Source organism: Lipophrys pholis, assembly GCF_963383615.2.
Source record: "Lipophrys pholis genome assembly, chromosome: 6".
NCBI lineage: Eukaryota > Metazoa > Chordata > Actinopteri > Blenniiformes > Blenniidae > Lipophrys > Lipophrys pholis.
In genome coordinates, this window is record NC_137629.1 from 22,222,775 (window position 1) to 22,283,722 (window position 60,948).

Genomic DNA, 60,948 nt, shown 5'->3' on the forward strand with positions numbered 1-60,948 from the left:
CAGCGTCATCTATTCCAATACAGAATCACCACAAACAGCTTCAGAATTACCAGATGGCATCATCACCTCTCTGGAAGGGTGTGAGTAAAAATGAGAAATGAGACTGACAAAAGTAAAAAAAATAAAAAAATAAATAAAAAAGCATTTCTATTTTCAGTCACAGTGCATATGATTTCATCATAAATATGCTTTTCAATAGCATGAAACAAAATGAACACCTGACAATGACCTATCGAGCCTGCAGTCTCTCCTCCGTGTGTGTTTGCTCACGCATTAAAAGATCCTGTAATGGTCTTATTACAAGCACAACAGCATGAGCATCCGATACACAATGTGAGTATCTATCTGCTGCTGACAGCTCTCAAGAGTCCCTGATGCTCAAGTGTCTGGAAGCCTTTTCTTCTTCCTTTGATGGACTGGTTCTTTACTGCCTACTCCACGTTTGCCTATTTGCCATATGGTGTGCTGGTGCATGAATGGATCGCCACTCAAAATAGCATTTCAGCGTGTCACGCACAAAGCAAAACCTGTGCATGGCTCATTAAAGCAAGCTACTGCTCTCTCATTATGTTTAATACTGATTAAGCACTCCGAAGGTTTAACAGCCAGCTACATTAGTGATGAAGTGGTGAGCTCTGTTTGTCGTAAAGTGTCAAAAATATACATTATTTTTCTTCTCATACCAGCAGCTGGAAGAATTTTCAGGTGTCAACATTAGGCTGCAAGTATACCCACACAAGGTATGCTTTTCATAATACAATCTAGCATATCACTGTGTTATCAGATTTCTGCTACAGATACATTTCATAAGCCGTTATATTTTGCAGAGCATGGGCGGCAAAAAGCTACATTTGGAAATGCACTCATTGGTTTTTTATGAAAATATAGTGCAGTAAAAAGTCTAATATTGGTTAACACGTTTTATGTAGGTTGTGACCATGCACTCACTCCTCTGGGTCTTATTCATGTGCATCTTTTTCTTCTTGGTTCATGTACTTCCCAGGAACAGAGCTTCCATGGTGACACAGGGAGAGCCCCCGCCTCCTCTATTATTTGATTGCCGACCCCATTGGCCCCTCACTTGTCATTGGTTTCAAGTGATGCCAGTAATTCTGAACATTTGACATCCATCATTGTATTATAAGAGGGAACATGAATTCACACCCCACATTGAAAGGCCACTCTAAAATGTGCCGTCTCACTGTATGGGGGTGTGTTGGGGGGGTGTGTTGGGGGGGGGGGGGGGGGGGGGGGGGGTTTACATGTGCCTGTGGTTATGAGGCCAGTTGTATGAACATGCCAAATTATCTGAAACGCCTTTGGAGACGGCTTCTGGTCGAGAAATTAACATTCAATTCATGGACAACAGCTCTGGTGGACATTCCTGCAGTCACCATGACTATTGCAGGCACCTTCAAAACTTCCGACATCTGTGAAACCGCACATTTTCCAGTGTCTTTCATTTGATTGTGTCCAGCCTATAAGACAAACCTGTGCAATAAACCTGCTGTCTAATGAGCATCTTGATATGCCACCCCTGTGAGGCGGATGGAGTAACTCCACAAAGCAGAAGTGCTCACTAACACAAATTTAGACATATTTTTCAACAATATTTGAGAGTTCAACTCATGAAAAATAAGAGCATTGAGTTTATATTATTTGTTTTATTATTTATTGTTCAGTGTGTGTGTATATACCAAAACTGTACAATGACTAATTTATTTATCTTATTAAGTGATTGTGACGGTTTCAGGCAAGCAAAATAAGCACTAATATTATGGCAATAACGTCCAATAAAATCAGTCTAAGCTTTAAAAAATAACAAAGTTATATATTTTTTGACAGTGTTGCAGCTGTTTGTACAGATTCTACAAAGAGATTCAGTGAAAGTCTGCATAAGTTTAACTCTTGGTAACCCTCACACACACACATACACACACAATAATAATGGTGTGGGTCTTTCTCTGGATCCACCCCAGTGGACTGAGACTTATGTGGTAGATCGTGAATGAATGAATGAATCAGCATTGTCCTCGTGCTTAACATGGCCTGGCGAGACACGTGTCGTACAAAAGGCAGGCTGTGTGGTGCCACCTGTGATCACTGGTGCAGGTCTCACCTTGCTTTGTTGGCCCCTTCACGGTCGCTGCTCCTGCGGGGTCCGTCTGTTTCCCCCCTCCCTCACATTGAGCTGCACCCTGTGGAGACTCCCGGCAGCATGCATGCATGCAATGTTTCCCTCCTCTTCTCGTGCAAGACCGCAGAAGCTCCTCTCGCGATACATGGACTGAACCCATTTCCAAGTGCGCGCGCGCGCGCGCACCATCTTCTTCCTATTATTGTCCTTCTCGGAGTTCATCAATTAGCCTTTTGCCAGAGATAACACTGACTTAATGAAGCGTTGCATTAACTGGAATATTACTTCCCTTTGCCCAAATTAATGAGGCCGCTAATTGTCCTAATTTGCGTGTGAAACCCGGCATTCAGATTTCTCCCTTTGCGCACCAGAACCACCTCCGTAGCTCCGGGTGTGAGGGGATAATTACAGACCAGCTCCTCTCGACATCAAGAGGTGCACTGTTCCCGGTGCGTGATAGTGTAAAAAAAATAATGGAAGCCCTCCATTGTGAGGAAATTAAGGAGTCTTTAATTAAAACACGGCTCCTGTGGGGCGCCGAGGAGGGAAACGGGTAGAGTTTATTCCTGTACCTGTTCGTGTGCACCTATTCATATGCTTCATGAAAGCAGACAGAAGTCTTTTCATGGTGGGATGAATGGGATTATAGTGGCTGAGCATGTACAGACCTTTTGAGGGCCATATCTAGTCTTATATAGTCTTGCATTAGTTTATTGAGACGTAAAGCAGTTCAGAGAGAGGTGTTATTTTCAAACGACATGAAGGATGTTTTGCTGTGCATATCTGGGAGCTTATTGTACGTATATAGATCATACAGGTATATCTGATTATGTTATACAGTATATGTTGTGTTTGGATGAATAGTAGTGAAAATATAGTGTTGCTTAAAAAAACAACTGTATATCTACTTTTTCCATCGCTTGAATGCCATCTTCATGTAAGAATATAAGCTATCTAATCATATCATACTTTGTAATCACAATTAAATGTAATTAATTTAGCTCTTTTATGCTGATTTAGCGATGTGATTGATAGTTTGGCACTGAAGCTAAATTATTATTAATTAAAGGTTGAGGTTTAACAGGTTTCCACATCATGTTTATTCCTCCATCCATTCCTGCCTCTTCTGTACTGCTTTATCTAACTTAAGGTCTGTGGCTGACTCCAACCGACCTTGGAACTCTGGGTGCAAGTGTGGTACAACCTGGGGTGGTTAAAAGACAGAATCACACACTCTCTGTCACATGTTACAGCCTTTAAAAGCCGCACAGTGGTTAGTGGTCAACACTCTTGCTCCATAATGAGAATATCTTGGGTTTGAATCCAGCTTGGGCCTTTCTGTGTGAAGTTACATGTTCTCATGCATGACTTTTCTCCAGATACGCTGGTTTCCTCTAAAACGGTTGGTCTCTGTGTCTTTCTGTTTGCCCTGAATGGCTTCATACCTGTCCAGGGTGTACGAAGGGAATAAATAAACTGGATTGATTTGAGAAAAACTGCAGTGTACCCAAATGAAATGAGAACATGCAAACGCCACACAGAAAAAGTTGCAAGTCTCTACAGTTCAAACTGGGAACTTTTTAACTACATGGTAAAAGTAGTAACTATTAATTCAGTGTGGTGCTCACGAAAACAAATCAGATTAGCTTATGATTTGTTTTAGTATTTTCATTTTTAAGCTAGACTTAATTCATGTACTAACTAACTAAATCTTAATCAACAGAAGAAAGTGGGATATATAAAGAGGTTAAAGTGATATTCCTTTCCCGTTGTTACTCACTCCCACTGTGCTGAGTTGTGTTGACACAAGTGGGCACTGTTGTGGTTGCCTGATGTGGGGAAGTGCTTTCCCCTGCATGATTGGGTCATGAAAAACAACATTAACTTTAAAACTAGTAATCATTTGAATTTCAAGCACAAATTTTAGAATCGCATTTAATGAAAGTTCAATTTACACATATTTAAGACCTCTGATCAAAGTGTTCTCTCTTTCAGTGAGGGTCAGTGGATGTTGACCTGAGAAATGTTCCTCACGCCTCCTCCTCCTCTCCCTCTTCTTCTCGTTCCTCCTCTTCCTCACTCCGCACCAGATGGGAAGTGGAGCCGCATTTTTTTAAAGCCAGCTCTCAGGGTTACAGGCTGTTGCGCTGGCAGTGAGGCTGAAGGAATGAAATATTCATGCAAACCCCCCCTTAAAAAAAAAAAAAGAAAAAAGAATGGACACCCCGGGACAAGGAACGTGCCGATTTATTCAACTCAGAAGGGCTCATTACACTGCTGGCGGCGAGGCAGGTCACGGTAATTTTCTTTACCAGTGCTCGACCCCGACTGTCACACTCTTACTGAGGGGGGGAGCTCTGAATGCAAAATTTGTCCAAGTCACCCCCGACACCTCCCAGCGGACAGGTCCCGGTGCTGGAGCTGCTCCTCTGCGGTAATAGACGCTCTAATGAGTGATTAGCGGCTGCGTCACCGTGAACGCGCAGTTGTAGCCGCGCGCGGCATATGGGAGACGTGGGTCGTTGACTCGGAGGTGCGTAAAGCTCGTGCAAGGTGCCAGGGGACACCAGCTGATAGGCACAGGGACGCAGCCCGCAACAGACATTTGCAGCCTAATTAATCTCCCTTCACTTGGCCTCACTGACAAAACTTCATCCTTGCAACAACAGTTTAAAAGTAAGAGCAGGCACTGGCCTCCGCACGATTTGGTCCTTCTGTGTGACTAAAGGATTCATAAATCCTACACTTATCAGTTATCGGGACTCTGTAATAGCCAGGTGTGTCTGCAGCCTTGTCTCCCACCTGTTCCTTTTATTATTCTTCTGCAAATAATCCGCAAGAAAAAAAAAGAAGAAAGAAAAGATCAGCAGCTTTTTATTGTTTGTTTGAGAACAAACTTGTGTGCATTTCGCTGCCAGGTTCAAGACCAATTAAGGAGTCGGTTAGTTGCTCATGAGAAAGATATCCTAATTCACTTTCCATGAGATGAAGAAGATGATAATGCTGATGAAGACTTAACGGTTTGTCCTTATCCACAGCAAACCATCTAATTCAGCTGCTTTCAAAGCTTAGGGGGGATGTCTTTTCCTTGTAAAATGTCTTTCTTTTTAGTTTCTGGGAAAGAATATGATTAGATGTTATAACCAGAGCAGCTACTTATTTTTGGGACTGATTTCAGTCTTCAAGACAAATTCATTGTATATATAAAAAAAAAACTTTAGCAATTTTGAATGTAACAGACTTTGCAGTTGGAGACGAGGCATCAGGACTTACTTCATAGTAACATTAAAAATGTGATGCTTTCTATTGCCTATGAATTCAAATAATAATAAATTCAAGTGGAAAAACCCATTAGGAAGTTTTGTTAATTTTTGGGGGGAGGAGGACAATGTTGTTCATCCTCCCACACTTTGAAAGCTCCTGGTCTGCTTAATTGAGATTTTGAAATATATCATAATAGACATATTGTTTCACATATTGTGAAACCTCTGATGGAATTGCCTCAGGCAAGTTGCAAAAGATTGGTGTTTGATTTAATTGTGGTGAAAATGAACCAACTTAAGCGGGAAAGAGCCGACATTTGTTGTTTATTCAGCTCACAAGATGCTATAAAGTTAAAGTAAATGGACTGTTTAGAAATTAGAACTTGTTACTTAATGGGAAACAATGCAGCCCAGACTGGGGGAAAAAAAAGGTCATTAGATCATTTACGCCTTCTTTCTACTCACCACTAAAGCTTCTCAAATCTACACTAGTATACAGCATCACGCTCCTAAATGATTAATGCTCCCGGTTCCCCTCTGTGGGGATGACAACAAGGTCGTGATTGAGTTACAATACACAATAGGAGGAAAAAAAGTGGAGCTTTGTCTAATTGTTCCTTGACAGGGTCAGAGGGGATTGTGCGATTGGCTGCTGCCTCCTGAGGCTGCGGGGCTGTCAGAGCTGTCAGAGTTCTGGGAGTGACAACAAGGTGACTTGGCGACGCTGTATAAATTGTCAGCGCAGTGCAAACATCTCCAGAGAAGAGAGCGCATCAGCCAAAGTCTTTGGCGCGACCTTTCCCTCGGAGCGCATCACCCCGGGCCTCTTGCTTACAGTGATGGCCGCAAAAGCAGAGCTCTCAGACTGGCCAGAGTACCCGGAGGATTTCACTTTGCTCCAGCAGCGCAGCTTGTCTCACATCAACTCCAAAACCTGGATTTCTCCAAACGCGATCCGAGCGCTGACGCGCAGGGATGCGCACGGACCAGCAGACGCGTGCGTCCCACTGGACAAACTTGTGCCAATGAGCAAACTCCCTGACTGCGTGTCTGCGACCAACCTGACGGAGGCAGAGCCCGGGAGGGCGGCAGACGGGGGCAAGACGGGTCACCCCGGCCCTCAGAGACACCGGCGCGTCGCGGCCAACGCCAGGGAGAGGAGGAGGATGCACGGCCTCAACAAGGCCTTCGACGAGCTGAGGAGCGTCATCCCCTCTCTGGAAAACGAGAAAAAGTTATCTAAATACGACACGCTGCAAATGGCGCAGATTTACATCACGGAGCTGTCCGAGCTGCTGACCGGCGTGGTTCACCCGGAGAGCAGGAGTCCTGCGGCGGACAAGAGCTCCGGCAGGATGAGTCTGATTCACTCGCTGCTACCTGCGTCCGGAGCGCAGCCCCAGAAGATGCTGCCCGGGGAGCAGCGGGACCCTTCCGCCTCCATCGGCCATCTCATTATACTCGGACCTTCATCTGATCTGGAGTCTTCCTCCAACAGCAGTGATGGCGAGTCCTCTCACCTCAGTGACATGGAGGAGAGTCACAGTCACAGAGAGCACAGCCACAGACTTTAATCACTTTCCAACCAACAGCAGGTCTGTTCATTATGTGAGATAGTCATCCTGCATATACTCCTCTCATCAATAATAGATCAGTGGCTGCGCTGCAAATGAAAAAAATGTACAGGTATCTCAAAACGCATAGAGATCTAGAATTGGTTTCTTCCTGAGGCCAGTGTAATCTCCATTTGGCCTTTTTATGCACTTTATACATCCAGGGGCGGACCTACAAAGAGTTAATCGTGGCGCTGGGGCACCTAAATGGGATATAAATGAGTTATTTGGCTGATAATATTCAGCCTCGAAACAGTTTCAATTAATGTATTTATTTTCTTAATGTTGCTTTGTTGGCAAAAGCAATTCTTTGTCTTTGGAAAGAGGGGGATATTGTTTCACACTGCCAATATTAATACAAGCTTGGACACTTGTACTTGGTTACACCCTTCTGTTAAACAGGTCAGTGGAGTTATAAAGTCAGTGCAATTTGCACTGCAGAGTTTTTGCCATGCCAAAGTGAAACATGTCTCTCTCTTTCATTCTTTATCCTTTTTTTTTTTGCACTGTGAAAAAACACAGAAATATGATCAAATTGAAATCAATAAAACAATAATTATAGTCTTACTCTTCAAATTGTTTCCAGTTTTATTACATTTTCTTATACAATGTAACTCTACACAATAACTGACATCGCTTGAAGGGGTTAGGGGTCATCACCCACCCCCCCCCCCCCCCACCCCGCCCACCCTCCGCCGCCCCCCATGGGAGCTCCGCCCCTGTGTACATCCTAAACCATTACTAGTGGCATTTCATGTGTGATTAGAGTTGATGTTGGATTGAACAATTATTTTTCTATTTATGTATAGCTCAGGGGTATTTTTATTCGGATTGTTTTACTACAATAAAGATATACTTTAAATACCAGTGTGCGTTTTAAATGGGTTTTGTATTGGCGACACCGTCATGACAATCCATGCAGTATTCACAGCACAGTTTGGCTTCTGGGTCGTTTCAGCTGTTCATTTATAAGCGACAAAGAAGACAAACCCACATCATGCTGTGCAACCCTTTGAATTAATACATGAATCAAACATATCGTGTCTTGTTTAACAACACAGCAGTGAGAAGAGTCCACAGAAAACGTAACCAGATGCACTTTTCATACAATGAGCCACAATATAACATCCAAACATCTGCATTGCCAAAAGGCCTCACCACATGTTCCCAGCGGGGATTTCACAGAAGCAAAGAGACTAATTACACTTTATGACATTTCATCATGGTTAAGATCGCCCCTTCTAGTCTGTCTGTTCACTAATAGCCTACGGAGAAAATGTGGAGCTGCCCGCTCTGTAGGGAAGCGGTGGCTGGAACTTTGCCAGGTCCTTAGAAATCATTTCTGCCAGCCTGTGTTTAAAACTGCCGGGGGCCTCCGAGGGGGTGACACTGGCAGCCGAGCTGGTGGCCTCCTCTGTCTCCGTCATGTCATCTTCTGCCAGTGCCTGTGTGCCGTAGACTGTCTGGACACTGTTATCCACGAGAGGCGGTTGGGAAGTTTGGAGTTTGGGTAGAAGATGGGGGGCAGCTCTATGTGCGGGTGGAGTGAGGGGAGGAGGGAGAGGCTGAAGCTGTTGAATCGAGGGAGAATTGCCTCTTTTCACATCTGCATAGATGTAATCTGAGAAGTCTGCCTCGGCTCGGGGCGAATCCCTTCCCATCAAAGTGGGCGTGGCTCTCCTTAAGTTATAATAAATGCTGTCCTCCATGTTATCCTGGTTTAGAGACTCAAGGGAATAACACAGTTCTTCCTCATCCTCATCCTCAACCTCCGCTCTCGCTGCCTCGTTGCTGCTTGAGAGACGCCGATTGACAAGCGACGGCTGCTTTACATTTTCTGAAGGGACGTCATTAATAGTGGAGTAGTGGCAGTCAGGATCAGCGTCTGTGTCAGCGGAAACGTCTGGGAGGTCAAGGGGAGACACGGTAGACGATGATCCTCTGTGGAGGCTCACCGGCTTCTCCTCCCCTGTACAATGCTTGGATATAGCCTGGAAGATCTCTACGCCATGCTGGGTGTGGAAGGTGAAGACTCCCTCTCCAGACTCACACCGACGGCCTGCTTCGATGCAGAACCCCCCCTGCAAAAGACAGAGGGCAGATTTACAAGGAGTTACTTGTTGTTTGCATGTTCTCCCTGTGCTCGAGGGTTTTCCTCGAGCTCCAGCCATTGTGCACCATTTGTACTGTGTTGATTAAACAGATTTGAAGGCACTGGTGAGCGTCTTTAAGCAGCTGCTGGCCGTCGCTTCACATTCAGTACCCAAACATAGTAGTATAACTTCCTTTTGAGCTTGGACTTGAACCGTTTTCCAACCTGTTAAATAATTTCCTTTCAGCATTTGTGAATAAATGTGACCTTTGTGTCCGGGTAATCAAGAGCTCATTCGGTAATTTACCTCGACTTGTCCAAATTTGCGCAGGAGCCTGTAGGGCCAGCGGTAGACGACGTCACTGGTGGCGATGGCGAGCAGCATCATCGCCTCCCTTTTCGGGGAGACCAGATAATCCCCGGACAATTTGCACCTCTTGGATGCCTCGGTGCTCAGAACGGTCACCTGGTAGTGGTTTGGAGGAAGAGTCGAATCTAAACATGAAACAAACATCACACCACTCTTGAGGTCAGCGCAGCATTAACGAAGCAGATTTTCCACAGTAGGCCCGAGGAGTAGTGAGTTAGGAGAGGACATAAATATACACAAATACATTTTCAGGCTAGAAAAAACCCCCGAAAAGGCTGATTTAAGGCTCGCCTTCTCCTAATCTCTCCCTGTGACTGGGCTGCCCGAATTGTTCAGAAGTGTAATCCATTAGGAAATAGAAAGAAATGCATTTGTATAAGCCGGCGCTTGCTGACGCTAATACATTCTGGCTTTCATGTGAGAATAAATTAGTGGCTGTAGCTTCCGCTCACATTTAGTGAAAGTTTCTGCAGGAATCCTGAATACATGATGCCACAACATCTTTTCCTTTGACATAATCCGTTCACCCGCCGAGGTCGTTCACAAGCAGGCCTGAGAGCAATACTGACTCTAATTAACGGCTATTATTTCCTTGTATATAAGTCGTGCTCTCAAAGTTTACTGCTGATATCTCTGAGCTCAGGGACGTTGTTACAATGTAGTTTGACAGAGCGTATAATGTTATTGATCTGACAATAACACAAATCGTGAGAAAGCCATCTGAACCGTGGACGCCTATTTAAACCCTAATATCTTATCTAAAACTCTCATATTGACACGTTTTAAAAGCTTGAACAGGCAAAGGAGTACTTTATGGGCACAGACATGTCTTATTAATTATTGATTATGTAACAATACAAAGACCTTTATTGCAACGCAGCAGATTATTTCAAGGCCCTTCAGCATCTCTCTGTTCCCCTGCAGCTTCAACTAAATTACATGTACTTAAACACATTTGTTTATAATTTTGTACCACAGTTCTTATCTTGTGCCTAAAGGTCACACAGGTGACAAATATGGGAGTATTTCAACAACTGAAACGCGCTCCACATCCTGCCATGCCCTCGCGTCTTTCCCCACGGGAGATTAACGTTGAGATTGTTTTTTATCGGCAACACTGCCGGGTCATTCGTCTGTTTAATATGCGAGAAATCAGCAAAAACAAACCCATTATCAAAATGTCATTACCTCTTAATTGCAGCTATTCAAATCATAGACCATACATTTGGAATAAAGAGCATAACAATAAACAGGTTTATAATATTTAATCTCTTTTTTAGAAGGTTACAAATTGTTCAAATTTGATTTGGTGTGATGAGCTACAAATCCAAATTGTTATGGTAAAGGTTGCAGACCTGATGGACCATTAGGAATGGCTCCATGTGCTACTCCTAATGCTGCCTTTGCAGCGATAGTAGCTGTATGCACATGACCGACAAAAGTCTTTAAATAACAGACATACTGTCTTCTTTTGATTTGAGTGCATTCCCACCTTTCCACGATGAGTAAAGGTCATTGTCCTCCATGATCAAGCTGGTTCCTTCCTCAAAATTCCCTTTGTCTGATTCTCCAGGATCCTTCTGTAAACACAGTGGCAGAACAAACATTACATGGAGTCTACACCTCGCCCTTATCACTACTTTATGGCTTCAAAATGCTCAGACGGAAAGAAAGAACATATCTTGTGCAAGCACAAGGTTTGGAGAAGTGAAGTGAGAGAAGTTACAGATACCTTGTTCACTTCCTCATTATGCTATCGGCTACAAGTCAGGTTTAGTCTCACCATTCCATAGGTTGAAAAACCACTGTGGATATATATATATATATATGTAGGGGAAGTTGCAAGACAAGGAGAGATAATACCTGGAAAGCTAGAATGCAGAGGGCGTTCAGCCAGTCCTGGCTGGTGGAAGAGGCTAAAGTGTAGGTGCACTGTGTGGTGATCAGGTAGAAGGCCATACAGCCGGCGGGGCAAGACGCCTTGGGAGCAAAGGTGACACTCAGGCAGTCACTGAGACGCACGACTTTTCTCTCGGACGACTTCTGCCGGCTGGCTTTCTTCGATTCAGGACTGCGGTCAGCTGCAGAGCAGAACTCCAGCCGGCCGACTCCAGTGGGGCTGGCTTTAAAAAGAACCATCCAGACTTTTCTCCATGTTCTCTGTCCGGGGGGGGGGGGGAGAGGGACTGTTAGAGGTTGCAGTAGGACCTATAATTGTAAATTAAAAGCACCTTTTGACAGTGTGAACTTTATTTAAATTGCACAAACTCAGTCAATTCGCAAGCTGAGTTTGGCTAATTCGGACTAAAGTCTAAAAGAGAAAATTTTGGCTCATGACATTTTTGGACTACTATATATTTTCTTCCCAGATGACAACAATTGAATGCAGCCTGCACAAACACACATACACACAGCTGGGGGAGGTGCACAGAAAGTCCAAGAAGATTCTCCTTATGAGGCATGAACAACAAACCACAAAGCCACGGTGCAGCACACACCTACACGTCTGGGGCTAAATGTTATTTTGACAGTACATCTAAACCCCTGACGTTTTAACAACAGATGTGGTCTAAATATTGTTTTATTAAGACAAGCAAAAACCATTTAAACTTTAGATTTTAAATCTCTGAAAGTCCCACATCGTTGTTTTCTTTTGGTAAACAATTCATTTCTACCTACCATAAACATTCTTTGGTATATGAGACTCTTAATCATATAATTCCAATATTTATTGCTTAACAGTTGCCCGGATGTCTAACGACAAATATTAGACAAACTTATGTTCAGTTTTGGTGCTCCAATAAATCTTCCTTTAAAGGGCCAGATGCTGCTTGCAAACATTGTCCTACATTAAATTAAACTGAGAGGATTTTAAATATCAAAAAACAATCACTAAAAAGCCCATATTAGTGGCACCAGAATATAGTAAATCTATTCTGATTCCATCTACTGAGCCATCACTACTTTGAACAAACTCTTAATATAGAAGGTCCATCACAAGGTGACACCATATTAAGCATAATAAACACATCTACACATTTGTGCTCTTGTGACTTAAACTGCTAAAAAAAAAAAAATATCTGTATTGATATTGTTGAAAACATTCCTGCATGTTTAAGTACGAGAGTTAAACTGAAGCACAAAGAGATAACCAGCAAAAAAAAAAAGTAGTTTTTTTTAATCATGTCATTAAAGTCTCTTAGGTTTTATTTATTACACGCTTGTATTTGTTAAACATTGAGAATGCTGGACCTTTCAAAATGTTGTTGGAGAAAGAAAGGAAATATTGTTCATTATGAATTACACTGTATTTGTAACAATCAATAACATCTAATGACATAAACCTGAAAAGTACAATATTTTTATTTTTCCACTGTGAATTAACTCCACGTGTATATTTTACACTTGGTACACAAATGTTAGTACTTCACACATTTTTGGGTTTATATATAATTTTAGCCTATCCCATGAAAACAACTATATCTCCAAATATTTATTTAAAAAAAAACAAAATGTTGCATATGTTTTAACTGAAGGTCATACTTATTCAGTCAAGATTTTAATTTGCATTTATTCTAACTTTGTGTTAAAACAATCAACTCTTCAAAATGCATACTAAGTCGAGAGTAAGTCACCAATAATATAATACAAAAGGAGAATTATGAAGCAAGCCTCCCTCTCTATAACATGAAATGTCGACATAAAGAAGCATCACAAGGAAATTGTGTAGATTACATAACAGCAGTCAGAACAAAAACCAAACAGAGAAAAAGCCTAAATTACAAGAATGTGCTCTCAGTGTCCACTTAAAAACTTACTTTTCCAAACTTGGCCCCTTGAAGATACAACATTCCCTCTTTGTAGACGACGTCCATAGTTACAAACTTGGATTGCAGGGACGCTGCTTCAAACACCCAGTGTGTGTGTTACACCTCTGAGCACAAAGGGCAGTAAAATGAGGTTTCCTGTGAGGTTAAAATAGTAATTTCCTTTACATCACCAGCAGCTTTCATTTTGTTTAACAGTGGTAGATCTAACTGGGGTAACGGTGGAGATCCGTCTCCGATCTGAAACTCAAGAGTTGCAGAAATGAGAGGATGCACAAGTTCCCTTTGCATTATTCTGCTCGTTTCAGCAACTTCCTCACTAAACTGAAGCCACACCTTTTTAAACCAGAAAACGACGCAAAAGCTCAGTAACAAATATAATGGTTTTATTTACAATTACAGCTTCAGAAACGTCCTGTACAAACACATCATCTGTTAGGTGTGAGAATAGTGGAGGGGGAAGGACAAGGTAACAACTAATTTCACCTGCCAGCAAGTTTAGGTGATTCTATGAAAAAAAAACAAAAAACAATAAACAAACAAACAAACAAAAACAGACTTCCGTTGTTCAGTGACATGAAAAGCAGTCGTACAGTTTCATCATTACTGCTTCTCTGTTCCTCTTTAAAAGTCCATGGAGCTATGAGCCAGGTAGTCTTTCCGTCCGATGTTGGTGACTTGCTTGGTCTGCATGGCCTCCAGCTTGGGGCAGTCGGTGATACGATGTCCCAGACCGCCGCAGAATGTGCAGCCCCTCTCTCCTGTGAACACGCAAAGGTAAAGACAGGTCAGGAAAGGTTTTTACGAAACACTGCTCCGTGAGGGAGATGATCTGATCAGATTAACGCGGGCGGGGGAGCGATCAATGAGAGACGAGCAGGTGAGGTCGCGGTTATAATGACTCACCGCCGATATCCAGCATGGTCTCGTCTCCGTTCTGGAGCACCTGGAGGACGGGGGGAACCTTCTGCTTCGCTTCAACGAGCAGAGCTTTCAGATCCATCAATACGGACTCGTCTATTAGAGGGGAGGCGGGGAAATAAAAGAAAGAAAAAAAGAAGAAGCTTAGTCTTTAACTCGTTATCATTCAACACAGGAGTATCTTCTCTTCCAGAGCCGAACGACTGTCTTTGTTGTTGTTTGCTTCTGGTGCAGACAATCGGACATGGTCAGCTGGTCACGTCGGACTGAATATATGCCTCGTGTGATGTGGGGACGTCAAGCTGGTGTTCCACAAAACCAAGAAGTAGTTGGAGTGAGCCTAATCTCTGAAGTCCGAAGGCCAAGTTACATGACGGGAATGTCAGAAATTGGCTTCAGGAGACTGTTGCGGATTCTTGGCGACTGTCCTCATCTAAGATAGTTTCCTGTCCTGCACTGCTCTACAAGCACTGCTCTACAAGCACTGCTCTACAAGCACTGCTCCAAAAAACAAAAGGAACACTAAGTTAACCTAACCTAATAAACCTAAGCAACTTGTGTTGGTTGTAGACACGCCTCATGCTCCCTCTGAGACTTGAGAACACTAACAAAATGCAAAAGTGACCAAAACATCAGCCAGAAGCGACGAGAACAGCGCCATGGTTTGTGGTCACCGCTTGCAGAACCAGTCCTTTATAGGAGTCGTCTTGCTGATTGCCTCTCACTTCCACATGTAGTCCGTTTCATTTTCACAACAGGTGAAACTGATTCACAGTTGGTGTTGCTTCCTGACTGGACAGGTTGATTCCACACGAGTGTGACATACTTGGGCGTTACACTGTGTTGTTTAGTTGTTCCCTTTATTTTTTGGAGCGGTGTATTTCTGTCACTTTCGAATTAAAAATAAAGCCAGGAGTGACGACTGGTCTGAGATCTACTTTCGAAAGGATGTGAAACGGAATTTACATAAAAAAAGAGAAGTTTTGGTACCAGTTCAACAGAAAATATTTTCCAATGAAGATTATTATTATAACAGAGAATTGAACTACCTCACACTTTGTGTGTACTTTATACATCACATCTGTGCAAATAACTAAATAACTGTGATCTTTGTAGTGGTTGTAAGACATCCTTCACAGTTGTGTTGTTTCTTGTTTTGGACCAAAGCTGAAAAACACGTTTGTTTCCATCTTGTATTCTGACGTTAAAAATGCCAGTATGTGCACATACTGTCGGCCTGATGCATTACAGAGAATACGGGGATATTGCAATGTATTTATAAAAGCTAAAACTTACCAAGACCTGAGTTTTCTCTTTAGCGCATGAAGCGTTAAGTTTTTAAAGATGCAGAGTGACACGCTTTTTAAAATCAGACTGGATCCTTTTGTGTGGCACGACAAGTGATAGTACTTCTACAAATTGGCCATACTAATGTAACCACTGCACCAGTATCCACTTTTAAGCAGACTGAAGGAAACATTACTGAACACTTAAAACACATTCAAGGAAGCTCAACTGAAACCTCTACAGAATGGATTTCATACTGGCATTACAATACAACTCTTATTGTTTCATCTTAGTTTACTTCTGTCACATATATTTCGAATCTACACTACATTCAGTGCAAAAGTAGATCTGTGGCTCACACGCCAACAGTATTACAACTCCTACATATTCTCAAACGATTGAATCATTTCCCACTATTTATGGTTTCCTTACCACAGCCTTTGTTGATGAACGTTGTGGCGATACCGGTCTTCCCCGATCTTCCAGTTCTTCCAATTCGATGGACTGAAACACACAACCAAGTGATGAGTTCATTGTCTCAATAGTTTCAAACTATATGCACACGCAGGACGTACAGTTACATGACAGAATCTCTTACCATAGTTTTCAATCTCTTCGGGCATGTCGTAGTTCACGACATGCTGAATCGCAGGGAAATCCAACCCCTTGGAGGCCACATCCGTGGCCACCAACACGTCTTTCTTCCCTTCTTTAAATGCTTCGATGGCTTTAGTTCGCTCCTCCTGATCTGAAAACAAACCAACAAACATCCCTCAAACAAAACTGGACTGTCTATGCCTTTCACAATCTATGAAAATTTAAAAGCAGGGTGACATCTAGTGGTGATAACGAGGAACTACAAGACCACAGAAGAGAAATGAACAGAGGATGAAAGTTTGTGTGAACACGTGAATCCTCTGCATGCACTGTGACGTTGCTTTGGATTTGAACCATCCTGGTCGTGCATACCTTTCCCTCCATGTATGGCCACTGCCTCCACACCTTTGAGCAGGAGATACTCATGGATGGCGTCTACGTCCGCTTTTTTCTCAGCGAAGATCAGCACCTGTCAGGATGAGGAGGGACTTGACACACGTTCGATAACATGTACCGCAGTAATTTCAGTGTCATAACGTGTGGAGACACTGACCGGAGGCGGAGTTTTCTGAAGACACTCGAGCAGGTACACCATCTTTGCCTCCTCTTTGACGTACTCCACTTCCTGCACACAAACATAATTGGCTTAAGAGTTTAAGATACAAGCACGTCTGTAAATTTCTCAAAATCTATATTACTGAAAACAAAGGTCAACTCCAGGAAATGATAAACATACCTGGATGACATCCAAGCTGGCAGCTCCTGCCCTGCCCACGTTAATAGTGATGGGTTTGACCAGTGCACTCTTGGCAAAATTTTGAATCTTCTTGGGCATAGTGGCACTGAAGAGCAGCGTTTGTCTTTGACCCTGAACGGGAAAAAAAAAAATGAAGACATGAGGATTCCTTTTATTTTTGAAGCAAAATGAAGATCTGACAACCAAATCCAATGTTTTCTGACTGCGTGTCGCGCGTTCCTTTTACAGCGGGGATTAGAAAACCAAACACTGAACTACCTCTGAAAGCATTATGATTCCTCCTCAAACAGATTTCATGGACACACTCAGGAGAACATTTCCAGAAGTAATGTAAGTAGTAATGACTACCCGATGAAGTGTGAATTAGTTAAACGAGATGGATACAGGAGAATGAGGTTCTTATTGGGAGTGAGCAGGGTGGACCGAACTGAGAATGAACCGAGAGACAGCAAAGATGGAGCTGCTAAGAGACCCGAGATGCTTTTGGAAGTCTGCTGATGAGATATGGTGGATATATTGGACAGCGGGGAGAGGAGATAGATCAGCAAGGCAGGGAGGCAGATGGAGGAGAATTGATGTCGGGGGCAGACACAGACAAAGCAGAGCAAGAGTAAGTACTGTAAGGTGCAGACTGAATGAATCAAGTCTTGACTAGAGCGCCAATATCTTGACTTGGCCTTGATGGAGTCACTATGTGAAACCAAACCATCGCACAACTGATGGGGACGAATAATTGCAAAGCATGTCGCTTTTGCACGATAAAAAGTTCATTTTCTTCTTTGAACCCACACATTTTAATAACTATTTTCTAAATGAAAGCAGGATTGTGGCACCATGAAGCCATGAAGAATGAATTCCAGGAGAATCCTCTTCTATCCAAGGAGCACATCGCACTGCTTCATCTGATCGTAGAGAAATACTGCAAATATCGAGGCAATCTGAGTTGGATTTCTGTCTAAACGATCGATAAGTCCTGTAGTGCAAAGAGGCCTAAACCATTTCCCAGTGTTCCTTCCCAGTTAAAAAAAACAAAACAAAAAAAAACCCCACAGAAAAGTTTTCTACTGTGTATGAACGCAGGATTCTCTCATGAACCTGCAGCTCACCTTGAAATAAGAAAATATGGTCCTGATGTCTTCTTCGAAACCCATGTCAATCATCCTGTCAGCTTCGTCCAGAGTCAGGTAGCGGCATATGTCGAGGCTGACCATCTTCTTCTGCAGCAGGTCCATCAGTCTTCCTGGTGTGGCAACCATCATGTGGACGCCACTAGAAGCGCGAGCAGTCGGAGAGAAAACCAAGCCAAAACAGGAAATTACACCCATCCTATTTCTAAAGATTTAAAAATACATAAATAAAAGATCTTCTCCATGCTGTCCAAACGAAATACACTTCCACCTTTTGTTCCACTTTACATGATTTGATATAGCTGTTGAAACTGAAGTTCTGGATGAGAGCCAAATGGTCCCCCCCCCCCCCCCCCCGACTATCCACACTGACTGTTAATCTTACTTACTGTTTTATTGCCTCCATCTGCTCCTTGACAGACATCCCTCCGATGCAGAGGGCGGAGCGCAGCTGAGGAGCTCCTTCCTCCTCCAGCAGCTTGCAGTAATACTCTATGATGCCGTGCGTCTGCCTCGCCAACTCTCGCTGGAAAACAAAAGAGGAGGTAATAAAACCACACCGGCTTACAGGAGCATTAGGAAGAAAGAAAGTTTCTCACGGCTAATGTCATCATAACTGAAGGGCAAAATGCAAGAAGCTGAACTTTATGTCTCTAATGATCCTCCCTCAGCTTTAGGACTGATTGGCTCAATTCAGCGGGGACTTCCATTAAATCAAACCCCAGAAGGTCAATTTTTCTTTCTTTTCAGAAGATTTAGGTTAGAAATCACACACTTGGAAACTAATAAATTGCACTGTGTGATGATTTCCACCATGTATCATTACGTGACCGCTCTTTCTATCTTGTGCGACATACTGAAGGACAGATGATGAGTCCATACGGTCCCTCTCTCTTGAAGAAAGGCAGCCGTTTCTCCTGCTCCAAGGAGAACATGATGATGGGCAGGGTGAAGACCAAGGTCTTTCCGGATCCAGTGAAGGCGATGCCAATCATGTCTCGACCCGAGAGACTGCAGGAAGACAGTGTCAGCTCACCGAGTGTTTGTGCTTCACAGTATTTAACAGTGTTTGGATTCTGCATACTTTACTCACACTGTAGGGATTCCTTGAATCTGAATTGGTGTCGGGTGGACGATGCCCTTCTTCTTCAAACCTTTCAGAATCGCTGCAGACAAAATAATTATTCATTGTTGGTTGTTACTCATGTGGGATGATGACCAAAGGAAGATAAAATGTGTTTATTATGTGGATCACCTGGAGGAAGCTTCATCTCTCTGAAGCTTTTGATTGGAGGAGGAGTGCCGTCTCCATCAACCAGGATGTGATATTTCTTCCTGACGCGCTCGTTCCTGGTGTCCGGCATATTCAGGATGTAACGCGGTGCCTTCCAGCTGAGAGAAAATAGCCAGGTTGAAATCTCCAAAATCTACTTGAAAATGACATTTTACACCTCACTGAGGGGAAGGCTCACCTTGTTTTGATGGGATCATCGTATATGATACCTTTGGCCATTTCCTTCACAGACATTAAAGCTGACAGAGCAGAGTAAAAACAGACAATTGTTTATCTTTTTGTTTTTCCCACAAAAGTGAAATCAAATTTCCATTGAGCTTAGAAATCTCATATTTCAAGTTGTCCCTACAAGTGTTTACCTCTGCCCTCGGCCACGCTCTCGAGAATCTTCTCTTCCTCTTTCAGCTGCTTCTCTTTGGCCGACTCCTTACGGGCTGCACACACAAACACAAAACATTGGTTAGAACAGAGTAGAACATGGGGGCGGGGGCGGGGGGACTCATGTAACAGAGAGCAGGACGGCATACCTTCTGCCTTCTCCTTGAGGTGCTGATGCTGATCAAGGAGACTGACGTTGGAACGTGGACCCAGACCCTCATCCTCCTCTCTCTGCTCCTCCCCGCTGTCTTTCTGATCCTCATCCACGGCCTTCCCTCGGAGACGCAGCATCTTCTGGAGCTGTGAGGAACAGTTGTTACAAAGACGCATCTGGCGCTGTACAGTGGCGTAGTGGTTCGTGCTCTAGCATGAAGTGAGAATGTCCCCGGATTGAGACAAGATTTGACTGAGGGGATTCTTTACGAGGAGACTGCATGTTCTCCCTGTGTCTGTGTTTGAGTTCCACTGAGTAAAGCTCTTAATGCTCAGCTGCACTGTACAGTAGTGGCCCACCGCTCTTGAGAGAGCGGTTAAATGCAGAAAACAAACTTCTTGTACATTTGTTGTATGTGTGACAAATAATGCCTTCGATATTTCTTAGATGCTTCTAAGTGTTTTAGTATTGTTTTTGATTCTGTAGGCTTTCTAACAGTCGGCTAAGACTTCAGATGAAGGTTTAAAAGAAACAATATTTAAAGGGATCTGGTTCACAAGTGAGTATCAACACACATCGGCAATAACCAGCTGGTAAAGTAACACTGACTGTCCTTTTAACATGGCACCTAGTAGGTGGGATATATTATGTCCTCAAAGTTGGCAGTAGAATTAGGAAAAATGGTAAGTGTAAAAATTTGGGGAAGTTTCACAAGAACCAAATTACCATTAATCATTCCAAAACTGCAGTCGTGTGTGGGATTCCTGGTAAGATGCAAAGTGCTCAAAAGAAGGGAAAGCAGTGAACCGGTGCTAGGGGTCATGACAGGAGGGCTCATTGCTGAATGCGGGGAGTGAAGGCCCGTTAGTGTGGTCTGATACAGAGAAGTTAAAGTTAAAGATGGCTCTGGTCAATGGCCAGCGGATTCCATGCCTCAACATGTCAGCGCCATTTTGGCAGACCAATATCAGGCCATAATACTATGGCTGTCCAGTGTACATTAACATACCATGTCTGAATCAATTAGTGATAGTGTATTTAAAAACAACTAAATGGATTTTTACTCCCAGGGTTGTTGGTCAGATATGCTAATACTTTAAGTATGACTTCATGAGCTTAGATTACAGCCATACAAGCTGCTAATAAGGGAGGAATTTTCTTCACATCGCATAAATTGTACTGTGGGATGTCATGAACAGGTCAATTTCATTGTTATAACACGACCATCATACTTTACGAGTTTCGTAAAAGAACAATTTGGACATTGCATTAAACATTGAATTTTATGCTGATAAATCTTAATCCAGAACACTGATCTGTGTTTACCCAAAGAAAACCTGTCAATGACACCCTGCATAACCACTTTGGGATTTATTTCAATACTGAAACCATAAAGAGGGCAGAAGTCAATTCAAATTAAAGCTGCAAGCAGCCTTGAACGGGTCCTTGATACTTGCAGGACTCCAACCGAGACCGTCAGTCGGCGTATGTATGCCATTCAACGAAGCATGTGAAATTTAGGGTCAGTTGGAACATGGGCAGATTCTGTAGACCAGGGGTCCTCAATTAGTTTAATAATTATTAATAATATTTTAAGCTTGGGATTTTAAAAACTTGTGTTGAGGGTCACACAAAAAACATTTTAGTGCTTCTTGACGCATGCCGCACATCACAAAAATGTTGTGTTGCAAAATGGCCACATGTGACTGACCCTTTTGCCAGTCAGATGTCTGATTCTTCCAAATTATCAAATTTCTCGGCCGGGCTTGATGAGTGTGCAAAGTGTCGCAAAAAGTTAGGTATGTTTAGACCCTGAAAAACACGAATTATTCTGGCGAATAATAATAAGAAGAAGAATCTGAGCAGTTTCAATAGGGCCATAGGGCACATTCAGTGCTCAGACCCTCATAAATAAACTTACCATTTGTTGCTTTCTGATTTTAACTGGAACATATGGGACATAGTCGTCAGCCTCCGATCCTTCCGAGCCAGACCTTCCATCCTCCCCTAGGAATCGCTGTAAAAACACATTACCAGCCATCTTAATGTATTAAACGCTCCATAGAGAAGTCAACATAAAGTCAGAATAGTCTGCAGATATCAGCACACTTCTGAAGGACACTGGACTTTACTAGACATGCAGCAAAAAAGGCGGATTGAGAGCCGTAAACGTGTGTAGTAATATTGGAATACTGTAAAAACACTTTTGGTGGGAGAACACTTTTCCCTCAAATGTTAGATTTGTGTATGAACACTCTTCTACCAGAGGCTGCTACAATGCAGTTTTCAGTGAAGTTAATGGATTGCTTCATATTTTGTGAGACTTCTTCAAAAGAAATCACTGGACAAAGCCTCAATATATCTCTTTACTTATACACTGATTAGGTAATAGAGAAACACAATTTAATAAAAAAGAATGGAGCTGGAAGTTACACATCTGAAGATCTAAATAGTCCCGCAATAGACTCTAGATAAAATAAAATAAAAAAATTTTAAGTGATCTTAATCGTTTCTCTGAGTTTAATCATTTCTCTTTTACAAACGTCACTATTGCGCACTGGCTACGGATGCGGCTTTACAATTAATATGGCTTTACTTTAAACTAATCATTGTTATACATTAACCACACGCACACTTAAATACAGATCTGTCATTTGATGTTTTGTAGTTGGTGATTGTTAATGACAAAACGGCGTATTTAAAGTTTATACGGCATGCTAGTTTGCTAACTTTAGCTATCACAAGCTAGCTTAGCATCGCGAGAGATAGCAACGACAATAAGCTGTAAACTTACCTTTTTAGGCCGATTTTCGGTCTCCATGTTAATATTCGAGTGGTAGCCTTTTTAGATTGTTAAGTACCAGTGAAGTTCACGAGTTGCTAATGGCGACACGGTTCAAAGACAAGAGTTTAATGCACATGTTTACAAAGCAGACGAAACGCTGCTGAGCTACGGAACGCGGGAAGGGCCAAACTTCATCGTCCACGAATACGTCCTGCAGAGTGCCGGACCAAAAAAAAAAAAATGAACACCACACTTGAATTTTGTCCAAACTGTATTGTTTTTAATCTTTCTGAACGAAAGATTTTTCACAGTATCAAAAGTGAATTAAAAAAAAAAAAAGAAACAAGCCAAACATACACTTGGCCAATATTGGTATAGTATAAATCTACATTCGAAACATTAAGATAACCTTCTCTAACTGAAAGATAACCTGGAAAACATCAGAGATGTTATATAAAAAAAAAAAGTCATCACAGATTCAGGAAAAAAAACAAAATCCATCTCATTGAAAGCCAGCTAAAACATTGAAAGTCGTGTAAAAAACCCACAGCCTCTGTATGTTATGAAAAGATATGCAGGAGTCAGGAGTCAGACGGGTTAACAGGTGGAGGGGTCACCTGGTCACTGTACAGGAGAGGGGTGGGGGGGGGGGGGGGGGGGGGGGGGGGACGACAGTATGGTTGGAGAAAGCATCTCTCTCTCTCTCTCTCTCTCTCACACACGCGCGCACACTTCAGAAAAGCATGACAACACACTCAAAAGCGTATTCACTTGGTATGTACAAGCATCTAAATTAACTGTCAAGGTGTTTGCATTAAAACCTTAAGGTGAACACTAGTGGAGCTGTCACAGCAGGGATGTAGGCCTGAAAAAGGTGAGAAAATTGCAATAAAGGACATTCATTGGAGCGTATACTGTGTATTTCTAGAAGACACAATAGTCCAAGACTAACACCACAAGAGGACTGACACAGAAACAGCAGACATGTCTGTTTTTCCACTAAAGGACGTCGAGAGTGAGTTTTCTGTCCTACATCATGCAGGAGGGAATATTTGAAGGATTTCAGTGCAGTTGTATATAGATATATCATCAATATGCATCCTGTGGGCCCAATAAAAACAACGAGTTGATTTAATAATAATCATGATGGCCCTGCTGCTGTTTTTGTCAATAGTGAAGGAATTCATTTCATTTCACTGTCAGTCTTCACTCAAACTCCATCCCAACTTGCAGTTTTTGTCAGCATTGCTCCCTGCATGAGACAAATGTGTTTCTCCTTCAAATTAGGTCCAAATGTAGTATTGTGCTCCTGCTTTCGAGTGTATCTGCAGCCTCCACTGAGACCGCCGTAGTGGGGTTGAAAACTAGCGATGCAGAATGCAAACGTTAAAATGTCTCAGATTTGTGATAAAAACATTTATTTTATTCAAGGTAATTGTTTACATACTACATACGTAAGCACATGGATGCAGTTGATTCAAGAGACTTTTCCCATTTTTTTTTTTCTCCTTTCTTTTTTGCATCTCTCATTCAGTGAACATTTGCGATAAGAGCAGAGTTTCGAGTTGGCCTTCACAATGATCCCTGGCTAGTTCGCCACAAGTTGTGTTTCAGTCGTCTGAATGGAGAGGATGAATTAGAACCGGGGTCCCTTGGCTTCAGGAGGAAGAAAATAAAAACGGGGAATGAGAGAGGCCGCGGTGCCAAACTGGGCTCTACTGAAAGAGTTTGTGGTGTGGAGTTAGATTTTCTCCGGCACCCATCCAAGTTATTGAGCTACATTGGAAGGAACCTTTTTGAGGCTGAAGTTGGACCAATTCACTGCTACCTTCTGGCGGGTTTGCTTTGCAGAATCCAGGCAAAACCTACAGATGGCAAAGCCAAACAAAGAAGAGACGGGTTTTAATAAAACTTTAGAGTATTTCAAATCATGCGTGACGGTGAGCTTACCTTTTGAAGTATTCTACTTCACGGTCAATCTCATCCATTTCTGTTGGGTCCACGTCTTTAGGGAGGAATACGTCATCTATGGGGTGGAAATACAGATTAAATATTTGAGGGAAATAGATAATGCAGCGGCATGTTGCAGTTTTGTTCAGAGTGAAGTGAAATATGAATACACACTCATACCAATCGCAGTACTGGATTTTTCACCCTTGTTCTTGTTCTTCTTGTTCTTCCCCTTGGATTGCTGCTGCTGTTGCTGCTGCTGTCCATTTGCTGGAACAGCAGCATGCACTTTGCACTCAGAATCCTGCTCCGTTCGCCCTCCTCGTGTCTCCGAATCACCTTTCAGCCTTTGTGCGCTCAGAGGGCCGCTGCTGGCTCCATTCATAGAGTGTTTGCATGATTTAGCCTCCTCCACCTTCTTGGGCCCGTTTTTCTGGTTGTCTGCAGACTGCTGAAACGCTTTGCTCCCAGACTTGGAGCCGTTCGATGCCACTTCTTTAGGCTCATTGTTTTTATGTGCTTCATTCCCCAAGGCAGCTTTGGTTGGTTTGTTGGTAGTTTGCTCCAACGCAGACGGCTCCTGCCTTTGCTGCTGCTGCTGCTTTTTATTCTTCTTGGACTTTGCACCGCCGTTTCCAGCTGCCGTGTTTTTGGGATCAGGCAGGTCCTCCTTTGATTTAGCCGTGGCTTGGGCTGGTACCTGAGGCAAAGTGTCAGGTCCAGCAGAAGTGCATTTTTCAGGGGAGCGAACTCGTATGAGCTTTGAGAGACTGGGCGTGGTGTGCAACCGCTGGATGTCCTTCGAAGCAGCACTGACCCCGGATGCAGCGGTGGCAGCATTCGTGGATGAGGCCACAGACGTGTCCTCCCACCCGTTTACCAGGTCCAGGTGGCTCTTAAAGGTTCCCAGTGAAAGAGGGGAGAGGTCCAAATCTATCTGCTGCAAGTCAGAAGAACCGTTGAGATGGGAAAGTAAATGGTTTCCCTCTAACGTGGCCGCCTTCTTTGGGAAGTCATTGACATCCAGATTGAGGTCGTACATGCTAAATGAGGCCCGGATAGAGTCTTTGATGGTGTTCTTAATCTCTTCCAGTCGACTCGTGAGGAAACTGTTAACGCGTTCGAGTTCCAGCTGAGGCCAGTCCAGCAACCGACTGGCTTCTGAACCGTCGGCGAGGGGCTCGTCCACCGGCTCAGACGGGTTGCAGTGGGGGTCACTGCCGGCAGCACCCATGTTGCCCTGCTGAGCTTTTTCCTTCAAAGGATGGGCATGAAAGTGAAGAAAGGTACAAGCAGAATAAATTAATCAAGCCTTTTCAAAGACAAACAGCCGTCAGTATCAATGCCTATCAGCCAAGTTATTTTCTGTTGGCTAATTATTTCATCAGTGATGAGAAAAACAAACACACACACACACACAAAAAAACCCTATTTGTATTTTTTTAAAACACTGAATGAATTTACATGTTTTAGGTTCCACTTTACTGGATAGTGCAGTTTTTATTCGGGGCAGAGTCCATGATGCCTCCCACACAGAATTTAAAATGCCTCACTGCCCACGAGGGATTCACAGGAATCAATACATGCATCTAAGTTAGTGCTACTCTGCAATTTCCTCCAGCTGCCAACACTGAAATCGCATATTAATTTTACTCGTTATCGTTTCTTTTATTTCATGATCTCTGGCCGAGCCGCTTGTTTTTACGTAATTGCTGCAATCCAAAAAGATTTTTTTTCACATTGCATAATAAATGTTAACACAAAAATCCTTATTAATACATCGAATAAAGTCCAACGATTCACAGTTGTGCTGAGACGTAAAAAGACACAGAAACACATTCAATCACAGTTTCCAATGATACCACACCTTCTTCTTCTGTTTGTGCCGGGCCCTTTTGGCTGCCTTGGCACTGTTGACGGGTTTGGGCTCGGAACTGTTGATGAAGTCGAGCAGCTCGTCCACATCCCGGTTGTCGATAGCACCCGCCACGGTCAGTTCTGAATCTTGTCGCTGAGGAAGCTCCTCTTTACGCCGCGTGAGACGCGAGCGAAGCTTCTCCCGGATCTCAGCGTAGTTTCGGCTCGTCGGTGCAGCTGGAGGCTGCGAACCCCCCCAAATTTTAAAAAAAAAAAAAGATCTTAAATTTGACTGTCAGAAGTAATAAATGTTTAAAAACTACATTATAACAAAGGGATTTTTAACTAAGAGGTGGCAAAAAGTTTTGAAGTACCGCATTGTGTCCGAAGAACTCGCAGTAGCAGCAATCGCAGTACTTCCCGTCTTTCTGGTTGGTGGACGAGGAGGCGCAGGAGCTCCTTTCAGAACTGCTGTCTTCGTCCTCCCCCTCCTCCAGCTCAGATGAAGGGTGGCACAGCGTCCCGTTTGTCACTTTGTGGCCCTTACACGCTTGATCTCTGTGAAACAGAAAAGAGTGGTGCGACCATAAACCTCATTACACCTACAATCTGCAGTAGTTTTACATTTGTTGCTAAGCTGCTGCTCCGTACCACTCTCCTTACTCGCTTTTATATTGTATTTACACTACGGCCATGTTTGCACACCAGTCGATTTGAGCAGAATTTGGGATTTTATCTCATTTCTATATTCACTTCGGTAAAAGATGACTGAAATGGCATTTAAATGTTCTTTTTTTTTTTTTAAACCTTGTAGAATCTGTTATACATGAATGAACAGAAAGATTTCAGTTTCAGACGTGTGTGTGTGCAAAGCCATGTTGAGACCGTGACACTAACCTGCAGGCCCCAGCTGTTAGATGGCCTACATTAGAGGTGGCCACTGTTCCCGGATTGTGTCCATTACAGGCGTGGTTACAGCCGATGACAGATGTGCCTAGTTTGCTGTGTTGCGTGTTCACGGCAGGAATGTGGGAGTTTTTGCACGGGCTGGGCTTGTGGACCGACGTCGGGCTGTCCGGACTCGGAGAGTTGAGTTTGGTTGTGGGACCGTGGAGGCTCGGTACCAAAGGGGAGAAAGGAGCGTGGGCTGCCACGCCGCTGCCACAAGACGAGGTTACGTGGCCGTGTTGCCCAGAGTTCGGCTTAGAGGGAAGGAGGGAGGAATGCTGGGAGGACAGGCCAGTGGGACTGTTGGGGGGTACCGACAAGTCTGTTTGAGGATGGTGGTCGGTCGGGTGGAAGGCTTCACCTGCACAAAGGAAAACACAGTCAGCTTTTCAGAGCAGGTTCAGCACTCTATAGTTTATTCCATTGTAAAAAGTAAAAAGAGAAAATAAAATTATAAGAATCCGTCACAAAGATGAGAATTTTTCAAAAACGTTCAATTGTACAGACGCATCATTCATTGACTTTAATAAATATACCTGGTGGCGTTGGTCGGCGGCACATGGTCTTGAAGTGCTTGGGAGTGGTCTTACAAAGGTCTGCTGAGGTAGACAGGGGGCTCCCAGCAGAAGATCCACTGGAATTCTGGGTAGACGGGTGGCTGTAGGGACACACTTTGGTCCCCGACGTTTTCACGGATTTCCCCGGTGTTTCATGAAGACCTCTTTTCTCATGACAGGTTGACCCTGCTGTTAGACCTGCACATGGTGACAAGAAGAATGTTTGAACTGCCGCCTCATCGGTGGATCAACCGCTAATGTTTGGATGCATTTAGTACAATTTCCACAATAATTTATGATACAATAACAAAAACCTCTTCACGATCCACCTAACAAAATTGACACTACGACAAAGCCAGTCTGTGAGCTCTAATCATTGGACTTCAGTTCAACGTGTTGTGACTTCAACGCTCACTTTTTGGACGCTCAATAGTCTGTAAAGTACTTCACTTCCCGTTGCAGTCATGCAACGTTGTCATTTTTCACTGCTATGAGAAGGAAAACCAGCTTTGAAAGGTTTTTTCTGCCCTGAAACTTAAAAGGCCTTTGAGCTAAAAATGACTACCATAAGTTGTAGTACAATATTTTCACAATTTAACAAATTCATTTATTTTGCCCTGAAGAGAACTTCTTATACTGCTGCCAATGTTGGATACAACTCACTGAAATCTAATCACGACTTAAAACAGTGTAATAAAACGTCTTGGTAAAATTCAAAACTAAACATGCTTTTATTTTTGGGTTCTTTTTAATACATATCTACGTTAACATAACACAGCTGTCTATAACCACCTCACTCACGTCCAACACACCTCTGATGAGCGATCTTTTCACAGTTATGTCAATAAGGTTGTGCAGGAATGGATTTTTAATGTGCTATTATTTGATCACAAACCAAGTCTCAACACTTCTATAGTGCTTTGTCCCACTCGGGTTTTGTGACATGCAGTTTAAGAAACTTGTTCTCTTTCTCTTTACCACTGTTTTTACTCTTTTGCACTAAAACGGTCAGCATATACTTTATTATAACTGCTTTATAATGTAATTTCCAAAGGTTTTTACACCAATGAAAGGCAGTACAAGATAACACTGAATCATACCTATAATGGTCTAAAAGACACGAGGACGTGCAGGTTTGACTTCACTTCATTCAACTTGAAAAGTTCAAGGTAGTCCATCAAGGCTTTGCTCGGCTGTGTTTCAGAAAGATGAACTGAGCCACTTGATGGATGTCCTAACAGTCAATTTCACTTCAGGTAGACAATTGCTTCTCCTGATATGCCGCCTCTGGTGACATTGACGTATAGAAATTTATAAAGGAACTGCAGCAAAACGAAAGCACAATAGTACGGGTGCATCTGATCCAAGGAGCAGCTTTCTTGTTTGATTTTAGTCACGGCAAGCATTTACTGTCCTACAATTTCTTCTCACATTACGCCTCTACTCTTCCACCAACACAGGACGACAGAAAGTTATCTCAAAGAAACATTTTTATTTTGTTTTGATTGCTGTATTCTGGATTCACTGAGTATTTTTTGATATATCACTCTATAAATATTATATTTTAAAGTGTACATTTCAAAATACTACTAATGTTTTATCAGTTATTTTTTAGGTAAAATGTTATATTTTTAATGTGATAATCATAGCCTCTAGTTTAAATAAAATGGGGGTGTAATATCTGATCTCAGGAAATATTCTGAGACTATTTTAGTATCCTGGTGGATCGAGTTAAGTCTTGACCCGAGTGTGGAGAACCAAGTTGGAATCCGGTATTAAAACTAATGTGCGGTACAATTACGTGCTGTGAGGACCTTTGTGAAGATGGAGCGGCCAAAAAGAAATGTTCTACGACTGTACTAAGCCAAAATAATGAATGGAAAAAAAATTTAATAAAGGCTAAAAATACTTAATTTTAAGTTTAATACATTCTAACATAAATATATATTTTTAGAGGTTTTTCTGTTTAAATGAAACGATGGGAAAAGGGAACCTTTGACATTGTTCATGTTCATTGCAATCCACATTGGGAATGTGTCCTGGAAGGACTTCAAGCAAGAAATAAAACTAGAAGCTTTAATATGACGCTCCTTTCTTCTTTTGATATGCAGCTGACCAAAGGTTGCAAAAAAAAAAAAAAAGAAGACCTAAAATGTATATCTTATCAGATACTGGATGAGTAAGTCAGCTAAAATGTAAGTTAACTGATTCAAACTAAATCCAGACCTCCTGGAGTTTGGTTCTATGACGTTTAAAAACAGAGTACTGTCACTGTTAATGTGCTTTTTTTCTTTTGCCCTGTGATGACAGACCTTGTTGTGAGTGTGAAGAAGTGTTGTGGTTGCAGTGCTCCCCTCCGTTAGTGTGGGCAGAATTCCAGAGACCTGACAGTTTGTGGGCTGACAGGAAGGAACTCGGGTCCCAATCGACAGTACTTTGCTCGGGGTAACCATTCCCACAGCTTTGGGACTTACAAGAGGAAGAGTGTGACAATGGTACCTGAATAAAGAAAAACAAAAAAAACAAAACACTAATTAGTTACTTCATTAAGTGGGTATCAGCAGAGCACAGTCAAAACATCCCAGAAAATCTTGAATCTAATTTTCAAAGGGTGTCGAAATAAGTGAAGGACAGTGTGTTGACCTCTGTTTTGTTTTTGTAACACAATCTCATCACCTTGTTCACCTCCAGTTCAGGTCATGTACAATAAATGCAAAATGTTTGCTTTTATGTAAAGTATTTGGATAAAAACTGAGAAAGGCACGAATTTAACTGCTTCTGTGGTACATGTGCAGCACAGACAGATACTCCAAATAGGATCATTTAGAGGAGATGTGGGTGTCTCATCTAAACTATACACATAACCAAAGTGACAGATTTATTCACAAGGTAAGTACATGCAAATGAAAGGCTCAGTCTGGCTGATGACTGAAGATGGGAGAACTCTGAGCAGCAGGGGCGAACACATTTAAACTAAAAAGCAGCAAACACAAGTTGTGAAAAGACGGCAGACATCTGACCCAAATCAGTCCCTTTTTATTTACCGGCGTCGGCTGCTCCTGTGTGCTCCGCCTCTCCTCCTCTTCCACACTCTTGCAGCAGCTCTGACAGATCCACAGCGGCACCTCTCCTAGCAGGGACTGGGACAGCGACGGCACCGCATCAGCAAGCTTGCGGCCCGGCGCCTCCCGCAATAAGGCCTGGGAGAGCGCGGGCACTGCATCGGCCAGCTTCGTTCCATGACCCCCAGGAAGTCCGTTCACAGAGCCTGCCCCCCAGTCCTTGAACTCACGGTGGCACAAGAGGCAGCAAGTGTGCATCGGCTGGGTAGATGGGACAGACGGCATCAAGAGCTTCAGTATCAAAAGTTTGTTTATCAATATATGAGGAAATATGTATTTATCAAATTGGTTCATCATTCGTTACATTTTGTTCATAAAACAGTTAATCTAATTTAACCTGTTAATATGCTTTTGGACATTTTTTTTTAAATTTAGAAACAGCAAAGTAAAAAAAATTAAAAATAAATAAAAGCTTCTGCATGTCCCCTTCTCAGGACTGACTGTAATGCACGTGTTATAATGTGTCTGGAGACAAGAAAAAGGTCACAACGGAAAGACTCGAGATGACAATAACATAAAAACATAATCATTTATGCTGAATGACCTCACATTCATCAAATGCATCACTAATAAACTTATTTTTTATTTCGTCAACTGTATTAATTCTTTTGGGGCAATTTTTTGACTAAAAGAACCCATCAGTAGCACCCACACAGAGCAGAGCTCAGGGGATGAGCTAGTGGGGGCCGAGGGTCTTGCTCAGGGACCCCCAGTATATGTTTTTGGGACTGTGGGAGGAAATGGGAGCACCCAGGGAAAATTCACACACACATGGGGAGAACATGCAAACCCCACACAGAAAAGACCCAGCTGGATTTGAACCAGGGCCTTCTTGCTGCGAGGCGAGCAGGAACCACTGCTTCACCAAAATGTACCACTAAAAGTGGATGAGGCTCCATAACCAATGCAATCTGATACAAAAACATCAGACAATGGCTTCAAAACTGACGTAAAAAAATAATAACCTTCCAGTGAAAGCTTTGAACGAAACTCAGAGAAGGATTACATAAAGATGCACTTTTATAAGCCCACGAATATAAAAGGTAATGCATGGCTAATAAAGTAGATATAGAAAGATGGAGCTATGTGCGGCATGAAAAGGCTAACACCAGTAATCCAGGCTGCACGTTGAAACGATTGCTCAGTAAAACATTTTGGCCAGACCGTGCAGAGTCGTCTCTAAAATCGTGAAAAACTTCGTGGACACCCTGAACTTAAAAGGCTTTTTCTGGGCTCGCGTTCACCCAGACACCATGAGCTGACATACAAACCAATGGCACTCAAACTTTTTGACACTCGCTCGTGGAGCGGACGTGCAAGCGTGGGAGATTAACAAAACGACCCAGGCGGGTCGCACAGAGAATGCTAAATTGCGCGTATTATTCCATTTTGCCAAGCGATTAGCTGCGAGCCGCGGTTCGTCGCTGCAGGCTGAGCGGAGAGGCTCAAGTGGAGGCAGCAAGCACGTTTGCAGCACGCTAGCCGAGGATGGTAGCCCGGCTAGCCTCCTGGCTAATGCTACTAGCTGGGCGGATGAAGAGTTGTGAGCGCTGGAAACAGGACGACCTGTCCGGGGCACAATGTCACCTGTCCCGGTACGAGAGATGGGCTGCACGGCGAGCCACGGCGCCCCAAAGCCGCCCGATGGGCACCAGTCTGCTCGCCAAGTTGAGCCTATTAATTATTTAATTTCACACCAAACGACGTAAAGCTCCACATCTACGACTGATACGTTAAGACTAAAAATAGGTCCCCACCAGCCAGCGGATGCATATAACTTCACAGCTTCAGGATGAAGACACATAGAAACGGAAACACAATGGAGGATGCTTGGATTAGCAGAGCGGCGCTAGCGCGGAGGCTAGCCCGTCTAGTTGGAAGGCAGCGATCGGCTCGGTGTTAGCTACCTGGTTTGCCCTGGTAGTAGCCAGCCTATCCAGCCCAGCATCCCCGCCGCCACCGCCAGCTGCATCGCCGGGAGAGACAGGGCTCTTCGGTACGGTCTGCTGTCCAGGCACAATCTCCTTCTGGGCGACCCCCTGCTGCTTGCTTTTCTTCCTTGCCATTGCAGTGGTGTTTATAAAACGCTTTGGCCAAGTTTGCACCAGTTTCGAGGATTTTAAGAGCACACTTTCGTTTCTTCTCAGACCTCAAAATGTTCTCTACCTCCTCCAGTCAAGACAACAGTCAATATGGCGGAGGACTGGCACACTCGGGAGTTCAAAGGTTAAAGATACTGCTGGCAAAGAGGCTTCACGCGAGGCGCGGAATATGGCTCCAGTTGTATTCAAAGCGGTGAAGCCATGCGACGCCATCATTAGTGAGGGCAGCCGTCCCCTCCCACCTCCCCAGTTTACGAAACATACAGTAGTTTGTTAAATTCTGTACAAGTCAAACTGGTTCTTATGTTTAGAAAAATGACATGACAATCTGCTGCACTGTATACATACGCATATCAGCAACATAATTGTATTTTCTGATAATTTTGTTACGATTAAACCGAGTTGTTTATACACGCAATAATTTATACACTTTCTAAGTATTAAATGCACTACTAATATAGTGGCTTAATGCGATATGAAGACGTGTGTCTTTTAAACCTCTAAAAATGTTGATTATAAACTATAATTAGGTTACAACATCATTTTGCAAAGAAAAAAACTAAACTAAAAAATATAATTACCTCCTTGACAACTACACACAGACGGTTTATGTAAACGTCTAATGTAATGATCTTACAAATCTGACGGTAAATATCAGCTGTATGTATAAAAGGGTAAATAATGGTTGTTATCGAGTGAGAGTGACGTTTACGTTTTTCCTGTGACGCCTTCATGACACCTTTACGCGATCGTAAATTTGGATTTTTATCATAAGGTAGTAATTATACAAATTGGCAAAGCAAAATGCAGTTTTCCAAGAAAATTGCCTCTATTTTGTACTAATTATGTGTATTATATTATGCTTAGGTTCTTGATGTATTATTGAGATTAACACATCTTTTTCAACAGAAGTACAGCAGATAGCGTACCACGAAGATGAAATGTCCGAGTGTACGTGTGGCTCCTGAAGGCAGCGCCAGTGTTGGGGTGCTGTGGACTGAGCACGTAGCACACACACACACATACACACACTCAGCTTCTTCCACTCCAGGCTTGTGTTACCTGCTGTCGGGTCATTTTCTCCAAACAACAAAAAACAACAATGGAGGGACATATTTGCAACATCCAGGTGCTTCTCCGGGCCGCGGAGTTCCTGGAGAGGAGAGAGCGAGGTGAGTGTTTGATGATAAGTGTCAGCTCAGGGGGGAGTTGGCTGCTTTATTGTTGGATCAACAATAATGCACAATAAAGCGGTAATAACTGTGCACGGAGGGCGTCTTGCACAGACGCAATAGCATGCGATTACTCGAGATTTACTCGGTGTTTTTCAGCGGGGGTTTATGTTTTGGGCGATCATCGCCGTTTGACTCAGTGACCTACATATCCGTCTCATCATTGTACTCGAAGGCGCCAATCTGCGCTGGTTTGAAAATGAATCCGGGCGCCGCTGATCGCTCGTTACTGTGAATGAAAGTGATGCTGGACACAAGATCAACTTGTGAGTTTCTCACTTTGCCTGCACATTGTGGTTTTTTTTTTTTAGTTTTTCTTTTTTTAGGTTATTGCGACTAGTGTGGAGTCGCTTGTATAATAACGGATGTCGAGTGGGTGATGGCGCCAAAACCCCAAACAAAACGTCCAGCTGATGACAGCAGGGTGTTTTTATTCCCCCGATTTCTCCTCAGCGCCGGGGTCCTCTTACAGCTCGTAGCTGTTTATTTGGAGCACACTTGTTATAAATAGAAAACATTTATCTCCAGCCTGTTATCTAACGCAGATGTAATGTGTTTTTCTTCCTGCCCAGAGGCTGAACATGGCTACGCTTCAGTTCTGCCCCTCAGTCCAGGGCAGTCTGACAAGAGGAGCAAACTGAAAAACAAGAAGATATCTGCCGGTGGCAACAGGTGAGCTCCTTACGTAACAGACAACTGACAGGAGGGTGTGGTCCTCTGGGGCTTTTCACCAATGATAGAGCAAACTTTGAAAGTTTTCGGCACTGATTAGATTTTTGTCTTGATCGAACCGCAGGTCCGTCCACAACGAGCTGGAGAAGAACAGGTGAGGAATGCTCTCCCAAGACCCCATTCCATTCGTCAGTAATTCCTTGGTGTCTGTGTGGCTTTGACGGCGTCAGGGGTTGTTTGTTGTTGCAGGCGAGCTCAGCTGAGACACTGCCTGGAGCAGCTCAAGAAGCAAGTTCCTCTGTCGTCGGACTCGATGAGGAACACCACCCTCAACCTGCTACGGCGAGCCCAGCTGCACATAAAGGCACGGCCATCTCGCACGAATCATAGAAGTCCTGACCTTTGTCCAGTCGTAATCACACGTTGTTGTTGTGTATTTAGTAGATCGATCACTCCTCATGAGCGCTATTAACCATTCAGCATAATTTATTTTTATTAATCTCAATTTATTTAAACTTTTAAGTCAGTTAACACATATCTGATTCATTTATTAATATCTTTCCAGAGAGTTTTAAATGGATGGGCTTGGTTCTCAATTTGCACTTTTTTGTTTTTAATACAAATTCTAACTTCCATCCATCTTCCATGGTGCTTTGTCCAGTTAGAGTGCTGAAGACTCAGGCAACCAAACAAACTCAATTTCACACCTACATTCAATTGTAGTGACCACTCAGCCTCAGTAAGAGTGCTCACCGCGGACCGGCATAGCCCGAATTCCAACTTCTGTTATTTTATCATTACAAACAGTTTGTAGGATGTCAGCAACTCATTCTCAAGTCACGTTGTTTGCACCGAGCCTTTATTTTTAGAACATAACCTGCAGGCCACCCATGCTCACTGTGTTGACTATCCAAGTGGTATAGGGTTTTTTTTTTTGGTCTCACTTGTTTCTTTGTCTGCCCATTTCAGAAGCTGCAGGAGCAGGACGAGCGTGCGGAGCAGCTGAAGGGCCGCCTACGCTGGGAGCAGAACGAGCTGCGCGTGCGGCTGGAGCAGCTGCAGAGGGGCACAGAGAGGATGAGGAACAACAGCCAGGGGTCAACCATGTCGTCTGAGAGGTCAGACTCGGACAGAGGTAGGTCGTAGGTCAATCTTCGGGGTTTTTTTTTTTTTTTTTTTTTTGCCACATTGATTTTTATTATATATGACTAAAACTTATTGAACACATTCAATTCACTGAGGATGAATTTGATTTTACTGCTCATTATAAGAAGCCCGATCAGTTGATATCGGCCACTAGGAAATGTGTCTGGGCTGGCTGTGGCTCGATTCCCCCATCTCCCCCTCTCCTCCTCTCCACAAGTGTTCTAGAGCAAGTCACTGAACCCCAAACTGCTTCCAGTGGATGGATAGAGCGCCTTGCATGGCAGCCATCGCTGATGGTGTATGAATGGGGGGGATGTGACTGACATCGTAGAGCATTTTTGGGACTTGAATGAGTGAAATCAAGGCTTTGTGATAACCCTGTTAGAATAACGGAGACGTTATTATCCATCATAACATAGCTTTCCCATTTAAAAATAACTGCTGTTCCTAAATTGTCCACTGGATGATGCCCTGTTACATAATATTAGAGGTCACAAAGCAGCACTAAGACCTGAAACTGAAACAGGAGTTAATGCTGCAGTTAAACAAAGTGGCAATAGAGCCAAATCTACATTGTGAGGGTGAGGTGACACGGTTTTTTTTTTTTATCAATATTAGTTTGAAAATCACGATAGCAGGCGGGATTACAAGGCTTAACGCAGTTTTCTTCCTTTGCAGAGGACGTGGAGGTTGACGTGGAAAGCATCGTGTTTGACTGCGTGGACACTGACGGGCTGAGCATGGCGCATGCCGGCGCAGACCACTGTTACTCCAGCATTGACCGGGCCTGGCTATGACAGCAGTGAAACCAGCGGCAACCGGTGCGGCGTCAACGCGCGTACAGGAGACGAAAACATTCCAAAAAACCCAAGAAAAAAACGGAGGAACATGTTACTGTACAAAACTGAACACATTTTCCACGCAAAGGACTACCTTTTTGGCATTATCCTTCCGATACACGTCGGACCAAAAGCTAAACATTTGGTCACGAGCGAGACGCGTCTATTTGCACTGAATAGCAGTAAAAATCACTGGGCTGGGAGGAACGCTTCTGGCGTCAGTTCTAGACGCTCCCTACAGTCAAGGGGTGTCCAACTTCTAATCATTCAAGCAGCTCTTTACACTTTCCCTCATGGCCTTTTGCAAAATCATAAAAACAAGGGCTTTTTATTCTCAACATTTAAGTTATTCTTCACCACAGCATGTCTGTACTCAATTCTGCCTTAAATCAGATTTGGTTTAGTCTTTTAAACAGCTTTTTTATTCAGCACTAAGTTTTTCTTTTTTTTTTTTTTTCCCTCATAATGTCATGTTTAGCATGCACTTCGATATGAAATCTGTGCTATCTTTTGTGTTTTTATTTTTTGTTTTTATTGTCCTATTACAGTATGTAATTTCAGCCATGTATTTTGCTGTTTTTCTTCTGTTGCACATTATGTCCACACGTTGCACTTGTTTTGCATATAACAGAAACATTGAACAATAACTCTATGCCGGTGTGTTTGCACATGGATGTTTGGCGAGTGCCAAATATTAATATGGCGTATTGGCACGCAGTCCACTCGGTAATCCCACGCAGGAGTTTTGATGCCTACGTTAAACTGAGCATTAAGCGGCTCCTTAACGGGCCCGACCACAGCCACAGTTTCATTCACCGCTGAACAGATATGGGCTGGTTGTCAAGACCGTGCGCTTTACAGCGTGTGTGTTTATTGATTATGTTACTTATGCATTAGAGCAAATCCTCCAGTCAGCCAGGCCATGTCTACTTGTAATGATAATGCGACTTCTGCTGCGTTACAAGTCCATATCCTCCTCACCTCTTAATATTTAATAACTGAAGGAGCTCCTTTCCTTCACTTTCATATATGCAAGATGCCTTATTACAATATTGTCTCTCTCTGCCCAGTAATATTATGTAGCATTTTTGTACTGGTGTAAGCTTTTTTAATGAATAAATATTTTCTATATTTACATGGTGTGCTTGGTTACTTTAAGGGGTCTGTTCGTCACATTATATGCGTTCCCTTTCTCAAATTTATATTTGGGGACACTTGAATGTTGTGCATCTAATACGAGCCAGTTGAATAACCTTTGATTTTTAAAAAATATATTTTCTCTGTGAATTAATGTTATGTCCGATTAAAAAAGAAATCCACAGCATTATGATTAGAAGGAAAAAGCCAATTTATTGACAAGCTGATATTCCACTGAGTGACTACATTGTGTGGGCAAAATCAATTAACCTGCACGTACTCTACTCCACAGCAGTGGCCATCAAGCTATAAATGTCAATAATAAGACTCTTTTTCAGTCGAAGCGCTTCAACTCAGAACAACGAGACGATGCTGGTAGGACAATCAAATTGATGTTTAGTTCACTTGATCCGTGACCATGCGATTGATTGTATGTGAGATCAGGATGGCGAGTCAGAAATGTCGCTGAAGCTTTAATTAAGTTACAAAAAAAGACAGACTGATTTAAAATGAACAGTGGTACGAAGCAAACGTTGCTGATGGGCACAGAGGTTGAGCGTCGGTGTTTTATGGCAGCCAGAGTCTTGTTCAGCCGTTCCCCTCTCCGATCTCTTATCTGTGGTGAACAGTGACACCGTGTGCCGCCAGAGGAGGAATATACCCGCCGCAGCACGAAGAGGGGAGGCTGGAGCAGGCTGGTGAACCCAGCTCAGGCCTTTTATGGTCCACCCACCAGTTCAGCTGGATGCATCCTCACAGAGGTGTCCAACTATAACTGGGATCAGCTTGTCTCACCCCCCCCCCCCCCCCCCCCCCCCCCAGCCCCGCCCCACCCCACCCACACTCTTGCTTCGGTAGACAATGAAAGGAGGTAAATATAAATCTGTCCCATTATCAGTTGGCCGCTCTTCAGACGTATTGTTTCTTCTGGGCGTGCGAAGCGAGATCTTTGGCTTTTTCTTTAGCTGCCAGCGCCGTCTCTCGTGCCCGATCTGTGGCCGTCTCCGCCAAGGTTCTGGACCGTGTTTCACCTGGGAAGGGAAACGCAGAACTTACATCATCTCACATCTCGGGAAAACCAGCGAGGATTCACCTCAAATATGAAATGACAAAAGTTCTCTTGCATCAAATATACAAAGCCGAGGCTTTTAGCATATCTGAGTGCCAGCATGATTTTGGCATAAGTTCGCTGAACAAGTACAACTGGGAAAACACGAGTGAAGACTAACAACATTTGAGATTGAGCAAAGCAGAAAGACGCTGATATAATGTTCTTAGAAATCATTTCAGTCAAGCCACATTTTTCGGATTTCTTCTAGATAAAGTCAATAAGTTCCCTTCTGGTTGGATTAATGAAAAACAAAACTTTTTAACCTCCAGCGAATGACAACACCTTGTAAACTAACCCTCCCACTGGACGATCTAACGTTTAGCTCAAACTGGAGACATTCAAGTGACCCTCTAAGAAACCTTTCTTCTGCATTACTTTTACTTTTTAATTGAGGAGAAAATCCCGCAAAACTAATAATTTGAAGGAAAAAAAACCTTTGAAAACACATTTGTCAAGTCTAACTTTATTTAAAACGTTATGGACACCAAAATAAATTTTTTAAATAATTTTTTTTTGGACTTGTAGGACCAGGACGGGCTATTTTATGACTAATTGGATCTTTTATTTAGTGATTAATGCAGAGTAACCCACATCAATCCATTTGGAAACGGCTCGAGGAAACGTTAGACGCGGCTCCTTCCTACAATCCAACAGTTTGATTACTTTACCTTGCATTTTCGCGAGGACATACTCGAAGCCTTTCATGGTCTTTGTGACACTCGTCTTGAACCTCGCGAGACCAAATTCCTGAAAAGCAGACGAGAGAACACGGGTCAGTAAAAAGGGAGAAGTGTGAAAACACCACCACGCGCTGTTTTCTGTTAGTGGAGAACGAAAAGTTGGTGGCACGTCTCCCCTTTTTTGGACTTTACCTTCACTGTGCCGCTCCGCTCACACTACTGACCTGAATAGCTCTGGAGAGTCCGTAAACATTGGAAGAGATCCAAGCTTCTCTTTTTATCTCGGTCCAGCTGCCATTCTCTGGGTTGATTTGGTACTCGCATCGCTCCTCCACAGACTAGGCAAACAAACACCAAAAGTTACACAAGAGTCTTTTCGCTTCGTGCGACTTCGCGTCAACGGTGCCATGAATGTCAGCGCACCATGAGGCGAGCGTGGCTGATGTTCCAAGATAGCGTGGTCATGGTCCTTTTCTGAGGGTCCACGATGGAGTCCTCGATGATGTACGCCGAGCTGGCCATGTGCTTCGGGAGGTAGCGCTCCATCCAGCGAGGCGCTCGGCTGGTTTTGGTCAACAGACGTCTGGAAATGAGGCAGTTTGCCGGGGTGACCTCTCGGAAGATTATGTCCTCCGTCAAGACATGATTACTGTGAAAGAGGGTGGAGGGACGGATTCAAACGGGTTATTACAAACTTTTCACAGTGTGCAGATCGCAGAGATCTTCAGGTCTCGTGCGCCACCACCTCACCGAGGCGACATGCTCACTGCAAACCGGCGTCCACACTTTATATTGTCATACAGTTTAACTTATTTCAGTTGTGCCTTTCTCCCACATGACCACTAGAGGGAGCTTACAAACACAACCACAGTTTGAGAATAAGACCTTTAACAGTGTGCAGCACCGGAGGAAATATACAACTTTCATGTACGTCAGAAAAAATAAGCATACTTAAATATACAGGCTTGAACATCATAACTTATTGGTAAAATAATTTGAAAATGTAAGTAGACTGAGCAGTGAAAACAACACAGAAATACTCAGTTTCTTTGGGAAAAAAAAAGAAAAAAAAAGAAGAAAGCATTTGTGCATTATATATTTTTAAGTGTTGGACTATTTTCGGAATATCTAATACATTAAATATCACAAATATGTATGTCTATCTCACTATTACTATGGTTTGAGAACCCGAGGACATAAGAGAACAACCAATGATGATTGTAGTTGTTTTAATCACTTCATTCTGATACTGATAACATTTTAGAAGCAATTTTCATTTACGAAAGCAACCAAATCAAATCTGTGAATATTGAACTGATGTAGTGTATCCCCACGGACTGAAATTTCCTAACAAAGCAAATTGCTGATACACATGTAGACGCATATAAAAAGTTATCAGATTTTCATGAAACACTGAAATCTTTCAGTTTTTCTTATGTCATTACATCAATCCAAGGTAAAATTATTCATTGTGTCATAAGAAACATGTTTTGTGCGTGTGCGTCTGAAGCAATCCTGTTATATATATATCCTGTTGTGAAGCAATCACAACAGGATATATCACACACACCAATAAGTCACATGTCAGGTCTCTTGTCACATCTTTGTTGCGTGAAGCCGGCTGGCTGTATAAAAAGCGCACAGCGAGACGCCTTTGGTTCCATCGGAACGGATGAAGTCAGTCGAGAGAAAAACTCCTGCTGATGCTGCAGAATCTGTGGGGGAGCTGCTGCGTGACTTTGGATCAAACATATCAAAGGCGACTATTTTCTTTTTTGCGTGTGCACAAAACGAAACACAGCGGTGACGGAAATTCATGCAAAATGTTTAGGGGATATAGGTGTATGTGTCTTTGTTCGGCGTGTGGTGGATTGACTTCACCTCCTGCTGGTATCTGAACACAGCAGAATCTATTCTCTAACGTTGCTATCAATAATCACCGTGAAGAAAATGATCCATCTTTAAAAGAAAATAATCTCATTAACTGACAAAACCAGAGCATTTCTCCTCGACTTGAGTGAATGTAAATGTTTAATAAAACAATTGAGAAACCAAATAAAGCGGTAAAACAACTTTAGATTCACACACCTTAAAAAACAAATGCGAGTCACTAATGCCACCCAATGCACAAAAGTGGTCTTATTTAAATTGTACATAATGCCCCTTTATTGGTACAGCTATGTTCTTTTTTGTTGCTGAGGCAACCACACAACCACAATCCTTCGGTCTGAATAAGGTTTGACTATAATCCTCGATTGCATATTTGACCTGATTGAACATACATTCATAATCTAAATAAGAAACCTAATGATCAGTCTCGATGTCGCTCAAAACTTAAATACATCACTCAAATCCCAAAGATTACAATAGTTAAGTAGGCCACTAGTCATCACTGCCCAACACCAGTATGCAGCACAATTTCAGACCTAATCCAATCTGCTTCCATCCAATTTAATGTTGCACTTTACTTCAATAATCTGTCACAAGTTGCCTCCTGGTAAAGAAGAACGAGGCTGTCCGACGTGGATCATTTTGTTTTAACACCAAAAACTACATGTGCACGGGTCAGCAAAGCAAACTCGGGATAAGAAGGTTATTGATCCAAATCCGACAGCAGACGTCCACGACTGTGGCTCCCCGAGCATGACCTTTGACCCCAGCAGCTCCTGTAGAAACCCACTGCTCCTAACACGTGTATGGATAGGATGGGTTAAATCTAGACAAGAAAGCTCCCGAAGGGAACCCATAAAGTAGACTTCCTTCCTTTTCTTTGTGTCTAAACCAGGTCCGGGATACAGGTGGGTCCCTCCACCCTCCACACTCACCTGTAAGGGTTAGGATATCGCTGCCAGAAAGCAACACACACTTGGTCCCAGCTGCTTTTCAACAGGCCTGCACAGCAGAAATATTTCACCATTGTTCCTCTCGTTTGGTCTGGAAATTAAACCTGCAGACAAACAGAAAACATGTTCGTGTGCCAACATTGTGCAAAGGGGGACGGGGGACGGGGGGGGGGGGGGGGGGGGGCATGTTAACCTGAAAACCAATAAACTAGTGACTAAAACTTTGTGTCAACCATAAAAGAAATCGATTCAATGAAGAAAAACAAGGACGCATAACAGTATTTGTGTGTGTCAGGATAAGACGGCACCAGAATCGTTACTTTAGTCACGTTTACTTCCTGACGTTTCGAAAGCTAAAAGCTACATGACACTTCCCCTGTCACACTCTCACCAAACAGCTCATTAAACGCGACGTAAATCACCCGACAAGAGTGACAACAGAGAGCGTGGCCTTACAAACGACCACGGATTGATCCAATAACCCCACCGCGAGTTGGTAACTCCAGCCGAAGTCGCTCCCATCACTTTAGTCACGTCCGCACTCCTTTAGCTTCCTCTTTTAGCCTGCGTTAGCCTAGCATGTGGCTAACCTCATATGTATGAATGGAGGCGCCTTAGCGCCATAAATGTCACGGCAGTTTGGCTAAAGTACAGCGCACGCGTCTCTACGGCCGTCGAAGAGCTGAGAGGAGTTACCTGCAAAGCGACACCATTCAAAAGATCACGATTAACACGCCATAGTCCATTCCGCGGCGGCCAGCCACTAGTCATGTCAAAGATGAGTGCAGCTGGAGAGAAGGTCAAACCCGACGACACATCCGGGGACCGCGGCGGCAATGCTTCATGTGGACACTAGAGGGCAGCAGGCGACCGTGCAGAATGTACATACGTACTGTTATTGCGTCTCATAAAGTTCTAATATTGATGACAAAACTCATGTTGTGTTGTCAAATGTGCACGTATATAGGTCTTCTTTTGCATTTAAGTATATGAATGTCAAAGTAAATCTGACGCTCTTTTTTTTTTTTTTACCTGCAGAAAAAACATTTACTTTTGGGTCAGAGCCATGTGGATCTAAGGCAGCTGCTATGCCTCATAATCAACATTTGAAGGAATATAGGCTAAACCAAGAAATAAGCGACGTGGGTGTAAAAAAAAAAAATCCAGCAATTCAAATAAAATAGGTATTTTCTCTGGTGTAAAATGAATCACACTGCGTAGGCCACGTCATTAAATGCTTTATTGGATTAACTTGACCCAGTTATTCTCCGAAATGAAGCCCAAAGTTTATCTGTAGGACTTTGACAATCCACAGATTCAGTCCTTTGTTGATGTGTAGATGGGTTTTCCAATTGGCAAGTTCAAAAGATAAATGTTGTATATGCAGATGATTGAAGGTTAGAGATTACTCTAAGCTACCTCAATACTTCAGCGCTTTATTTGTGGTGCCAGTGTGCAACACTTTTCTATATATGTACTGTATATACTGTATGATGAAATCTTCACTGTTTCGATCCATCTTTTGGAGTCCATCGCAACTGATTGCATGCTAATCCATTTAAGGTATACTGATCCATACCAGAGTCTCTTTATTTGACAAAGAGGCACAAAATACAACTTCCTCAGATTCCTCAATCAGGTATGGGAGTGTGTGTGTTCAGCAGCGGCCCGATGAGTAAATCCAGACGCCATGTGGTCACTTCATGTTTCAGCGTTCATTAAAAACCTTCAACAAAAGACACTTTAATAGCAGTGTAACGAACGTGGTATTGGTCTCCTTGACTTTTTGTAAATGCTCTCTTTGTGGTCTTCAAAGCAGCTGCCTGCAATCTGAGATGAAAATATCAATAATCTTGGTCGACCCTTTCACAGACAACTGCTTTAATAGTTCATTCATCTGGAGTCTTGCTAGTACATTTAATCAGGAACAACTGGCTGCCAAGAAAAGACCATTTAGCTGACAGAAGTTTACCGATCGCCTCCTTTGGATTTCCTGGATTATTGACTAAATGTTACACTGGCAAGAAAGTTGATCCAGAATAAAACTTTGGGTGGCGAATAGGATCCAAATATATTTCAAACAGCTAATAAATAGAGACAACAGGTGTGGAAAAATAATGCTGTCACAGTTACAATCACCTGCTTCCCTTTGGCAATTGTTATACATTGTGCATGATCTACCCACCGGAGTCTGCATTTACAAGAGAACACATTATACATTTTACCAAGTTAAATAACACTTACGTAAACATCTTAAACACAGTTAAATAGGCTTGACAAATGTATTTCACTGTACCATTCAAAAAGGAAAGAAGAGCCTTACATAAAGCAATTTGCATGCAAAGCTTTGGATCCTCTCCAGTCACTGAGATACTCAAGATCAGACCATTCAAGTCGAAAGGCTTTGAACCACAAGCACCACAAAGCAGAGGTGCGCGCAAGGTGTTCATATTCTACAGGCATTTCGAATATGAGTAAATCTCATACGGCAGTAGGGGGGTGCCCCCCATTACGACCATTCAGAGTCAGTCCTCTTGTGGATCGGGTCCTGAATGAGCCCTCCGGGTGGAAAGAATCCGGCTTATCCTCACAACGAAACACCATGAGAAAGCCGTTCCTGTAGTTTTTATTCATCCAACCGTACAGGACGGGGTTTGTGAACGTTGAACACATGGCCACGATGTGAAACAGCGTGTAGATCAGTTTGTACTCCTTGAACCTGAGCACCAGGTCCAGGTCGCTGGCCAGCTGAAACACATGAAATGGAAGCCAACAGATAGCAAACACCACCACCACCAGCGCCAACATCTTTGTGGTCTTTTTGCGACGCGCAATGCTGTCGTTTCGGCTGGATGGACTGATGTGATTCTTCAGTTTGACCCAGATGCATATGTAAGCATAACTGATGATGGCTAAGGGAAGGATATATTGTAGGAGCAGCATGGAGAGGCTGTAGATGACTCCGTCCCTGCTGGTGCCGTGGGGCCAATTCTCGGAGCAGACGGCAATGTGCAGGTCGATGGACGGGATCTCCTCGTTGCGGTACTCCCTAAAAATGGCCAGTGGTGCCGCCAGGACAGCGGACACTGTCCAGGTGAGCGCCATGATGAGGAAGCTCGAGCGCCACGTGAGGCGGCGGCCGAGGTGAAAGACTATACAGCGGTAGCGCTCCAGAGCTATGACAGTCAGAGTCAGGATAGAAACGTGGACACTCAGGGCCTGGGCAAAGGGCACCATGTGACAGAGCACAGCGCCAAACTTCCACTCGTCCAGCAAAGTGTAAACTAAGGTGAAGGGCAAGCACAGAGTGTCTACAAGGAGGTCTGCAAGGGCCAGGTTCGCTATGAAGAAGTTGGTCACCGTTCGCATGTTTCTGTAGCGAATAATCATGTAAATGACGAGGGCATTTCCCAGCAGGCCCAGCAGGATGATGAGGGAATACGCTGTGATCAGAGTGATCTGCACACCGAGGTGCTTGGTGATGTCGGTGTGGAAACCAGGAGGGTGCAATCCCAGGCTGTCATTAAGAGGAGCAGAAGTTTCAGTTTCAGCAGCCTCCCCGTCTCCGCTGCTGTTGGATGTGTCTGGTGGGCTCATTTTGTTGAGAGGCTGTTTGATCAAACCTGTGCTGACACCTAAACAGAAGAAAAAAATATAAATACAACACATGAAAGAAAATAAATTGGACAACATCAGGCAGAATATTTCCACCGATGAAAAGAAATGAAATTGTGTGAACAATGTTTGTGCTCCAGGTGTTCATATGTTTATGCGCTACTTGTCACTGCAGGATTACTTCTGGAACAACACATCATCAGCAGGGTAAAACTAACTTGCCACACGACAATCTAATCCCAGCTCACTTCCCTATTAGTGTGTGAACAATCATCCTCTTGGTGATTTTGTTTCCTTCACCATGTTAAGAAGAACTGATAATGAAGGATCTTTGCAATGTAGTTGTTAACAGACCATTCTCTCACTAATGACCATGGTAAACAATGACATTACAAGGAAATAAAGAGGATAATTGCTGTATACTGCCACTGTGTTTGCAGGCACTCATGAGGCACCACATCTTGGGAAACTGAACCCTGATTCTATTACATGCCAGATCAGTGTTTTGACTGCCTCTCTCGTGTGTGTGATAACTTCTAGTCCATTTGCTCCCTCTCTCTTCCACTATACAATGTCTTCCATCATTTCAGGAACTGTGCACAGGGCTGCATGCATGTTTAACAACTAAAGATGCAGACAAATTGGTCGTTTCAGTATCATGCATTAAGCCATGGCATTTACTTTCAGGGCATTTTCCTTCTCACAATAATATGTAGAGAAAGATCTCTGATTAGACTTTTTGGTGTAATATGAGTGAATAGACACGACATACAACCATTTCATTATTCTTCTAATATAACCTGGAAAGGGTAGTTGGAATTGCAAATGTCACACTGATATAAATGTCATGTGCTGTAGTATTTAACTCAAGAGTAACGAAACGGAGCAATTTTGCAGATAAGATAATTCTCTATTGCATGCAGCCTAATTATTAGAACAATCATGGATGACTGCATTGAGGAGATGGATCATCTGGCAAGCTATGAAAATGAAATATGCACATGAGAAACAGATGGTAATCAATAGTAATTCTTCTTTGTTTGTAGAAGGTTAGACCAAAACTCTACCAAAATAGGCCATATACATTTGCGATGGCAATATACTTGTTCCAAAAGGGAGCCTGTTTATTTGTTTGCAGCTTTCCGTTTATCAAAGGGAAACACGCACCTGTGGTATTATAAGAAGCGGAGCAAAAAATTATGGAGGAAGCAATGTGATCAGGAGGAGTGAGGCATTTCAAAGCTACATCATTAGAGCTGCAGTCTGGTTGCTTTCTCAGACTGCATCTCATAATAGGGAATATTGTTTGGTACGTCTAATGCGAAACCACCATATTCCAATAAAACAGGTTCCTGCAAATTGTATGGCTCAAAGCCTCTGCAATGCCTCTGACTGTGCACTCTGCCCCATATATGCAGAGAATCACTACAGTTTGATTCATATGATGACTCAGTGTCTCCATTCTAATTAAGTAAATGAACTTTGCATTACATAACAGCAAGTAACTTTAAGTTCAGCGAAATGCTCTCCACAAATCCACAACACTTTAATTTCAATGATGGAGACTGAAAATCTGTGTGTGTGTGTGTGTGTGTGTGTGTGTGTGTGTGTGTGTGTGTGTGTGTGTGTGTGTGTGTGTGTGTGTGTGTGTGTGTGTGTGTGTGTGTGTGTGTGTGTGTGTGTGTGTGTGGTGCTTGTTGACTCATTCACGTCATAATTTTCTTTTATATTCATCCCATATATTAGCTTTTCCATTTAAAACAGGGGTGAGTGTCAAGTGCAGCACGAGTTCATTTTATGCTGATATGTTACATATAAAGTACTGACACTGTTTGGTTAAATGTGATGACATGACATGAGGAAAAGTGATTGTGCATTCAGGGTTCAGCGCAATTACCTCATTTAAATCTTTCCCACTTAAGAATTTAACATATTCACACATATGCAACAAGAGACACAAAGAAAACGACCAAATAGAAATCCAGTCAACGCATATGTTTTATAAAATGAATAAAAGATAACTCCAAATTCTTAGGTCATCAGAAAATGTGGCTCTAGCTGCGAAGGTGTTTGAGTCATAGTGATCAGAAAAGCATGAACAGCCTGCTCGGACCCTCTGTCACCACAGCTGCACAGCGACATTCATCCCAGGTGCTGCAGGCGACATCTGCACTTTAAAAAGCATGATTTATTTGCAAAAGCGCATTTTGTTCTCCATCAACGAAGACAAGCTGAGGTTCTGAATAATCTATCAAACACCTGCCCAAAGATCCGCTCTATTCTATTCATACAGTCGTGAAATTATCTGGCAACTCTTCGCCGAACGGCTTCACATTGATGCGTAATTTGTGGTCATTTGTTTCACTTAATTCATGGTGCGCATTCTGAAATCCCCAAACTGATTTCTCAAATCATGTTTGTGCCAATCTGTCCCGTCTTGTAACACACTTAGTCTTTCTAATGTGTAATCTTCACACTTGGTCATTTTGCAGTCAGGAGGTTTTCTCACATCCAAATTACGCGCAGGGTATCAGTTCGAGTACAGGTTACGCTGCTGCACATGAATAGAAATATCCGCATATTGCGAGCCTGGGCTCCATTGCAGTCATTAAAGATTGAAGTGCTATTTATTTAAAGTCTAAATTAACGCAATACGCATGTTAACGGACTCACCTTTTTCTCTATATCTCCTTTGGCAAACAAGTCTTCACCCGAGACTGGCATGGAACAAGTGGGAAAAATCCCGAAGCTCCTCCCAGCCTGTAGTGCCCGGTGCGCATCTTGCGCCTTGACTGTGCGTCCCTGAGCCAGGTCCACAGGATACTGTGCGAGTGTCCACATCTGTGCCAGAGGTTGTCACTGGAGATCTGCGCACGGCTAATGGGTTTGACACATCACCATTCGAAGGAAACAGCCGCGTTATTTCATTTCAACTTAATTACGCAGTGAGGAAATGCAATAAAACAAGCCGAAGTGTCCCTCAAAGTGCCCACGCAGACTCACATTACCCAGTTTATTGCGTTTTACAGTTTTGCTTCCGTGTGTACTGCATGGAGCATCCGAGCATGAATCAACCCTTTCCCCCTAGAGGCTCCCTCGTCTCCCGTTTACGCACGTGTGCAATTTTGATATAACTTTGGGATAATATATGGCTGTAAACCAAATGTCTTGCTTTAATTGATTCTCGACACCAGTGCTGCAACTGATAATTTCTTCCCATAAATGTGACACAATACTAATTTGTATAGCAGCAAAACATTATTAGTAATCCGCTTGAAACCAGTGACCGGTTTACTTGATTTCTTAGGAAGAAAAGACAAAAACATCCAACGGAATTCAATGATGGCAAATCAATTGGAAATTAGTTATTGGAGTGTAGTATGCCTGAATTGTGCTGTAGGGTGTGTGTCAGTCAGTATTTTATTCTTTTACTTGAATTAGTCCCATCATATTGAGATGTGAAAATACATTATTATTAATTTCCTGATTGATTATGGATTTACCTGGAGGTGTAGAAAAATGTCTTTGCCAGGGATACGGACTTGACATTCAACAAGGAGGAGGAGGAGGAGGAGGAGGAGGAGAGCATTGAAAGATAGTCCAGAGATACCAAGGTGAACTTATTTCAGTTCATGATCATTTTGCCTCAACAACACTCATTCTGGGGGCTTTACAGACTTGGATAAAGAGACATATACAGCTACTCACAAAGAAAGTTTGAGGAAGGTCTCATACAGTTCTTTTTTTTTTCTATGCACCCACACATAGTCTAAGAACTTTGCACTTCAAACTGAGTACAGAATAGAATAGAATAGAATAGAATAGAATAGAATAGAATAGAATAGAATAGAATAGAATAGAATAGAATAGAATAGAAATTTCAGGAGTTATCTAAGAGTCCCTGTTAAGTTCAACGAATAGTTTAGAGGACAGGTGTGAGACCAGATATGTCATGGTTTTGAGATGGTGGCACTGAAATAAGACAGGAAGCTGATCTGTCTGTCAATGGACGAGCCGGTGATGTGATGATGTTGAGGTTTTCACTGTAATTGAGCAAAACAGATAGGACTGAGATAGAGATGGTACATCTGTAGAGTCACACAGTGCAGCAGCAGGTCAGGAGGCTTGATGGCTCAACAGCAGATGAGATCGAGATGAGGAATTGCAAGCATCAGAAAATGCAAACGGGTCCCATGACAAGCAGATGGAATTGTCTCCACTCATTGCACTGCCTGCTGAAGAGTGGCACTATTTTAGACAATTTTGCATCGTGTTTGGGGAGCGGCAGCAAAACCCAGGAGGGATGAGATGCATTTGAGTTGCATTTCAATATTTTAACCAGATATTTATTTATCTATTATTTTTTTCAAGGAGACATTTTGTGCCAGGATCTTGACTCTTCTCAGTGGGATTGAACTTTAATGATGCAATAATTGATGTCCTGATTGATTCAGCAACAGAGATTACCCCTATTGATTTGGGCTGGCCTCCTCTCTGTCTCTGCCTCAATTTATTCATTCTATTATGAGAGCAATTCCACAGTCTCTACCTGCGCAGGGTCACTTGGCAGTCAAGGTGAAGAGTGCTCTCAGCTTCACTGGCTTGTGTCACTGATTATTCCTGACAAGTTCCACAAACTGGAGTAGACATTTTATTGTGTGACCATTGGGACACTATTCTACATTCACACTTAACCACTTTCACTGGTTTCTCTTTCCTGGCTTTGATTAAGATGGATACAGCCCTAAATTGATTACAGCAGAGCCAGATGGATGGATGGATGGATGGATGGATGGACGGACGGACGGACGGACGGACGGACGGACACAGTATGTATATGATTAGCATTCTCTTGAGAAATTCCGGATGATCCTATAGTTTTGACGCGATGCTCTTACTGGACCACCAAAGACTGTGGTGCCTATAATTTACGCACAAGTCTCCCTTTTGCTGAGAATGAGAAAAGGTGGGAGCAGATGATTAAAAAAAAACAAAAAAACAACAACAACCCAGAGATACCGTCCAGTCCTTCCTTCCTTTTTGCACAATGGTTACACTTGGGGGTTGGAAATTGTCTTGAAGCCTTGAAATCTTCTGTGATTAGAAATATTGATTTAAAGAGACAGACAGCTTGGGCACTTAACAAATTGGATTCACTAAGTAAACAATTGTGAAGTTGGTTTCAATTACTCCTTCTAGGAAGACCAAATGGACCCTTAATCTCAGAGTACAGTGCATATTTCCCTTTTTTTTTTCATTTTGCTTTCAATTATATACAGCCTCCACTGATTTAACAGACAAAGGCCTGTTGATTTTTCAGTGTTAGTTTTGCCCATTTGGTGAAATCAGTTATATACTTTCTCCTGCAGCCTTGGTATGCCCTCACAAAAGTCAGACAAAATGACCCTGATTGTGGCTATTTCTGCTTGAGTCTTGAAAATAAAGAAGATAAAAGCAAGTGGGAAAGTTCTGATGCGTTTCCGAGACCAAATCATGTTCTTGGCAGGAGGGCCACTTTAAAAATGCCACTGACTTCAACCATGTACAACATGTGTATTCAGAGGTTGATCTTGTCTCAAAAATCCAAAGAATTCAGCGTTTTTGCTTCAATCCATACCCAATTTGCTTTTTGTAGGGGGTGAATTACAATCAAAAAAGTGTTGAAAAGGCAATTTAAGTCAAAGTATATTGGAAAATATACTCTCACCAGTCGTAACACAAGGTAAACCCAGATAGTCAGGGATCAGAGCCCTTTTGTGCTTTAAACTGCCTTCATTATTTAAAGTCACCAAGACACATTCTTCATAAATATTCTGCCATACTGATAGCATCACACAGGTGTTGCAGATTTGTCTGCTTCACATCCATCTTGCCAATACCCTGCCGTCAGGTGCATTTAGATCTGGTTGTTTTAAGTGTTTTTTTCCCCCCTGTGTACTCAATGCCCTGTTTTAGAAACCTGACTAAGATGACTGAAGCTTTGTGATGTGGTGCAATATTTTTGCTCAAAGTCAGAAGACAAGGGCACAACAATGATGAAGGATTCAACGTGGCCAACGGCATCATTAAATGCTAATAAGACAAAAGATTGGAACTAAAATATCTCTCATATGCAGCAGCCTGAGCAGTTAATAAATGGCAGGATGGGAGCACATTTTTGTCCTATTTCTGTCAGATTCTAACCATAACATCCAAAAGATGTTTTCCAATCTTCTTGGTTCCAATTTTACTGACCCCTCAAGAAGTGTAGCCTTGGTGCCCTGTATGATGACAGGACTGGCACAGTGTTTTTTCCTCAGTATTGTGCTTTCAGAGACGGTCTTCTGCATAACTTGTGGTTATTTTACTCAGTGTTGATTTTCTGTCATCTCCCGCTATTGGGCTTATCCACTGACGTCTGGCATCAATGAGGGGTCTCTGAAGGACTGACACATATCTGACATGTTCACTTGCACAAATGATTTTCTGTAAAAACTAAAGACGACTGTGCAAAGTCCACGTTTATCAGTAGTGTCTGAAATACTCAGGCTTGTCCATCAGATACCAGCATGTTGCCACAGTCAAAATCACTGAGACCATTTTTTTTAATCACCCTTATGCTTCGTCGGGTTATCCCACACGGCAGGTGGAAAGACCACTGAAAGTCTGTACCCAAGTATAACTCCTGTCACATGGCTCAACATTTACCTAATTCTAAGTATAAAAATCATCTTTCTTTCTGTCCGACCTATAAATTACAAGGAAAGTACACAAACTGAACTGACACATGTTGTGCAGGAGAAGAAAGAAGCTCAAAGGGCCTATTCAAAGTCCTCCAGAATACATTTGGATAAAGGATAAAGCCTTAGATGTATTTTAAAAGGTGTCAAAGAAGATGATCAATTCACAACTGAATTAAAAGGACTGCAGGGCAGAGAATATCTACTTATGGTGAAAGACGTGAGACTGTCAGAAGTCGAACATTGTGTTCAATAAAAATCTTTCATTTATGTTGTTGAATATCTGATGAAGAAAAAAAATATATGTATGTAGAAATGAATGAGAAGCTGAATGAATCAGTAAATAAATAATAATATTTTTTGCAAACCTGTTGTATGTGTCTTTTTGTCAAAGTTGATATTACATCTTTGGTAACTCTTAATACCAGTGATTCTATTTAGCCTAATAAAATATATACAGACCATTCAAATTAAATTGTTGACATTGCTCAAATTAAACTACGGCACAATTTTAGTGAGCACCAGTGGATGTGGTGTCCATCCAACTCTCACCTTAACTATCACCAGATTTAATGATTCTTGTGACATTAAATATAACAACAAGCAATGAAATGCATAACTCTTCTTGTGCTACTTAAAGGCTTGTCATTTAAAATAATTGATTAGTCGTTACTTGTAGTTTGCAACTGTTGTTACATTTATGGTCTCTGAAGCATATTTTATTATCTTATTATTTAATTATTTTATTCAGCACTGTCTGCAACAGTATGTCAGGAAGTGGCGAGAAGGGGGGTGGGGGTGGGGGTGGGGGGGTCTCTCAGAACCGCTGACATTGGTCCATATAATCGATATTAATGACAAAACTTGAAAACCCCTTAGACTGCAGCGACACATTTGGATACACTTTTAACAATGAAGCACACCTCTCCACTAGAGCATGCAGAAATAAATGAGACAAGAAAGAATGGCTCCCATTAGAAGATAGCCATGTCATTTTGCTGCAGTCTATACTTTTCATGAGCGCTCCACCAGCCCACATGCCATTCTAAATTACACAGTTAAAAGCTTCTGGATCTGTGTAGTAATTTAAGCATTGAAATGTTCATTCCCTCCGTCTTTGTTGCCTCTGGTGAGAGGATGTTCGATTTCAGAAATGTTTCCAGAGAGGGTTACAAGACTACAAATTTTACAAGTGTGAGAGGAACTTAGATGTGAAAGACATAAAAATATTGGGTTTTTTTAAAGTCATGACCTTGTCAGTTATAAAAAAGAAATTGCACAGGACTGAATGCAAAATTGGGTTGGCGGAGTAGAGCAGTGGTTAGCACTCTTGCCTCACAGTAAGTGAGAAAGTGTTGGTGCAAATAGGGGCTGTGTTTGTGTTTGTGTGTGAGTGTGTGTGTGTGTGTGTGTGTGTGTGTGTTTCCTCCCACAGTTCAGAAACATCCGTGTGAGGTTAACTGCTGATCCTAATTTGCCTGTGAGTGTGTGTGTGTGTTTGTGTGGTTGTCTGTCTTTCATTGCCCTGTGATCATGGTGACCTGTTCAGGTTGTACCCTGCCTCCAGCACCCCGTGTCCCTGCACAGGATAAAGTGGGATGGATGTACCCCTTATGTTAAAATTGAGGGGGTTCTTCTCTGGGATATGAATAATCTCAAACCCCTGTTTCCTCCGCTTCATTAGGCATTATATTGCAGTCATTTGCCTGAACAGATAGCAGTTAACCATGTCTGCATGTAAAAGGTATTTCTACCCTGAAGAACTGGACATGCAGTTTTAAAGATATTAAGAAACAACAATAATGGATTGATTGTCTTACATTTATTTAAAGCGGCTTGTCTTTATATACTTATGTATGACATGTGGTGGCTTTTGTAAAATGAAACAGGAGTTTATAGTTTTACGGAACAGATGAAAAAGTTGTGACACAAAAGCACCTATCAGAGGCGGGTCTGTGGTCCGCGCATGCGCGGTACAGGTGTACGTGCTGTTCCCAGCGGCAGCAGAGGGGCGGGGAGGGTCAGAGAGCAGAGAGGCGACTTTGAAGTGTTTGTCGTGTTTTATTCCTGCGAGCATCAGACAGCGTAAGTTCATCCAAGTCTCGGCGACACGCCGACACTCGTTGCCACGTTAGAGCGCGTGTTTTCTGCCGTTGTTTTAATGAGCTGTGAACAGGCTAAAGCTGCATGCTAGCAGGATTTCAGGCAGGAGCAGAAACCAAACAAACCAGATCCCACGTGATGTGGCACCTGATCCACGGTGTGCTCGCACGTGCGCTGGCTGTCGTTTGGATTTAGCAAGTGTAGGTTGAGATCGTGGATAGATCTTGCGAAGTGACTTCAGAACAATCAGCCTCTTTCTCTCTCTCTCTCTGTGTCTCTGCTTGCAGACTTTCACTTTCACAGCTGTCCACCATGGCTGCCAAAGCTGCTCCCTCCACCAAGAGCAGCCTGAGAGAGGACCTGACATGTGCCATCTGCTGCGACCTGTTCCGGGACCCCGTCATGCTGACCTGCATGCATCATTTCTGCAAACTGTGCATCTCCAGGTACTGGCGGGGGACACAGGGGCCCGTGACCTGCCCGCAGTGCCGCAAAGAGTTCAGCTCCAAACACTTCCAAACCAACTACCTGGTGGCTGCCATGGTGGAGAAGGTCAGGGCCACAACCTCAGACAGCTACACCAAAAATCTGGAGGTAATATCATGTCTCTTATCTTCTATTACCTTGTATTAAATCGTCAACCGGCCCCATGTCTGCATCATGTGGAAAGTCTTACAGAGTTATGAACTAATCTTAGACAAATATCCTTCTGCTCTGAGTAAACTTAAGACGCTTTATTTGATCAGGTTTATTAGTCGAATGCGACTGTGCTCAACATCCTTTTTCTTTTATTAAAGTCCTGTTCCACCCTAAACACATCTGATCAAAGTTTAATCTTCCACTCCCCTTTATATTACTTTGGTCACGCCATTTGATCACAGCACTTTCCCAAGACATACTGCAAGAATACTTGAAACCACTTGTGTTAATGCAATCCAAGCCAATATATTGACTTGTTTTTGTACTGTTAGTTTACAGAGGTGTGTATTAAACTTTCTAGCTGTTTGGATACAGGTTATCATATCGAAAAATACACGTATCTCCTAGATAAGAAAACACGTCCCCATTTTGTTTTGCAGAAAAAGTCACTTAACAGTGTTTCATGATTTCAGTTCAAACTTCATTTTGTCTTCCTACTACAAAGCTTGTTTGGGTGGGCTGAGGGGAGAGGGTGTTCTAATAAGCAGTTAGTGTTTTTTGTGTGTGTGTGTGTGTGTGTGTTTATGCTTGTATGCGAAGTGCTTTATAATTGGCATACTACAATGTGACCGGACTTTGTGGGGATTGCATGTTCTTCTATAGTTGTACTAGTTTTCTCAAGGATCCTTCTACAATCCAAAAACATGTTTGTTTGTTTTTTTGTGAGTTAATTATTGACAGTAGGTTTTCTGAAGGAGTTAACGTGTGTGTCAGTCCTGTAAAGGACACTATACCCCAATGTTAGGTTCAGCCTCAATAAATAAACCGGTTTAGGAAGATAAATGAAAAGTGCCGTCTCAACATTGATTGGTTGATCATTTATTTGCCGAATACAGCAAGTAGCTGATTCGACTTAAAGCCTACAAACGGCAACAAACTTTTAAAATGTTTTGCACTTCTACAGCAGTTGTCATCACCTCATAGTTCGCTGTACAAATGTAATGAAATTCCAAAAGAAACTTAACTTGTTTCTTTTGAAGGAGGGAAATGATTTTTTTCTGATTGCTATCTTACCATGACATGCGCCTACAGTGAGAATAACAACAAAACAAGACATGTTAAAATATGTTAAACTTTTCCCTTAAGGCTTCTGTTTCAACTGTCTTCTTCCAAGTTATAATATTTTAAGTATTTATATAATAAATACAAAAAAAAAAAAAAAAAAGAACCAACCAATTGTAGAGAACTCTAATTCCACAACAATAAAGCCGAATTTCTTGAAGAAAGTAGTTTTTGGGAAGCAGCTTCTTCATGCCTATTTGTCGTTTTTTTGTTCCCTTCTTGAGTTCTTTGATTGTGGGATTTGAGTGTTTTTGTTCTGGTGTTTCTGTTTCCTCACTGATTCCATTCACGACTTTCCAGAAACAAGTGAAAGAGACTTTGGAAAACCATCGCCTGAAAAAGGAGGACTTGGTCAACAGTGTTCGGAGGGACAAAGAAAAGATGGATATCATAAAGGTAGACTCCTCTGGGGATCCGACGGGATGGCGGCACTTAGCAGATAAGAATGCACATGTCCCTCCCTAATGGCTGTTTGCAGTATGTCACTGTGCATATTTAGCGCTGTTTGCAGTTGTGGTAAGTGACAGTTTCTGCTTCGATATGTAAAACCTAATGGTCTTGCGCTTGGGTGCATAAACGCCTCTCTTAAACTCTGAATTAATTATGTGTCAACTTTAAATGTAAAACCCTGACTCGCGGAGCCCCGATTCACCTGCGTCGACTTTCACCTCGGCAAGAAATGCCGGAGACGTCAACCTGTTTCCAGACAGAGGCGACAGAAAGAAAAAAAAAGAACCACATCAGAAGTGTGAGAGCCAGATGGGAGATAAGAGCTTTGGCTGAGCCGTGCATTCTGGGCTGAGATGATTAAAAGGAAATCATTCTCTGCTTGAACACCGCGCAACAGTTACCCCTTGTTTGATCTCTAAAGACACATGTACTGCCGAGTTCTTCAGACATTTAAGGGAAGTTACTTGGCAATGTGGTTACCGCGAGAAAAACCAAAACAGCCTGCAGTATCATCTCCACTTATTGTGACACCAGTTATTGTGTCTCCAGAGAGTCGGCTCAGACCTGCAGGCTCGTGTCAAAGGCGAGTACCGAGCTCTCCATCAGATCCTGCGCGATGAGGAAACTTGTATGCTGGAGCAGCTGAGGAGGGAGCAGGAGGAGGAGCTGGAGATGGCCCGGCGCCACCTGGAGGCCGCGGAGCAGGCCTTAAAGGAGCTGGAGGACAACATTCAGGCGCTGCAGCAGTGCGACGCCGCCTCGGGAAGCGTGGTTCTGACTGAGGTGAGGGCTTCGTGGTCAAGACTCGGTCAGTTTGAGATATACAGACATGCATATATTGCAAATTGGTGTCAAACTAAACTCACACGTTTCATTAAAAAACTTTCTCTATCTGGGCTTTGATCCTCCTGAAAAATTCTATAAACAGGAACAGTTCAGATTCATCTTCTCATTCAGTAACTCATGAGTGCTGCTCCAGGTCAGTTTCATCTTAGTGTGTGATGGTTTTTCATGACTCACACTCAAAGATACTTTAAAGCTTATGGTGGGAGTGACCCGCCTGATCTAAACTGATATCTTTACTCGATTTAGCCATATTGTGTAAATTAAATTAACCGTAATGGGAAATCGACAGGAAATTCTTGATGAGTCTTGATGAGACACTCATGTAAATTGAAAACAATTTAGGCCACATCCTCATCAAGCAGAATGGAAAGAAAATTACAAAGCAATGTAAAATGTGTACCATGATTATGTGTTTGTTAATAGTTTTGATATCTTCAGTAATAATCTATTCTTCACTTTTGCATCTGTTTCAAAAAGCCATTAATGCGTTTTCTCTTTGATTTGTCTTCCTGTAGCTTCCACATCTCAGGTAAGCATGGCAACCTCTCATCAATTTCTCTGCACATTATGACACGTCTGATTTGTTTATTGCCATACAATGTGATTTCAGCAAACTTAAACGCATTAAACGTCTGGTGTTCTTCTTTTCCATTGACAGACCATGTACGCAGGTGGATGCTGCTCCTGATTTTGATATAAACGCATTCAGCAACAAATACGTAGCCCCATTAGGGTACATCACATGGCGGCGGATGCTCAAGTCTTTGAAGCCAGGTAATTTTCTCCTCCGATGTGCTTCATTAGGCTCGAACCGCTTTCAGGTGAAAACTGCTGCTGCTGCTGCTGCTCCCAACAATGAAAGTACGTACGTGACGGGAGCTCTTCATAAAGGTGTTGAAGTGGCAACAAGATGACAGTCCAAGGATTCAATTTCAAGTCGTCACTTTTCATCAAATCTGATGCCGTCGTAGTAATCGCTTTAATGAATTGTTTCAACCCCGAAGGTCCTTCGCCGTTGACGTTTGATGCTGACACAGCGCACCCGAACATCCACGTCTCCCGGGACAGAACCGTGGCGCTGGAATGTGACTCAGTGAACCATCATCAGGACCACAGCAGGCGCTTCCTCCAGTGCGTCAACGTCCTGGCCGCGCAGGGCTTCCACTCAGGCCGACACTACTGGGAGGTGGACGTGGGCTCCAGCTCTAAGTGGGACCTGGGCGTGGCCTCGGAGGCGGTCGACAGGCACGCCCGGATCAAGCTGAGCCCCGACAACGGCTACTGGACCCTGCGGCTGCGCAATGGCAACGAGTACTCGGCCGGGACTCAGCCGTGGACGAGGCTGCAGCTGGGATCTTCCCCGCAGAGGATCGGCGTCTTTTTGGATTGCGACGAACGGAAGGTGTCCTTCTACGACGCCGAGGACATGAGTCTGCTCTACGCGTTCGCAGACGGGCCGAGGGGCAAAGTGTTCCCCTTCTTCAGCCCGTGCATCAGCGACGGCAGGAACAAGCCTCATCCCATAAAACTGCTCCATGACCTTTCAATTCCCCTGTCGGGTTGATACTCCTGCACTCAGTCGCCACTTTCCAGCATGTCAGAGCTGTCGAATGGTATATTGACCAAAGACCATCATTCATTCATTCATCATTCAGTTTTTGAAAATCCGGCGTTGCCGTAGTTTGCATCATCGTACCGCGTCGTTACCCATTACGGCTTCTCGCTGTTCTTGTATTTTCCATGCACTTTTAACTTTTTAATTCACCAGATGCTGTTTTTCTATTTGGAGCTGACCTACAAAGCCCTGTAACGTATGAACACCGCCCTATTGTTGCAGTCATTCTGAAGAGACTCACTCAGTTTGCAGGACCAATCAGATTGAGCGCATTACACGACGCTGCATCTCCTACAAGAAATACCTTGATCAATTAGCACTCAATTCTATTCTAAGATTCACTTGGCAGAGACTTTTTATTATTCATGCATTATCGGCATGAAGGAATTGTGCAATTTTAAATATGATTTCATTGTTCTGTGTTTTATACATGGGTCTCAAAATGTCTCGTGTACTTTCCTTCTGGATGCATTTTGTGATTGAATGACACTAAGATGTAGATTTTTTTTTTTTCCTTATCTGAACAGTCTTTTATGTCTATATGTGCCTTATTATATATAAAATACTTTGGATCAAGGAAATACACCAAAGTCGATTTTAAAAAAATTTAATACAAATCCTATTGCTGTCATTGAAGGTTATACTCAGTTATTGTATAGAAAAAAATAATGCTGATGCAAATAAATCTTTTTTTTTTTCTTTCCAAAATAAACAATGTCGACTGCTTCTTTTCTGCGGCTGTGATGTTGCTTCCTCTCACGGCCCGTTCATCTTTAAAGCTCGACCCCACTTGATGTGATCAAGGACGTTATAAAGCATCATCAAAGCAGCGCACGCGACTTGTGCTTGGTGGTTGTCCAAAACCACTCGACTGCAGGGCTTGTTGACTCCCCTGCACCTGGACTGGAACTTTTGAATGCGTGAGCCATCTCTGACATTTAGACAGCGGGAGTAGGGGGAGGCTCTCGGTTATCTTCACAAACACACAAGCGCCCTGACGTCCTGTTTCCTTCTGCCAGGTGAAAGGTCGGGTAAACAGAG

The 60,948-nt window shown here is 42.9% G+C and overlaps 7 protein-coding genes across 9 annotated transcripts; 2 read left to right on the forward strand and 5 right to left on the reverse strand.

Moving 5' to 3' along the window:
• Window positions 1-7,585: 7,585 nt before the first annotated feature.
• dok3 (docking protein 3) lies at window positions 7,586-13,594 on the reverse strand. The gene is made up of 5 exons (XM_080465991.1): window positions 13,294-13,594; window positions 11,339-11,635; window positions 10,968-11,055; window positions 9,413-9,600; window positions 7,586-9,094 (listed from the first exon to the last, which is right to left on the reverse strand). The coding sequence occupies exons 1-5, from the start codon at window positions 13,348-13,350 to the stop codon at window positions 8,279-8,281; spliced, it is 1,446 nt and encodes a 481-aa protein (XP_080322117.1). The 5' UTR covers window positions 13,351-13,594; the 3' UTR covers window positions 7,586-8,278.
• Window positions 13,595-13,671: 77 nt separating this feature from the next.
• On the reverse strand, window positions 13,672-22,788 carry ddx41 (DEAD (Asp-Glu-Ala-Asp) box polypeptide 41). Its single transcript, XM_080465989.1, has 17 exons — window positions 22,612-22,788; window positions 21,739-21,834; window positions 19,813-19,963; window positions 19,645-19,719; window positions 19,464-19,524; window positions 19,247-19,383; window positions 19,085-19,157; window positions 18,849-19,002; window positions 18,381-18,517; window positions 17,971-18,133; window positions 16,844-16,975; window positions 16,661-16,732; window positions 16,480-16,576; window positions 16,109-16,258; window positions 15,943-16,014; window positions 14,209-14,319; window positions 13,672-14,063 (listed from the first exon to the last, which is right to left on the reverse strand). The coding sequence occupies exons 1-17, from the start codon at window positions 22,636-22,638 to the stop codon at window positions 13,927-13,929; spliced, it is 1,845 nt and encodes a 614-aa protein (XP_080322115.1). The 5' UTR covers window positions 22,639-22,788; the 3' UTR covers window positions 13,672-13,926.
• Window positions 22,789-22,864: 76 nt separating this feature from the next.
• Window positions 22,865-33,233, reverse strand: fam193b (family with sequence similarity 193 member B). Of its 3 annotated transcripts, none has more exons than XM_080465820.1 (10): window positions 32,944-33,233; window positions 30,959-31,237; window positions 30,227-30,413; window positions 27,894-28,112; window positions 27,307-27,718; window positions 26,784-26,967; window positions 26,420-26,653; window positions 24,733-25,807; window positions 24,553-24,628; window positions 22,865-24,467 (listed from the first exon to the last, which is right to left on the reverse strand). In XM_080465820.1, exons 1-10 carry the CDS (start codon window positions 33,100-33,102, stop codon window positions 24,371-24,373), a joined length of 2,922 nt encoding a protein of 973 aa, XP_080321946.1. In that variant the 5' UTR covers window positions 33,103-33,233; the 3' UTR covers window positions 22,865-24,370. The 3 variants fall into 3 exon arrangements, with proteins under 3 accessions (XP_080321946.1, XP_080321948.1, XP_080321947.1); XM_080465822.1 differs by having other exon boundaries at window positions 30,389-30,413; window positions 32,944-33,230; XM_080465821.1 differs by having other exon boundaries at window positions 24,757-25,807; window positions 32,944-33,230.
• An 889-nt stretch (window positions 33,234-34,122) lies between these two features.
• mxd3 (MAX dimerization protein 3) lies at window positions 34,123-38,163 on the forward strand. Its single transcript, XM_080465825.1, has 6 exons — window positions 34,123-34,310; window positions 34,943-35,042; window positions 35,167-35,196; window positions 35,292-35,406; window positions 36,012-36,177; window positions 36,867-38,163. The coding sequence occupies exons 1-6, from the start codon at window positions 34,241-34,243 to the stop codon at window positions 36,983-36,985; spliced, it is 600 nt and encodes a 199-aa protein (XP_080321951.1). The 5' UTR covers window positions 34,123-34,240; the 3' UTR covers window positions 36,986-38,163.
• A 188-nt stretch (window positions 38,164-38,351) lies between these two features.
• Window positions 38,352-43,604, reverse strand: prelid1a (PRELI domain containing 1a). The gene is made up of 6 exons (XM_080465824.1): window positions 43,495-43,604; window positions 42,781-42,902; window positions 40,379-40,604; window positions 40,180-40,293; window positions 39,944-40,022; window positions 38,352-39,195 (listed from the first exon to the last, which is right to left on the reverse strand). Exons 2-6 carry the CDS (start codon window positions 42,870-42,872, stop codon window positions 39,074-39,076), a joined length of 633 nt encoding a protein of 210 aa, XP_080321950.1. The 5' UTR covers window positions 42,873-42,902; window positions 43,495-43,604; the 3' UTR covers window positions 38,352-39,073.
• A 415-nt stretch (window positions 43,605-44,019) lies between these two features.
• npy7r (neuropeptide Y receptor Y7) lies at window positions 44,020-49,209 on the reverse strand. The gene is made up of 2 exons (XM_080465782.1): window positions 49,087-49,209; window positions 44,020-46,433 (listed from the first exon to the last, which is right to left on the reverse strand). The coding sequence occupies exon 2, from the start codon at window positions 46,393-46,395 to the stop codon at window positions 45,280-45,282; it is 1,116 nt and encodes a 371-aa protein (XP_080321908.1). The 5' UTR covers window positions 46,396-46,433; window positions 49,087-49,209; the 3' UTR covers window positions 44,020-45,279.
• A 5,905-nt stretch (window positions 49,210-55,114) lies between these two features.
• On the forward strand, window positions 55,115-60,627 carry trim105 (tripartite motif containing 105). The gene is made up of 7 exons (XM_080465249.1): window positions 55,115-55,217; window positions 55,523-55,829; window positions 57,297-57,392; window positions 57,996-58,229; window positions 58,808-58,821; window positions 58,951-59,066; window positions 59,297-60,627. The coding sequence occupies exons 2-7, from the start codon at window positions 55,548-55,550 to the stop codon at window positions 59,854-59,856; spliced, it is 1,302 nt and encodes a 433-aa protein (XP_080321375.1). The 5' UTR covers window positions 55,115-55,217; window positions 55,523-55,547; the 3' UTR covers window positions 59,857-60,627.
• The last annotated feature ends 321 nt before the right edge of the window (window positions 60,628-60,948 follow it).

What these genes read in the sequence shown, in the direction of transcription:
- dok3 (XM_080465991.1), bottom strand. Translation starts at nt 13,350, where the DNA reads ATGGACGTCGTCTACAAAGAGGGAATGTTGTATCTTCAAGGGGCCAAG. An exon ending in CCTTTACTCATCGTGGAAAG is followed by an intron (nt 9,601 to 10,967) that starts GTGGGAATGCAC and finishes TTTCATGTTTAG; the next exon opens with ATTCGACTCTTCCTCCAAAC. An exon ending in GCAAATTTGGACAAGTCGAG is followed by an intron (nt 9,095 to 9,412) that starts GTAAATTACCGA and finishes TGTCTTTTGCAG; the next exon opens with GGGGGGTTCTGCATCGAAGC.
- ddx41 (XM_080465989.1), bottom strand. Translation starts at nt 22,638, where the DNA reads ATGGAGACCGAAAATCGGCCTAAAAAG. An exon ending in CCTCAAGGAGAAGGCAGAAG is followed by an intron (nt 19,720 to 19,812) that starts GTATGCCGTCCT and finishes TTGTGTGTGCAG; the next exon opens with CCCGTAAGGAGTCGGCCAAA. An exon ending in GTTCATCAACAAAGGCTGTG is followed by an intron (nt 14,320 to 15,942) that starts GTAAGGAAACCA and finishes CCCCTCTAATAG; the next exon opens with ACGAGTCCGTATTGATGGAT.
- fam193b (XM_080465820.1), bottom strand. Translation starts at nt 33,102, where the DNA reads ATGGCAAGGAAGAAAAGCAAGCAGCAGGGGGTCGCCCAGAAGGAGATT. An exon ending in CCGCCGACCAACGCCACCAG is followed by an intron (nt 27,719 to 27,893) that starts GTATATTTATTA and finishes TCCTTTGTGCAG; the next exon opens with GTGAAGCCTTCCACCCGACC. An exon ending in GAAGTAGAATACTTCAAAAG is followed by an intron (nt 24,468 to 24,552) that starts GTAAGCTCACCG and finishes TGCCATCTGTAG; the next exon opens with GTTTTGCCTGGATTCTGCAA.
- mxd3 (XM_080465825.1), top strand. Translation starts at nt 34,241, where the DNA reads ATGGAGGGACATATTTGCAACATCCAGGTGCTTCTCCGGGCCGCGGAG. An exon ending in ATATCTGCCGGTGGCAACAG is followed by an intron (nt 35,043 to 35,166) that starts GTGAGCTCCTTA and finishes ATCGAACCGCAG; the next exon opens with GTCCGTCCACAACGAGCTGG. An exon ending in AACGAGCTGGAGAAGAACAG is followed by an intron (nt 35,197 to 35,291) that starts GTGAGGAATGCT and finishes TTGTTGTTGCAG; the next exon opens with GCGAGCTCAGCTGAGACACT.
- prelid1a (XM_080465824.1), bottom strand. Translation starts at nt 42,872, where the DNA reads ATGGTGAAATATTTCTGCTGTGCAGGCCTGTTGAAAAGCAGCTGGGAC. An exon ending in CGATATCCTAACCCTTACAG is followed by an intron (nt 40,605 to 42,780) that starts GTGAGTGTGGAG and finishes CCTCTTTCACAG; the next exon opens with TAATCATGTCTTGACGGAGG. An exon ending in TGTCCTCGCGAAAATGCAAG is followed by an intron (nt 39,196 to 39,943) that starts GTAAAGTAATCA and finishes TTCCCTTCCCAG; the next exon opens with GTGAAACACGGTCCAGAACC.
- npy7r (XM_080465782.1), bottom strand. Translation starts at nt 46,395, where the DNA reads ATGAGCCCACCAGACACATCCAACAGCAGCGGAGACGGGGAGGCTGCT.
- trim105 (XM_080465249.1), top strand. Translation starts at nt 55,548, where the DNA reads ATGGCTGCCAAAGCTGCTCCCTCCACCAAGAGCAGCCTGAGAGAGGAC. An exon ending in GCTACACCAAAAATCTGGAG is followed by an intron (nt 55,830 to 57,296) that starts GTAATATCATGT and finishes ACGACTTTCCAG; the next exon opens with AAACAAGTGAAAGAGACTTT. An exon ending in AAAAGATGGATATCATAAAG is followed by an intron (nt 57,393 to 57,995) that starts GTAGACTCCTCT and finishes TTGTGTCTCCAG; the next exon opens with AGAGTCGGCTCAGACCTGCA.